Genomic DNA, 72,089 nt, shown 5'->3' with positions numbered 1-72,089 from the left:
TTTTCTTGACACTTTAGTATCAAAACTTATAGAAAAAGTATTTTTCAGCTCAAAGCTTTTTGAAAAACAGTTTTAGTCCCTCAAAATGAAACTTTTTAGGCTGGAACCTTCATTTTCGCAAAGTTTACACTTTTGGCCCAAAATAGAGAATTTTTGCATTTTTGGTTCCTTTTAAATTTTAACCTTTGAAATGGACTTGGGACACTAGTAGTCTCCTGTTTTACAGAAAAGTGCATTTTCAGCCCCTCAACTTTGAAATTTTCGCATATAGGGCCTTATTGGGCCGAAAAGTTCATTTTTAGCCCATTAAGTTTAGAAATTTACATTTTTAACATTCTAAAGTGTATATTTCTGGAAAATTCCTTTATGAAACTGTTTTGACACATCTTAACCTCCAGAATTTGTATTTTGACATTTTGAGCCCCTAAACTTTATATTTTTAGCATTTTAAGTCAAAAAAATGTGATTTTTAGCCCAAGATGTTCATCTAAACCTTCTTGGTTATTTTTCTAGTAATGACTTATGTATAATGTTATGTTTTAGCACTTGATTCATGCATCATAATACAAATCTCGATTTTTAGGTCCTTTTGACTAGTTTCAACACCATAAACACACAAAAGTATGTAAATAAACATAGAAATCATACAAGGCATACACATAATGATAGATCTACACATTTGCTTGTATTCTCCCCCCACAAAACTTATAAAAACCGAAAATAAGGGGATATGAAGCTCACCTTTGGGTGTGGTTTCGGTTTTGGAGGAAAGATGTAAGGAAATGAGGTGATTTTCGGCCCTAGCACACCTTGATGAAGATCTCGGCCTTGAGGTGATTCTAGGATGCAAGATCACGATTTTTGCATGGATTAGGAAGAGATTTTGATAAAACAAAGAATCTAGATCATAGATCCAAGCATAACCTTACCTTAGATGAAGAATTTGTGGAAATATCTTCTTGAAAAACCTCCTAAGATTCGAGATCTTGATGAAGAGTGGAGGGAGTTTTCTTGAGAGAGTTGTGAGAGAATTGTGTGTGTGTGTGTGTGTTTGAAATCGGCCGATAATGGGAGAGAGAGGAAGAGGTAGACCTTGAGGTGATATGTGCATGGGTATATGAGATATGTTGCATGGATAACCAAGAGGTAATAGTGAGGTGTCACTTGAAAGTCAACCCTCTTCCATGTTGGGTTGTTTTGGCCGAGAAGTGAAGAAGGAAAGGGAGAATATTGGGCTTCTTTTGTTTAAGCCCATATTATGACTTAATTATGAAATTGTTCGGCCCAATTTCATCAAGGTATAATTATTATGATCCATTAGGGCTATATGAGTTTGTTGTGACCCAATAAGGTCCATTAGGGTGTTATGTTTCATTTTAGGCCCATTATGGCCCAAAATATTGGATTAAATGGAATTGGGTCCAATTAGAGCCCATTTAAAGGTTCTAATCCCATGATAGTCAAATTGGAAGCTTATTGGCCCATTGAGTCCAATAAGGAAGTCCTAGTCCAAAATGGACCTACACAAGAACTTCTAGGGTTTCCAATTGCTTATTGACTATTAGTAGTATTTGTATGGTGTATTGGATTGAAATTTTGTTGTCTTAGAGTAAGTGTCATACATGCTCTTAGGTTTTTGATTCTACATTTTTACTTGAATGTAGTGATTACAAGACACAAAATTTCTAGTTGTGACAGACCCAGGTGCAAAAACCCTAATCCACCTTATGCACTATTTAAAGGGTGTTATCGCTCATTCCTTAGCCTCCATATCAGTGAGTGAAACCCTAAAAGAGAGCCCCATCATCCTTAGTGTGTGAGAATGTTTATTTGAGCTTCATGGTGCTTTAGTGCCTTAGTGAAGAAGAATGAAGGGAGTTCTTGGAGGCTAAAGCTTGAGGTGCCATTTTGGATCTGAGATCTACAGAGGAAAGGGCTACACTTGGAGGTATAAAGTGATGGGTTTTGAGCATTCTAACACTTCCTAAGTGTACATGCAACCCTAATAACCTTGGATCTATGTTTGTCTAATTATCATGCAAAGTTGAATTCCAAGGTTATATTCCTATCTAGCATACATGGGGAACAATTTCTAACTCTAATGAAAGATAGAATAACTTACCTTGTTGTTGCTTATGTTCCTAGAAACCTTGTGAGCCTAACACCCCAAGTGTGATGCCTCAAATGCTTCACACAACATCAAATGCTCTTGGAAAGACTTTTGAGAGAATACACACTTCTTGAAATCGGCCTAGCCCTCTAGTTTCTTATGTGTAGCCGATTTTGGTGGAGAATGGGATTCTTATATAGTGTTGACACATCTAGGGTTACACCATGTAAACCCTAATGTGTCATGACTCTTCATTTCCATGACCCATGGGTTTGTAACTCCCATGGAGCATCCATGGAGCATCCTATGGGTAGAACCCAACTTGATAATCCATGGAGCCTCTTAGCCCACTATACAAGATCTGAATGATTTACATAATCAACCCATATATTTAATTAGTTAACTTTTGATCACTTAATTCCAAATTAATTCTTTGATCAAACTAATCAAATAATATTATTAATATATTAGAACTTATAATATATTAATAATCTCCAAGTGTTATTCCTCTCATTTAGTCTATCCAATTGCATGGTGCCATGCAACCCAAATGGACCATGCCGGGTCGGGTCAAGTACTAACCAGAAATAGTTATGGACTTAGACACCTTATCCAACAGTCTCCCACTTGGATAAGTCTAATAACTATAACTCCAGTACTTCAGGAACCAACCGGAAATCGTAGCTCTTTCAAGGTCCCTCGAAACTGAGAAGATGTTGATACGCCATTTAAGATAAGTGATCATATAATCCTCTGTTCTAGATATCAGCCGGACAAATACATGGAACAATGTCTTACTTATTGTCCAGCGGTTTGTTTCCCGATTTCCGATTTGTTTGACAAAGAACTTAATTGAACACATCAACTTAGTTCTGACCGGACCCGGTACATAGGTCAAAACAAAATCATCGAGGGGCCCAAATATCAGCTTCTAATCCAAGAAGGAATAGATAAACTTCGACTCATATGTTTGTTCTACCACTCATTGAATTATACACAAAAGCACGTTTTATAACATCGAGTTACCAATGCGTTTTCGTACAATCAATGCATAACCAACTTGTAAGTAACAAATCATATCTCTAGGTTTGAAGACTTATATGATATTACCGTCTCACGATCACTCGAGATAGAATTCCATGAAGTGATTCCAGTGAGCGTGGGTTGAGTCCGATGCTCAGAACTTATGAGCACTCATGATTGTTGTAGCCTTGTCAAACACCTTAGACCTCTGCAACCAATCATGACAGTCTTGATTCACACCTAATTCCGACATATGACCAACTGTGGAGGTTTGAATAATATGTTACACCAAACAAAATTATTCTGGAAGTCAAAACATGCAAAAGAAATATAGTAAACGATCGACAAGAGATAGCAACACTTTACTCCTAAATAAAACACCTTTTATTCATCATCTAATGTCAATTACACTTTACAAATTTCTGGGTTATCTAACTACTAAATCTAATATCATCCTTCAGCCCTATGCTCCGAGCATGCTGGAGATGCTTAACCCGAGTCAGTCCCTTCGTGAGGGGATCTGCTGGGTTCTCATCCGATGATACCCTCTTTGCCACGAGGAGTCCTTCTTCTATCCGATGTCTGATAAAATGGTATTTTCTGTCGATGTGTCTGGATCTCCCGTGATCCCTTGGTTCCTTGGCTAAGGCAACAACACTTTCACTATCACAGAAAATTTCCATTGGCTCTTTTATAGCTTGTATAGCTCCAAGGTCTCCAATGAAGTTCTTTAGCCATATCGCCTCCTTTTCCGCCTCGCTACCTGCAATATACTCTGATTCACAAGTTGAATCAGCCACTGTCTCTTGCTTGGAACTCTTCCAAGAAATTGCTCCTCCATTTAGGGTAAAGACCCAGCCCGACTGAGAGCGGAAATTATCCCTATCAGTCTGGAAACTAGCATCACTATACCCTACAACTCTCAAGTCATCACTCCCACCGAGGGTAAGGACCCAGTCCTTAGTCCTCCGTAGGTACTTGAGGATATTCTTTACCGCAGTCCAGTGTGCCTTGCCAGGATTCGCCTGATACCTGCTAACCATGCTCAGGGCAAAGGCTACATCAGGTCGAGTACACGTTATTGCATACATGATCGATCCTACAGTCGAAGCATAAGGTATTCGACTCATTTCTGCAATCTCAACCTCAGTGCTAGGGCTTTGTGTCTTACTCAATCTGGTGTTACTCTGGATGGGTAACTCTCCTTTCTGGGAGTCCTGCATGCTAAATCTCTTCAGCACCTTATCCAAGTAGGTACTCTGACTAAGTCCAATTAGTCTTTTACTCCGATCTCTCAAGATCCTTATCCCTAGAATATAGGAAGCTTCTCCTAGATCCTTCATAGAGAAACACTTCCCAAGCCAGGACTTAACTTCCTGCAGAGTTGGGATGTCATTTCCTATGAGTAGTATGTCATCCACATACAATACCAAAAAGCTAACTATACTCCCACTAGCCTTGACATACACGCAAGAATCATCTTCACTCCTAGAAAAGACAAATTCCTTTACCTTTTCATCAAAGCAAAGATTCCATCTGCGAGGTGCTTGCTTCAATCCATAAATGGATTTCTCAAGCTTACACACTCTATTAGGGTACTCGTTGCTGACAAAACCCTCTGGCTAACTCATGTAAACATCTTCAGCCAACTTTCCATTAAGGAAAGCGGTTTTGACATCCATTTGCCATATTTCATAGTCATGAAATGCAGCTATGGCCAACAGAACCCGAATAGACTTAATCTTGGCTACTGGAGAAAAGGTCTCATCATAGTCCACTCCAGGAATTTGAGAGAAGCCCTTTGCAACCAGTCTAGCCTTATAAGTGTGTACTTTACCATCCATGTCAGTCTTCTTCTTGAAGACCCATTTGCACCCAACTGTCTTACGACCTGGTACATTCTCAACCAAGTTCCAAACTTGATTGTCATACATGGACTGTATTTCGCTGTCCATTGCCTCTTTCCACTTGGCTGACTCAAGGCCTGCCATGGCTTCCGCGTAACTGCTAGGTTCATCCAGACCTATCAGTGTCTCATCACTGATAAGTGTATCACTTTTTGCAGTAATGTGGAATCCATAGTAATGCTCAGGAGCATTCCTAACCCTTGTGGAACGCCTCAGAGGTACAGACTTGTCAATTGGCTCAACAGGAGTTTCCTCCTCAAGTTAAGTGCTAGGGTTTGAAGTTCCTTCACCGCTCGACTCTTGAATTTCTTCCAGATCAACTTGCCTCCCACTATTTCCTTGGCTTATGAACTCTCTCTCTCTCTAAAGAAAGCCCTCCTAGCTACAAAGACCACATTTTCACTAGGTCTGTAGAAGAGGTAACCAAAGGATTGCTGTGGGTAGCCGATGAAAATACACCTCTCGCTTCGGGGTTCGAGCTTATCATGAGTCTCGCGTCTCACGAAAGCCTCGCAACCCCAAATCTTGATGTGGTCTAGTTTAGGCACTTTACCAGTCCACATCTCGTGAGGAGTTTTGGCAACTTTCTTTGTAGGGACTAGATTAAGGATATGGGCGGCAGTCTCTAACGCATACCCCCAGAATGAGATTGGTAGAGAAGCTCGACTCATCATGGAACGAACCATATCCAACAAGGTTTGATTACGCCTCTCAGCCACACCATTCAACTGTTGTGTCCTGGGAGGTGTCAATTGTGAGACTATGCCACATTCCCTTAGATAGTCAAGGAACTCTGAACTAAGATACTCACCACCACGATCGGATCGAAGCATCTTAATGTTCCTGCCCAATTGATTCTCGACTTCCTGTTTAAATTCCTTAAACCTTTCGAAAGTCTCTGACTTATGCTTGATCAAGTAGACATATCCATATCTACTGTAATCATCAGTAAAAGTCAAATAATAACGATTAGCATCCCTTGTGGCATGTTTGAATGGTCCACACACATCTGTGTGTACAAGGTCCAATAAACCTTCACCCCTCTCACACGAGCCTGTGAAGGGTGACTTTGTCATTTTTCCAAGTAAGCATGATTCGCAACTATCATCTGACTTTAGGTCAAATGACTCCAAGACTCCATCCTTTTGGAGTTGGCCTATGCGTTTCTTGCTTATATGTCCAAGACGACAATGCCATAATGATGCTTTATCCAAGTTATTATTAACAGAATCAATCCACAATACATTATTTCCTAAGTTATCAACCACAGATACTATTTCATACACGCCATCACAAGGTAATGCTTTAAAATAAATAACATTATTAAAGAAAGCATTAATCGAACCAACTTCATTATCAAATGAAAAGGTGAAACCTTGTTTATACAATGCATGAAAGGAAATAATATTTCTTGCCATTTCTGGCGAATAACAACACTTATTCAAATCTAAACTAAACCCACTACTTAGCGATAAAGTATAAACTCCAATCTTGGTAACAGGTAAAGCTTTCCTATTCACCATGATTAAGTTTATTCTTCCTTGCTCCACATTCTCACTTCTTCTTAGTCCATGCAAGTCACAACAAATATGAATACCACATCCGGTATCAAGGACCCAAGATTTAGAATGGGGTGAGTTATTAGAAATGATAGTGTAAATACCTGCATGGTTGGGTTTAACATTCCCATCCTTCACATCTTGTTGGTATTTTGGGCAGTTCCGCTTCCAATGTGATTTTTCATGGCAATAGAAGCATTCAACCTCTTTTGGGTCAGAAGAAGGAGTGACGAAACCTTTCTTGGTTCCACTTGAAGAAGAGCCATCAAGGGTCCGAGCCTTGGTACCCTTAGAAGAGCTCTTTCTCTTCTTCCCTTGACTTTTCCCGATTGCCAAAACTGGAGTAGAGTTTGGAGTAGGAGTGTTAACAACCGACTTCCCCTTAAGACCTGTTTCTGCGGTCTTGAGAAGTCCCTGAAGTTTGCTGAGTGTGACCTCTTCCTTATTCATGTGATATGTCATGCGGAATTGATCATAGCACGATGGTAAGGAGTGCAAAATGATATCTATTGCAAGCTCCTCAGGGAAGTTCACATTTAGCTTCAGCAATCGATCCACATACCTTTGCATTTTCTGCATGTGGCTCGTGACGGATTCTCCGTCCTTCATCATGATTTCATACCTCTCTTGTCGTGCACTTTGATGGTATCTTTCCATCAGATCTTGGTGCATTTCATAAGGGTAGAAATCCTCATAGGACTTTTGGAGTTCCGTTGTCATCGTGGCCATCATGATGCATGCCACTTTCGTAGCATCCCTTTCATGTGCCTGAAAGTCAGCGATCTCCTGAGGAGTTGCAGTGGTCTCATCAATCTCCCTAAGCTCCTTATCAAGGACATATTCTTTGTCCTCGTAGCGGGTATTCATCCTTATGTTTCTGATCCACTCATTGAAGTTGGATCCATCAATAGTGACTTTCCCACACAAGTTCATAAGGGTAAAGGAGCCATTAGGGTTAGAGCCAGAAGCAGCATTGTTTGAAGACATCTGAAGAAAAAGGACAAGATTAGTTTAGATATTAAGAGAATCCTTAATAAAACACCCAAATGTAATATTAAGGCTAGGAACCAATCACAATATATTATAAATTAGAAGAGGTATGTCGTAATCCAAGCTATAACATATTTGAAAGGTAGGTGAATGACGATTCACCAATTTCCACCATGAAAACCGAAATATTAAATATTAGGTTTTTGATTGGTTCTTAGAAATTCCTAGATTCTTTGAGATTCAATGAACTTTTCAAAGGCATGTTTCAATCTCGAGTGTGCCCTCCAAGTTTTGTGACTGGGATACCGAGGATCACAAAACGAGGTGTGAAGTAACCATGCAAATCACTTGGTACCCTTAAAGTTTATCACTAAATCGATGTGCCGGTAAACCACACACGCTCCACCGATACTATAATAAAGCTTAAGTCACCCTTTACCTACTTTGTTAAGTCGAAGTTAGTGTGCCGGTTAACCACACACGCTCCACCAACGACTTAAACAAAGTGTAAAGTGTAATTTCATGGATTAGCACCTTATTCACATTTTTCCTAAAGTAACTAAGATTGAGAATTTAATAAAACATTTAGTTACTTTATAATATTCATCATACTTTTAATGAGAATTTGTAAGTCCTTGTCTTACCCGTTCGGCTAATGACCCCCCACCGGTCAAGCACGCGGTGGGTGAGAGTGGACACCCATTAAGTTGCCATTTTATAGGCAACAACCTTATACCCACCTTATAGACCGGCTTCGTGAATGAGGCGTACTAGCGGTAAGACGACTTTGTTCTTATACATACATATATATATATATATATATATATATATATATATATATATATATATAATTATTAAATCATAATAATATAAGTATAAGGGTTGAATTTTAACTTTTAAAATTCTAAGGATTAGAACTAAAGTTTTTAACATGACTTTACTTGTTCCAAAACTTGAGGGCAAGTTTTGTAAACTTTCAAAACTTTTCATTTCTTGTAACTTATGAGTTTATTAGAGTAATAAAAATGAAGACTCTTCATTTTTCTAACTCTTGTGTTCTTTTAATGGTTTTTAACTCAAGTGACTTTTGGTTTTCCATAACTTGAGGACAAGTTATGGACTCCATTAAAACACATTATGATCAAGAATTAAACTACCACATAGGTTACAAATAATTCCTATGATCATCTAAAACATCATAAGATCGAGAACATGAACATAAGCACTTTCATGAATCAAAACTACACTTAAAACTTTGTAATTTTGATAACTAGTTGTTGTAAATGGAATAGAAAAGATATTACACCATTTAAAACAAGTTTTCAAGTACCAAAACAATTTAGGGTAATGTTTCTAGTCCATTTCCAGCAACTAAAGTCGAAAATCTGCACTCTGTGGCTCCTACTCGCCGAGTGCATGAACCTACTCGGCGAGTAGGTTGAAGATACAAGTGAACTCGGCGAGTCTCCCCATGGACTCAGTGAGTTCATCAGGCAGACAACAAGTTTTTCGACTTTTTTTCAACTTTTAAGCACAAATAACAAACAAACAAGCCTAGGCTCTGATACCACTGATGGGTTTTGAGCATTCTAACACTTCCTAAGTGTACATGCAACCCTAATAACCTTGGATCTATGTTTGTCTAATTATCATGCAAAGTTGAATTCCAAGGTTATATTCCTATCTAGCATACATGGGGAACAATTTCTACCTTGAATGAAAGATAGAATAACTTACCTTGTTGTTGCTTATGTTCCTAGAAACCTTGTAAGCCTAACACCCCAAGTGTGATGCCTCAAATGCTTCACACAACACCAAATGCTCTTGGAAAGACTTTTGAGAGAATACACACTTCTTGAAATCGGCCTAGCCCTCTAGTTTCTTATGTGTAGCCGATTTTGGTGGAGAATGGGATTCTTATATAGTGTTGACACATCTAGGGTTACACCATGTAAACCCTAATGTGTCATGACTCTTCATTTCCATGACCCATGGGTTTGTAACTCCCATGGAGCATCCATGGAGCATCCTATGGGTAGAACCCAACTTGATAATCCATGGAGCCTCTTAGCTCACTATACAAGATATGAATGATTTACATAATCAACCCATATATTTAATTAGTTAACTTTTGATCACTTAATTAATTCCAAATTAATTCTTTGATCAAACTAATCAAATAATATTATTAATATATTAGAACTTATAATATATTAATAATCTCCAAGTGTTATTCCTCTCATTTAGTCTATCCAATTGCATGGTGCCATGCAACCCAAATAGACCATGTCGGGTCGGGTCAAGTACTAACCATAAATAGTTATGGACATAGACACCTTATCCAACATAAAGTTCAAAACTTTCCTCTTCTTTTGGTTGTTGATGTATGTGTCCTTTTTAGGGCTAAAAAACCCAAAGGTGGAGACTTTATGAGTGTAAAGTGCTCCATGGTCCGAGATATGTCCCTCAAGAGCTAAAGGGATGAAGCAGAGGAGTACGCCAGGCGTAATCCCTAGTACGCGCCGCGTACTGGGTGGCGCTCCCCGATTCTGGGATGCAGCCGGGTACGCTCAGCGTACACATCTGGTACGCGCAGCGTAACCCGGAGAGTTGGCTTTTGGTTGACTTTTAGGGTATGGTCTATCGTGGGGCCTTTGAGCTATGAGAGGGGTAAAATGGTCTTTTACCCTTCTGAGAGTGTCATAAGAGAGCATAGTCTAGCCTTGAGAGTTATATTAAATAGAGTGTTTATTTCATATGATTAGGCGGAGGCTAGGCCAGCATTTACCGAGTCAGAGATTTACCGAGATACCCGAGGTGAGTCTTCTCACTATACTTTACCTAGTGTGGTAATAGAGTTGAGAGACAGAGTATTATAGAGTTATATGCTAGTGTAATTGCATGTTATTATGTAATGTGATTTATTGTGATATGTGATATGCATGATTCAGAGTTACAGAGTTGGGACTTTCGGGTCCCTAGAGTTAGGGCCAGAGGGCCCACAGAGAGTTGGGGCTAGAGGGCCCCACTGAGACACATTGACCAGAGGGTCAATAGAGTTACGACCTTGAGTGGCTATTATGTGATTAGTGTGGTATTTTGGGGAAATCACTAAGCTTATGCTTACAGTGTTCAGTGTTATGTGTTTTAGGTTCCAGTGATGACCGCGGGAAGGCGCCGGCTTGATTCGTACACACACATGGGATTGGATGTATTTTGATCTTGGGAGACATTTGTGAAACATGATGTTATGACATTTTATGAATGAATGGTTTTGTTAAAATGTGTTTTCAAATGCGAAAAATTGTTTAAATTTTACGGTTTCACAAGTTGGTATCTGAGCCTAGGTTTGAGGGATTCGGGTGCACCTTCGGGCGTATCTGAACTCAAACCAAGGATTTGAGAAAATTTTGATAATAAAACAAGTTTTCAAAAGAAGAACTTGCGAGACAAACAGAGCAGAGTCGTGTGTACGAACAGCCAGCGCCCGAATGGTGATTTCTCAAAATACCATTATTATAAGTGTTATGAGATATGATGTGATATGTTATATGATGAGCTATGATATGCATGCTAGAGTAGACTAGGTATTCTTATTAGGACTATAGTGGCCTGATATGTGATGCCTGAGTCTAGGAGTCTTGTTGCTATGAATATTTTAGAGTGGTTAGGTAGCAGCGAGGAGACTGCGAGAGATCTGCTTGCGAGTATTATATCATTAGAGAAAGTAGAGTGCCTGGGACTTGGGACTCTAGGAGGAGGACTCGGGTGGGATGCTGATGCGGTGTGGACGGTAGTATTGGGCCCGTACTACTGAAGACACCGGGTCAGTGTACAGTCCGAGTAAGAATCTTTAGAGTACCAAGGGACAAGTAGGATGGAGTATTCGAGTGTGGGTATACTCGAGCGAGTCCCTGATATTATTCTTATGTTGTATTTCAGAGAAAGAGATCATGGTTGGGACTCGCCACACACCAGGGACCAGTGATACGAGGGATGAGGAGATCCGTAGGATCATCCAGGAGGAGGTGGCTGTGGCCATCAGGGCAGAGATACCAGAGATGTTCGGGTCTATCAAGACCATGCTGATAGAGACATTTGATGAGAAGGACGCTGCTCTTTCTGAGGCTGTTGTTGCTGCAGCCACTGCAGCTATAGCTGCGACGAGGCCGTAGGGTGGTGATGCGTTGCTGTTCCGAGAGTTCAGCAACACAAAACCATCGGAGTTTGACGGGAGCCAGGACCCAATTGTGGCGATGAGATGGATTTTAGACATAGAGGGGTGTTTCTTTAGTTACTCATCTCCTGAGCATTTGAGAGTTCGGTTCGCGCTGAACCAGCTTCGCTTGGGAGTGAAGGACTGGTGGAAGTTTGTGGCGGCGCACTATATGCCTGCTGAGCATGCAGCAGTGACCTGGGAAAGGTTCACTGCTATGTTCCGAGATGAGTACGTTTCCCAGGTGGAGAGGGAGCGTTTGGCACAGGAGTTTCTGACCCTCAAGTAGGGTACTGAGTCTGTTACGGTGATTACGAGGATGTTTCATGAGCGGGCGATGTTCTGCCCAGAGCACGTGTCCTCCGAGCAGGCACGTATAAGTCGATATTGGAGCATTCTGAGGAGGGATATGCGTGAGTTTGTGGCGAAATCGACATACCCGACATTTGTCGAGCTTCAGGCGAATGCCCGGAAGAGGGAGATAGAGCTGGAGACTCAGGCTAGGGAGGCGGCTGAGTCTCAGGGGAGGGATTGGCGACCGGTGCAGTCTCATCCGGTAGCCAAGCGGGCCAAGCCCGCCGATTCGAGATCAGGGTGCCAGAGGGGCCGCACTTGTGGCAAGTGCGGCAAGAGCCACAACGGGGTGTGCAGAGCAGGGTCTTGCTACAAATGTGGCAAGGAAGGGCATATGGCCAAGGACTGCCCCAAGGGGTTTGCAGTATGTTTTCACTGCAACCAGACCGGACACCGGAAGGCAGAGTGTCCGCAGTTGCGGGGATCAGCACAGGGAGCATCTCAGGGATCTGCCCCTGCTGCCATCAGAGCTACCGAGAGTCGGCCAGTGAAGGCCGACGCACCGAAGGAACGAGGGAGAGCCTTCCAGTTGACCGTAGAGGAGATCCATGCAGCGCTCGATGTCGTGTCTGGTATGTATTCGTTCGTGTATTTATTTTGATGTTGATATATTGTGCTTATATTATGTTATGCGTAGGTACTTTTCTTATGAATTATGTACCTGCCTTGGTGCTATTTGACTCGGGTGCGAGTCGGTCTTTTGTATCTTTGGCTTTTAGTCAGCATATCAGTGTTAGTCGTGAGGCATTGAGTCGGCCTCTGAGAGTTTCCATAGCTGACGAGAGGGTGATATATGGACGAGCATCAGATGCCGCCTGGTAAGCTGCAGCCTTTGTAGATTCCCATGTGGAAATGGGAGAAGATCATGATGGACTTCATTACGAAGTTGCCGAGGACGACGAAGGGGTTCGATGCTATATCGGTCATCGTGGATCGGTTGACCAAGTGTGCCCATTTCTTGGCCATACAGGAGAGTTCGTCGGCTGAGAAATTGGCCGACATGTACGTTCGCGAGATTGTCGCTCTCCATGGAGTTCCGGTCTCCATCGTTTGTGATTGGGATGTCAGGTTTACTTCCCGTTTTTGGCAGAAGGTCCATGAGGAACTGGGTAAGCGGTTGCACTTTAGTACAGCGTTCCATCTGCAGACCGACGGACAGAGTGAGCGAACTATTCAGACTCCCGAACATATCTTGAGGGCGTATGTCATTGACTTAGGTGGGAGTTGGGATTCCCACCTACCGCTTGCAGAGTTCGCCTACAACAACAACTATCATTCCAGTATTGGCGCCCCGCCTTTTGAGCTGTTGTATGGTCGAAGATGTAGAACCCCAATTTGTTGGGGTGAGGTCAGACACAGAGTGATGGGTCGGACAGAGGTAGTCTTGCAGACTACCGAAAAGATCCAGCAGATCAGACACATGCTGCAGACCGCTCAAAGTTGGCAAAAGAGTTACACTGGTAGACGTCGATCAGATTTAGAATTTCAGGTTGGTGATATGGTGCTTCTAACGGTCTCGCCCTGGAAGGGTGTGATCCATTTCAGGAAGAGGGTAAAATTGGATCCCCGTTATATTGGGCCATTCAGGATCATTTCCAGGGTTGGCAAAGTGGCTTATAGGCTAGAGGTACCGGAGTAGCTCAGCTGAATTCATAGCACGTTCCATTTTCGCAATTACGAAAGTGCATTATGGACCACGAGGCGGTAGTATCGCTGGATGATATTCAGGCCGATGAGCGCCTGAATTACGTGGAGAGGCATGTAGCCATCCTGGAGAAGAAGAAGATTTTACGGAACAAGGAAATACCTTTTGTGAAGGTGCAGTGGGAACATCGGAGGGGATCCGAGTAGACATGGGAGCCGGAGGCAGAGATGCGCGAGCATTACCCGACATTGTTTACTCCAGCGGACTTCGAGGGCGAAGTCTAGTTCAAGTGGGGGAGAATTATAATGCCCCTGTTCTCAGGTATTGATTTATATGAAATTTTATTTGGTTTTAAGATCTACTCGACGAGTTGGTTGCCCTACTCGTCGAGTAGTAGTGGGGTGGGATCACGTATTTAGTGGCTTACTCACCGAGTCCAAGAAGAACTCGACGAGTAGGAGTTGGCGAAAGAAACCCTAAATCCAGGGGTTTTGCACCCTATTTAAAGAAGCATAATGTAACATCCAGGAAATTCAGAAGTAAAGTGGAAGGGCTAAAGGTTTAAATAAGAAGGTCGACTCGGCAACTCGATGGATAGACTCGGCGAGTCAAGTCGCGTTGCGGGTCGCGTGTTAAGTAACCAACTCGGCGAGTCACATGGGTGGACTCGGCGAGTTGGTGCTGTGTGGAGAAAACCCTAATTCCAGGGGTTGAGCCCTATATAAAGAACATAATACCCTCTCCCCAGCCTCTTTACTCTCCCTTGAAGTCCAGAAACCCTAACATTCGTTTGTGAGAGAGTTGGAGAGCATTTGGACCTTGAAGGAGTGTTTGTTGAAGAGATTCTTGAAGATTAAGAGGCTTGGAGCAAGGGGCTTTGCAAGGTTTTAGCTTATTCTTCTGTTGGAGTCTTCTATTGAGGTAATGATTCGTTGCTTGAGCTGTTATCCATCTAGAATTATCATTTGTGGGATTTTTCGGAGTATATGTAGTGCTATTTTGATTTTGGAGGTTGGATCTGAGGTTGCTACCTCAGATCTAGTGTAGTGATGATCCAAAGGAGCATAAAGTCCCTGTTGAAGAGTGGTTGATGAAGCCTTTTAGTCCCAAACCCTAGCCCTAGAGTATATTATGCTTAGATCTCCTTGGATTCACGTAAAGTTTGCCACTTTACATGATGGATGGCTTGTAGAAGAGTAGATCTATGGATTTGAGACCCTGCATGGCTTGGAAAGCCTCTGTATGGGTTAAGAACTAGTAGTACTCGGCGAGTCACATGGGTGTACTCGGCGAGTTCATTGAAGATAGGCAGCAACTCGACGAGTTGGAAGAACAACTCTGCGAGTTGGTTAAAGATAGCCTTGGACTTGGTGAGTCTGTTCTTGTAAAGAACATCCCAGTAGTGAGCGACTTTCCCGAGCACAGAAGTATCTACGAAAAGAATACCATGCATTCCGTATTATATCAAGTATTCAAGCACATAAGTATCTACGAAAAGAATACCATGCATTCCTTCCTCACATTGTCGATACGAGCCTCGAATCGAAAGCACTAAAGAACATCCCAGTAGTGAGCGACTTTCCTGACATCCTCACAGAAGAGCTACAAGGATTACCTCCACAACGACAGGTCGAGTTCATAATCGGCTTAGTCCCAGGAGCTACCCCAGTAGCCAAGTCGCCCTACCGATTAGCACCAGCAGAGATGCAGGAACTATCTGGTCAACTTAACGAACTGCTCAATAAGGGCTTTATAAGACCAAGTTTCTCACCTTGGGGAGAACCGGTCTTATTCGTTAAGAAGAAAGACGGATCATTCCGTATGTGTATCGACTACAGAGAACTCAACAAACTAACGGTCAAGAATCGTTACCCTCTGCCTCGCATAGACGATCTATTTGACCAACTGCAAGGGGCGAACTATTTTTCCAAAATTGATTTGAGATCCAGATATCACCAGTTACGAGTGCTAGAGGAGGATGTTCCGAAGACAGCCTTCCGAACTCGTTACGGACACTACGAGTTCGTGGTGATGCCATTCGGATTGACCAATGCACCAGCAGTTTTCATGGATCTGATGAATAGAGTATGCCGACCATACTTGGATCAGTTCGTCATTGTATTCATTAATCACATCCTGATCTACTCCCGAAGTAAGGAAGAGCATGGCGATCATCTGCGACAAGTTCTAGGAACCTTACGAGCGGAGAAGCTCTATGCGAAGTTCTCTAAATGTGAATTTTGGATCTGAAGAGTCGAATTCTTAGGACACGTGGTAAGCGAAGAGGGAATCCATGTGGATCCATCCAAAATTAAGGCCATTGAGAACTGGTCAGCACCGAAGACGCCTACATAAATTTGTCAATTTCTAGGTCTCGCCGGCTACTACCGCAGGTTCATACAGAACTTCTCCCGAATAGCGAAACCTCTTACAACACTAACCCAGAAAGGCGTGGCCTTTGACTGGGAAGAGAAACAAGAGAGAGCATTCCAAACGCTCAAGCGAGCTTTGTGCACCGCACCAATACTATCCCTCCCTGAAGGGATAGAAGACTTCGTAGTCTATTGCGATGCGTCGAATCAAGGGCTCGGGTGTGTTTTGATGCAGCGAGGTAAGGTCATCGCCTACGCCTCGAGACAGCTGAAAACACACGAAGTTAACTACACGACCAACGATCTTGAGGTAGGAGCAGTTGTGTTTGCTCTGAAGATCTGGAGACATTACTTGTACGGAATGAAAAGCACTATCTTTACCGACCACAAGAGTTTACAACACATATTCGCTCAGAAGGAGCTCAATATGAGACAACGACGGTGGGTCGAGCTACTCAGTGACTACGAATGCGAAATTCATTATCATCCAGGTAAAGCCAACATAGTAGCAGATGCCCTAAGTCGGAAGGAATATTCTGGTCGAAGAGTCAAGTCGTTGACAATGACTATCCATTCACACTTGTCTAAGCAAATTCAGGCGGCCCAGCTTGAAGCCATGAAACCTGAAAACGTGACGAGTGAATCCCTTAGAGGAATGGATAAAAATTTAGAAGCCAAGGGTGGCGGGGCCTTATATTTCATGAACCGAATCTGGACACCGAGGCACGGTGGTTTCCGAGACTTGGTCATGACTGAGGCGCACAACACTCAGTATTTCATCCACCCAGGTTCAGATAAGATGTATCTGGATCTTAAAAAGTTATACTGGTGGCCTAATATGAAAGCAGAGATTGCTACCTTCGTAAGTAAATGCCTTACTTACGCAAAGGTTAAGGTCGACTACCAAAAGCCCTCCGGCTTACTACAACAACCAGAGATTCCAAAATGGAAGTGGTAGCGGATCACTATGGATTTCATAACCAAGTTTCCCAAGACAACGGGTGGACTTCACACCATATGGGTCATCGTCGATAGATTGACCAAGTCTGCACACTTCCTGCCTATCAAAGAAACTGACAAGATGGAGAAACTTACGAGAACATACATTAGGGAAATTGTACGTCTACATGGTGTACCTATATCCATTATCTCCGATAGAGATAGTAGGTTCACCTCAAGATTCTGGCAATCGCTACAACATTCCCTAGGAACAAGGCTGGACATGAGCACAGCCTACCATCCACGGACCGACGAACAAAGTGAGAGGACCATCCAAAAACGGGAAGATATGTTGAGAGCCTATGCGATCGACTTTGGAAAGGCATGGGATACTCATTTACCCCTTGTCGAGTTTTCCTACAATAATAGTTATCACACTAGCATCAAGGCTGCTCCATTTGAAGCCCTCTACAACCGAAAGTGCAGATCCCCTCTGTGCTAGGCTGAGGTGGGTGATACCCAATTAGCTAGGGGCATGTTTCTGACAGTACTCTCACCGGCCCGGAAATCATTCGGGAAACGACAGAGAAGATCGTTCAGATCCGTGAACGATTGAAAGCCTCTAGAGACCGACAGAAGAGCTACACTGATAAGCGAAGGAAACCTTTGGAATTCCAGGTGGGAGACCGAGTCCTTCTGAAAATCTCACCCTGGAAGGGCTTGATACGCTTCGGTAAGCGTGGAAAGCTAAATCCAAGATATATAGGGCCCTTCGAGATTCTCGCAAGAATCGGCCCTATAGCTTACAGACTCAATCTAATCGACGAACTTCATAACGTACATTCTACATTCCACGTATCTAACTTGAAAAAGTGTCTGTCCAACGAGACTCTTGTAATCCCACTCGACAAGATCGAGATCAACGAGAGCCTCAACTTCGTGGAAGAACCAGTAGAGATCATGGACTGAGAAGTCAAGCAGACGAAGCAAAGCCGTATCCCGATTGTGAAGGTTCGCTGGAACGCCAAGCGAGGACCAGAATTCACTTGGGAGCGTGAGGACCAGATGAAACTGAAATACCCTCATCTCTTTGCTTAGTTATTTGTAACTACTTTATTTGTTTAGACTTTAATTTCGGGACGAAATTCCCTTAACAGGGGGATGATGTTACAACCCGAAATTTCCATTCATTCAAACCCTAAAAGTCAACCACTTTGTATCATAAGTTAATGTAATTATTTCTTTTTATTAAGAAATATAAAGTTCGTTTGATTATTTTAATATTATTTTTAAACGAACAGGTGATAGAAAGTGTCGTCTCGGGTTTTGAATTTCAAAACCGCAAACACTTCGCGTATTAGAAACACCCGACCAAACTTTTATGTTTTGGGTTGAGAAATCACCCAAAACCATAAACTCATACCTATGTATGAGTTTACTCCCCAAGAAGTTAGTCATTTGTGTTTACTCCCTAAATGTCAAAAGAGTAAACTCCAAATATTCTCTCAAATATCATACAAGATTTAATTCCAAATCTTCAGTCTTGTAAGTGTTCTAACCTTTTTAAGCTAGTAAAACACTTAATCTAGTGTTTATACATCTAATCATCCAATTATATTTGTATTTTGGCTAGATTTCCAAAACACCAAGAACACACACTAAGTGTTCTTGGCCGTTTAGCTCAAATCAAGCCTTCTAATAGTAAGTGCTTTCATACTTGAGTGATGTTAAGCTATTATTACACATTAATATCAAGGAAATTTGTCAAGAACACAAGGATATAGGTGTTCACGATCCAAGGAGATGCTTGGACCGTAAACACCATAAAGTGCACCAAAGTGTGCCTAAGTCCTAATCTAAGCCCTAGTTTGATGTGTAAGCCTCCCAAGAATTGATTAAACCTTCCTTTGATGTATCTAAGACTTGAAAAACACCAAAATCCAACATTTATAGGTGTTTACGGTTTGGGGATCTCCCAAAACCGTAAACACCCTAAAGTGTGTCTAAATGGGTTGTTTTCCTTCCTTAGGCTTAGAAACTAGCACCTACACTTACCTAATTGTGTTAAGGACTTGAAATCATGGCAATACACTTCTCCATAAGGTTTCACGGTAGTAAACCCAAAGGAAAATGCCTTTAGGCCGTAAACTCCTCAAAAGAGGTGTTTTGTTGCCCTAGTCCCTTCCAAAGGCCAAACCGCTTAGTAGAATTGCTTCAAAAGTCTTGCTAAACCACAAAAAAACACTTGGAACTTAAGAATAGAGTTTACCACCATAAAATCTAGAGTTTACTGCCATAAACTCGCTAGGTCTTGACCATCAAAACCGTAAACTCCAAGGGAGTTTACCCTTGGACTCCAAACACACTAGTTTTGCCCTACCAACACTCGGATGCAATCCTTGTCATCTTTAAGACTTGAAACAAAGTGTTTTCATGTTCTAGGGTGCCCCAACTTAATTTATTAGTTATAAACTGGCTAATTAGTTATATATATGTTCATTATATGATAACTAGGCTCGTGCGTGTGTACAAGTCTTCATTTGTCACCTAGCACCGTAACCGACACTTCAATCCAATCCACTCACCTCAAGTGAGTTCATACCCCTTTAACTAACCTTTGAAATACTTTTAAATGTTTTAAATGCTTTAATGGGGGGATACAAGTTGAATACTTATAGTTATTACATCAATCACATGTGATTAATAACTACAAAATCAATGATTTTATTACTGTTCAAACTGTTTATCAAACTGTTTTACTTCAAACTGTTTTACAAACTCTTTTACTTATCAAATACTTTTACTTAAACTTTGTTAAACTTATTATAAATTGCATGCCCGTATATGTATAGTTATATAAGTAATGTTTAAAAGATTTAGGAAGGCTATCCACCTTGTTTCCTTTTCCTCGATTTGGATGTGGTCTGATAGGATATCGGGTACTCGTCCGAAGGTCGTTTAAATATTGATTATATATCATGTGTACATATATAGACATAAAAGTGCTTCCATATTCATGCGTACTAGTTACATCATTAGTAAGCTACCATCGGGGTAGCACAGGATCATACTCATACTATTGCTAGATCAATGAGTCAGTTCATTCATGAGTCAATACTTATTACTATGAGAGCATATACAACTATACTAGAAAGAGAACATATACAACTATACTACGAAGAGAATATCTACAACTATACTAGAGGAAAAACATATACAACTATACTAGAAAGAGAACATACACAACTATACTAGAAAGAGAACATATACAACTATACTAGAAGGAGAACATATACAACGATACTAGAACGAGTAACATTACATTACATATAAATAAATACACTAACCATTGTGATCTGAATCAGAGCATGACTTCAATGTCATGGCCCGTGTTGTAGCCAGAGTCTCTTGAAGGAAGAGCGTGAGTTTGCGTATAGATCTATACTGGATTGACTATCCTACACCATGCTACTAGCTACAGCCGGACCTGCAGGTCTGCGGGTGCCAAACGTCATTTCTTTTTACGACCTACATTTGTCGTTGTTTATCCAGTCGATAGTATGGTACAATTAATCACATGATACCTTAATATAAATCCGGTTTAAGGTAGTTAGTACAGCAGTAGTTCCTATAATACAACACTACAGTACTACAATAATTTACCCTTTACATATATTTAGTGATTATTTCACTTAAACCTTAATGTACAAACTATATTTTGTTAATGATCGTTACACTTGGGAAATTACACACTTTTACAACAAACGAACATACGGAACAGTTACGCCTTGTAGAAGGCTACTTTAATCGAAAATATAGGTTTTTCTAGGAGATTCAAACTTTTACAAACACTTACAAACATTTACATACCTTTTACAAACTCATACTTAAAACCATGTTCAAACGTTTTCATAACAACCACCGACACTAAAATACTTATGAACTCACCAGCTTAATGCTGATAAACTCTTTCAAAATAACTTATATTCTCAAGTCGACAGTAGATAGGTACCGAGGCCAGCTTTTGAGAAGATGGAGCGCATCCAAGACTCATGTTATTATTTTGATTTACTTTTTGGTGTCTATAACTGTATAGAACACTTGTATTAAAATTATATATTTAATGCAATGGATAATGTTGTTTGCTTATTTACTGTTATACTGTGTTGTGATACTTTACATAACGTCCTCCGCCCGAGAACGTTTCCGCCGTTCTTGGTTTTGGGGTGTGACAGATTGGTATCAGAGCATTGTTTATGATGAATTGAGTATATCAACCCATAAAAGATATACTAAACTATAAACCCATTTGCGATTAAAACACTCTGACCAAGAGTCTATACTTTAATTATTAAAATATTTAATCAAGTATACTAGTCTGCATTCATACTAAAATCAGTGTCATAATGACAAGAACAAAAGTATTACGATTGTTAAATATCACAAGTGAGCTCGGGGATGTATGGTCGGTCTTGGGAATGGCATAGCCTGATCAACTATGCTGGTCCGAGGAGTGATTAGCATATGCCCTAGAATGGTTGTGATATGTTAACAAGTCTAAAAACTTACCAACAATACCACAAGGAGAACAGTAGATCTTAAACTTAAAATACTATAGGAGTATTTTATGCTACTACAAGCTATTTATACACTAGATTCTTATACCTCTCTTCTCGCATAGATTAAATGGTTGGATTCCATCATGGCGACCCGTACTTTCCCAACGAAGGCAATGATGGGTGGATCGAAGAAGAGCCCGAAGATGAGCATCCAATTCCTTTGGATGATCACCTCGCATAAGGCTTTTCTGATGGATCCGACTCTGAGCCTAAAGTCAACAACCTAATGCCAGTAGGTCAGGTCCCAAACAACAACCCCCGACCAGCTTTTCTAGGTCCTACACCTTTGTGGGCAACCAACTTGAATCGCTGGAGTGATGAACAGGGTGAACCCTTACCTTACTTTGGGGAGCGAAGCTTTTACAACCTTAGCAAAGGTGACTCTACGGATCGAGCTCTGCTCGTCATTATCCGCATGATAGCTCGTAATAGCGAACAAGGTCAAGCAGCTATCGACCGAGTCATGGAGGTTGATGCCAACTCTGGAGTCTGATGGGTTTTAGCCATAAGAACTTTCCTATGTGCGCATGCAAAACCCTAATGATTGGATCTAGGCTTTCTAATTAAACATGCTTTGAATCCAAGACTTCTAATGACTATTTAGGTGTAAGAACAATGTTAAAACAGATCTAGAATCATACCTTTGAATCTCTTGTTGATCTTGTTGTCTTGGAGCTTCTAGAGTCACAATTGTCACTCCTCTAATGGCTTACAAACACCAAATAGAAAAGAGGATGATTTGGGAGAGAGGAGAGGGGAGGAAATCGGCCAGGGTTTCTATACTTTAGATGAAGTACCGATTTCCTTATGCCATAGGGTCTATTTATACTTGTAGACTCCTTAAGGGTTACAACCTAAACCCTAATTGGATAATCTTCTCTTAAAGTTATCCAAATCCATTCCTTAGATAACTCTTGGACGATTTGAGCTATCCTTTTGCTTCTAGAATCCGTCCAATCCATATCTATATGGATTTACAGTCTAAAGTTTAACTATCAAACAATTGACAGTTTATACTCTCTTATTTAATTAATCTCTTTAAGTTACCAAATTAATTCCAATTAATTTATGACTTATATTAATCAAATAACAATATATTATTCTTTATATTATTCTCATAATATACTAATAATATTTATTCTCTCTTAATAAATCATCCTATCAAGTTGCTATGGTGAAGGCAACCCAAAAGGACCATGCACAACCGGATCAAATACTTGCCTAATATAGTTGCAGCCTTAGACACTATTCCAACAGTCTCCTACTTGGATAAGTCTAGTAACTATATGCACAAGTACAATTCGGTTTGCAATCGTAGCTCTCAAAGACGCTGTCAAACTCTGATCTAATTAATCTTGTCCTTCAGATAAGGGATCGTACAGTCCTCTGTTAGATATCATGCTGACAATCCTATGGAATGGTTAGTCAAGCATTTAGGTTTCTCGACCTCTGATTTATTCGACATAAAAGTTAATCGAACACATCAATTCAGTTCTGACCGGGCCTGACACATAAGTCAAATCAAATCATCGAGCGGCCGAGATATCGCTTTTACCTTCTTAGATAAAAGTTACAGATAAACTTTGACTTATGTGCATTTACTTATTCAATAATCAACTATACACAACAATGCGTTTTATAACATTGAGTTACCAATGAGTTTTCGCATTATCAATGTACAATCAATTAACAAATAACAAGCCATATATCTAGGTTTTAAGACTATATGATATTATCGTCTTGCGATCACCCTTTTATATCATATTCCATAAGGTGATTCCAGCAAGCGCGGGTTTGTTCCAATGCTCAAAACTAGTTCATAAGCACTCATGAACGTTGCAGCAACCCTTTGCTATGTATAACACCATTTAGACAATCTACACACCAATTCATGACAATCTTCATTCATATCTACTTCCAACATATGAACGATTGTGGACAATTCGAATAACTCGATTATTCATAATAAACTCAATTATTCTGGAAGTCAAAACATGCAAAGTGAAACAATAGCTAAATAATTAACATAAGATAGTAACATTACTCATAAATAAAACTCCTTTATTTAATCATCAAATGTTAATTACATTTATCTATTACACGTTTCTAATACTATCTAATCTATGCTAATATCATCCTTCAGTCCAATACTCCTAGCATGCTGCAAGTGCTTGACCCTACTCAGTCCCTTCGTAAGCGGATCTGCTGGGTTATCCTCTGATGATATCCTCTTCACTACGAGTTGTCCTTCTTCTACACGATGTCTAATGAAGTGATATTTTCTGTCGATATGTCTTGATCTACCATGATCCCTCGGTTCCTTGGTCAAGGCAACCGCTCTTTCGTTATCACAAAAAATCTCCATGGGCTCCTTTATGGCAGGTACAACTCCAAGATCACCGATGAAGTTCTTCAGCCATATTGCCTCCTTCGACGCTTCACTCGCTGCAATGTACTCTGATTTGCACGTTGAATCAGCTACGGTTTCCTTGGAACTTTTCCATGTGACTGCTCCTCCATTTAGGGTAAAGACCCAGCCCGACTGCGAATGGTAGTTGTCCCTGTCGGTCTGAAAGCTGGCGTCACTATACCCTCGCACCTTCAAGTCATCACTCCCTCCGAGGACTAAGAACCATTCCTTCGTCCTCCGAAGGTACTTAAGGATATTCTTCACCGCAATCCATTGTGCTCTGCCAAGATTCCCTTGATATCTGCTAACCATGCTCAAAGCGAAGGCTACATCAGGGCGAGTACAAGTCATAGCGTACATGATTGAGCCAACGGTGGAAGCGTATGGTACTCGGCTCATTTCTGCTATTTCAGCTTCGGTACTCGGACTTTGAGTTTTAATCAATTTGGCATTACTTTGTATCGGTAATTCTCCCTTCTTCGAGTTTTCCATACTAAAACGTTTTAGTACCTTCTCTAAGTAAGTGTTCTGACTAAGTCCAATTAGTCTCTTACTTCTTTCTCTTACTATCCTTATTCCCAAAATGTAAGAAGCCTCTCCGAGGTCCTTCATAGCGAAGCACTTCCCGAGCCAGGACATAACTTCCTGCAGAGTCGGGATGTCGTTTCCTATGAGTAATATGTCATCGACATATAGAACGAGGAAGCTTATTATACTGCAACTGGCTTTGACATATACACATGATTCATCTTCGCTTCTTACAAATCCAAACTCTTTGACTTTCTCATTGAAGCAAAGATTCCATCTGCGAGACGCTTGCTTAAGTCCATAAATGGACTTCTCAAGCTTACACACTCTATTCGGATGCTTCGGATCCACAAACCCCTCTGGCTGAGCTATGTAAACATCCTCAGTCAACTTTCCGTTAAGGAAGGCGGTCTTGGCATCCATTTGCCAAATCTCATAATCATGAAATGCGGCAATCGCTAGCATCACTCTAATAGATTTTATCTTCACAACTGGTGAGAAGGTCTCATCATAGTCAACTCCGGGAGTTTGAGTAAAGCCCTTCGCAACCAATCGCGCTTTATATCTGTGTACGTTCCCATCCACGTCGGTCTTCTTCTTGAAGATCCATTTGCACCCAACGGTCTTACGTCCGGGCACATAATCAACCAAATTCCAAACTTGTTTATCATTCATGGATTGGATCTCGCTATCCATTGCCTCTTTCCATTTCGCAGACTCCGGGCCTGCCATGGCTTCCTTATGGCTATTAGGTTCATCAAGATTTATTAGTGTACCATCACTAATATACGTGTCCCCTTCGGTAGTAATATGAAAACCATAAAATTAGGGTAGAACTCTAACTCTATCGGAACGTCTAAGAGGTAAGGATTCGTCAACCGGTTCAACCGAAGCTTCCTCCTCGGGTTGAGTGCCAGCGGTAGAGGTTCCTTCATCTATCGACTCTTGAATCTCTTCAAGCTCGATTTTCCTCCCACTGTCTCATTGGCCTATGAGTTCTCGCTCTCGGAAAACTCCTCTCCTCGCAACAAAGACAACATTGTCCTTCGGTCTATAGAAGAGATATCCAAAGGATGTCTGCGGGTAGCCGATGAAAATACATCGCTCACTTCGGGGTTCGAGCTTGTCGTGAATATCTCGTCTTACGAAAGCCTCGCAACCCCAAACCTTGATATGTGCCAACGAGGGAGCTTTCCCTGTCCACATCTCGTGAAGTGTTTTGGCAACCTTCTTAGTAGGGACTCGGTTAAGGATATGGGCGGCAGTCTCTAAGGCATACCCCCAAAAAGAGATAGGTAGTGAAGCACGACTCATCATAGAGCGAACCATATCCAATAAGGTTCGATTACGCCTTTCTGCCACACCATTCAACTGCGGTGTCCTAGGAGGCGTTAATTGTGAAACTATTCCACACTCCTTAAGATAATCATGGAATTCAAGACTTAGGTACTCTCCTCCTCGATCGGATCGAAGCATCTTGATTTTCCTACCCAATTGATTCTCCACTCCATTCTTGAACTCTTTGAACCTTTCAAAAGTTTCTGACTTTTGCTTGATTAAATAGATGTACCCATATCTACTATAATCATCGGTAAAACCCACGTAGAAGTGGTTCCCATCCTTCGTGGTTGATCTAAACGGTCCACATACATCGGTATGTATTAAGTCCAATAGACCCTCACCCCTTTCACACGTACTCGTGAAGGGTGACTTAGTCATCTTTCCAAGTAAACAAGACTTGCATGTGTCATCTTCCCTAAGGTCGAATGACTCCAACACTCCATCCTTTTGGCATTGGGCTATGTGTTTCTTGTTGACATGTCCAAGACAACAATGCCATAAGGATGCTTTATCCATACAAGTGGAAGAATCTATATTCAAAACATCATTTCCTAAGTTATCAACAATCATAACAGTTTCATAAATTCCATTACATGGTATAGCTTCAAAGTAAAAGACACCATTTAGATAAGCCAAAATAGAACCATTCTCATTATTAAAATAAAATCTAAAACCTTGTCTAAACAAACCATGAAATGAAATGATGTTTCTAGCCATTTCTGGCGAATAGCAAGAATTGTTCAAATCTAAACATAAATTATTCCTAAGCACTAAAAAGAATACACTCCAATCTTGGTCACAGGCGACGATCTTTTGTTCCCCATGATTAGATTGATTCTTCCTTGCTCCACATCCCTACTTCTTCATAGTCCCTGCACATTAAAACAAATGTGGTAACCACAACCGGTATCAAGAACCCAAGAAATAGCATTATTAGAATCGTTAGATTTAATTGTATATATACATGCGAAAGATGGCTTGATCTTTCCTTCTTTGATGGATTGCAGGTACTCTGGGCAGCTTTTCTTCCAATGTCCTATCTTGTGGCAGTGGTGGCACTCTGCCTCCTTCGGGTTAGGACAGGGCTTAGCAGGATCAACTTTGGTCCCACTAGAAGAGGCACCATCTCGGGCTTTAACCTTGCGATAGTTCTTAGACGAAGCCTTCCTCTTCTTTCCCTTTCCTTGACCAACAGCCAAGACAGGAGCAGCGGGTGGATTGGGAGTTGGTGCAACAAACTTGTCTTTGAAGTTGCTCTCAGAGACCCTCAAGAGACCTTGGAGTTTGCTTAGGGTGACCTCCTCTTTGTTCATGTGGTAGGTCATCCTAAATTGATTGTACATCGGAGGCAAAGAGTGAAGCACCATGTCGATCGCCAAGTCTTCCCCAAAGTCAACATTTAACTTGCGAAGGCGGTCGACATACCTTTGCATCTTTTGCAGGTGCACAGTAAGAGATTCTCCATCAATCATCTTAGCGGAAATCATGTTGGTGAAAATCTCATAACACTCTTGTCTCGCGTTTTGGTGGTATCTCTCCAATAAGTCTTGATGCATCTCGTACGGGTACATGTCCTCGTAGGACTTTTGGAATTCGGAGTTCATGGTGGCTATCATGATGCAATGTACCTTCATTGCATCTCGCTCATGAGTTTCAAAAGCGGTAATTTCAGCCAGAGTAGCGATTTCAGGGTTAATCTTCTCGAGCTTATCATCGAGGACATACTCCTTATCCTCATAGCAAGCAATGGTGCGAATGTATCTTATCCATTCGCTAAAGTTCGTTCCATCGAAGGTGACCTTTTGGCAAAGGCTCATCAACGTGAAAGAACTAGCAGCAACGTTGTTTGCGTTCGACATCTACAAATAGAAAGGACAAAGATAGATTAGAATATGAATCCCTAATTATCACCCAAGAAGAAAAATTAGGGCTAGGATCCAACAACATTTACATATTAGAAAACGGATGTCGTAATCTAACATGCAAATAAATTGAAGGTAAGTGAATGGCGATTCACTAATTCTCCACCATAAAACCTAACTATTAGTCCTAAATATATTGAGAATTCCTAGGTTCGGATAAGATTCATTGAAACTATTCAATGGCATGTTTAAATCTCGATATGCCCCTCTTGTTTGTGACTGGGATACCGAGGATCACAAAGCGGGTGTGAATTACCATGCAAATTCACATGGTGCCTTCATTGTAACGATCACCTATTTGATGTGCCGGTAAACCACACACGCTCCATGGAACTATGATAAACAATGAATCACCCTTTGCCACCTTTGCTTAGAACCAATTAGTGTGCCGGTAAACCACACACGCTCCACCAACTTCTTAGTAAGGGTGCAAAGTGTAATTTCATGGGATTGCATCAATTCACTTTTCCTAAAGTAACTAAGATTGGGAAATTTTAAAATATGTGTAGTTACTTTGTATTTCCTATTATACTTTTAATGAGAGGATGAGGTTGCCCTATCCTACCCGTTCGGCTAACGACCCTCCACCGATCAAGCAAGCGGTGGGTGTGAGTGTACACCCATTAAGCGCCATTTTATAGGCCGCAACCTTATACCCACCTTTTAGCATGTTAGTTATACACACACACACATATATATATATATATATATATATATATATATATATATATATATATATATATATATATATATATATATGTATATATATATATACATATATATATATATATATATATATATATTAATCTTGTAATATTATATTAGTATAGGGTTGTATTTTAAACATTTTAAAATCTAGGGTTTGAAATTTAAATTGTCTAAATTAAAACTTTTAATCGCAAAATATAAATTTCAAAACTTGAGGACAAGTTTTAAACATTTAAAACATGGAGGATCAAATAACAAATAATTTCAATTAAAAATTAATTTCCTAATTATCTATATTTGATTTATTCAAGATTTCTTTCAAGATAATTACCAAAATAATCAAAATAATTAATTAATTATCATATAAGGAAATTAAATATTTTATTAGTTCATAAATATCTTTAGTTAGATCAAGATAATAGTGATATATACAAAAAAATCGGATTAGGGTTGATCTAATATGATTAAGGTAAGTTTCCATAAGATAATCATGAAGAAATCCCGAATCTAGCCATTCCTGACGCTTGGACTCGCCGAGTGCACCAAGTGACTCGCCGAGTCAGGCCAACTCGCCAAGTCCACTATGGAGCTCGCCGAGTCCATGACTCAGAAACACAAAACTCGAAATTTGCAATTTAGTTTCAGAGAATTAAGCAACAATTTAATGAAAACCAAGCTAGGCTCTGATACCACTGATGGGTTTTAGCCATAAGAAGTTTCCTATGTGCGCATGCAAAACCTTAATGCTTGGATCTAGGCTTTCTAATTAAACATACTTTGAATCCAAGACTTCTAATGACTATTTAGGTGTAAGAACAATGTTAAAACAGATCTAGAATCATACCTTTGAATCTCTTGTTGATCTTGTTGTCTTGGAGCTTCTAGAGTCACAATTGTCACTCCTCTAATGGCTTACAAACACCAAATAGCAAGGAGGATGATTTGGGAGAGAGGAGAGGGGAGGAAATCGGCCAGGGTTTCTATACTTTAGATGAAGTACCGATTTCCTTATGCCATAGGGTCTATTTATACTTGTAGACTCCTTAAGGGTTACAACCTAAACCCTAATTGGATAATCTTCTCTTAAAGTTATCCAAATCCATTCCTTAGATAACTCTTGGACGATTTGAGCTATCCTTTAGCTTCTAGAATCCGTCCAATCCATATCTATATGGATTTACAGTCTAAAGTTTAACTATCAAACAATTGACAGTTTATACCCTCTTATTTAATTAATCTCTTTAGGTCACCAAATTAATTCTTATTAATTTATGACTTATATTAATCAAATAACAATATATTATTCTCATAATATACTAATAATATTTACTCTCTCTTAATAAATCATCCTATCAAGTTGCTATGGTGAAGGCAACCCAAAAGGACCATGCACAACCGGATCAAATACTTGCATAATATAGTTGCAGCCTTAGACACTATTCCAACAGTGTCAACACAGTCCGCATCCACCGACTGGAAGAAGAACTGGAAAGGACCCGGAGAACCAATAAGGCACTTCAGCAACAGCTGGCTGCCTCCCGAGCAGAAGTCTTGGAACTCCGAGCCCATCAGGGGGCTCATGAGCGACAACTTCAAGAGGTGTTTCGTCAAGTGACAGACCTCAGGGCTCGCCCGAGGAATTCCCATCGTCGTTAGGAGATGTCTAGTACATCTTTATCTCTTGATTAAGGAATAGCCTTTAGTATATGTGCTCTAAGTAGCACTTGTCTGTAAAATATTCCTAACTTTCAGTACTCTAACTAGGAAACTAGGAACTGTCAAACTTTCTGTATGGTATGATGTAAGACCTACTGTTAGGTCGATTTTCCCTGAAACTTATTACATCGATAATACCAGTATTTTAGACAGTTATCTCATCTGTGGGAAAAATCTGTATGCTTGTGTTTTCCCATTAGTCTTCCTTGTTGTGAACTCAAACACTCATTCAACTGTTAGGCTATGGTTAGTTAGTCCATGTGTCACTCTCACCCCACATACAATTGATTCTTACCATTTTGTTTATTTTTATAAATTTATAGCTGAAAGATGCCTCCTCACAAATCTCCCAGGAATAACCCTGCACCTCCACCACCTCCTCCTCCGGACATCGATACTATGGCCCTGAATGTTGTCGTAGCTGTAGCAGTGGCAACTGCCATGGCACAGTATCACTCTACTGATGCCAGCAGAGGTGGAACCCCTGTTAACTCTATTCCTGCTGAAATCCCTGTGCGCTCGAGAGAGTGCTCCTACAAGTATTTCACCAACTGCAAGCCGAAGTCCTTTCAAGGAACCGGGGGAGTCATTACCCTCTCGCAATGGTTCGAGAAGACTGAATCAGTCTTCGAAATATGTTCATGCCCTGATGCGAGCAAAGTCAAATATGTCGCATGCACCTTTGAAGGAAAAACCATGACGTGGTGGAACGGCCACGTTAAAGCGCTAACTCTCGTAGTGGCGAATGACATGGGTTGGGAAACCATGAAGGACCTCATGATTGAGGAATACTGCCCAAGGGGCGAAATCCAGAAATTGGAGCAAGAGCTTTGGAGTCTAACCATGAAGGGCACCAACGTAGTCGCATATACCGCCAGATTCAGCGAACTGGTGGCCCTCTGCCCCAGTATGGTTCCCACTGAAGGGAAAAAGATCGAAAGGTACATATGGGGGCTAGTGCCTCCGTATCACGGGAATGTCCTATCATCAAACCCCGCTACCTTCGACAGTGCCAAGCGACTGGCACAACGACTCATTGACCATGGAGTCAAAACCCCTACAACAACAACCACCCTAGCCATCCCGGAACCCTCCAAACCCGCTGACACTAAGCGGAAGTTCTGGGAGGAGAAGAAGAAGCAGCGAGCTACCAAAAAGCAGCAAATTGTGGCAGTGCATGCCGCAAAAACCCCTGCTGCTGCTGTTGCTCCGGTGGGGCAGTATGCTGGAAATTTGCCTAAGTGCGGCAAATGCAATTACCACCACAATGGCCCCTGCCGTGAAATGTAGTGCTCTAACTGCAACAGGAAAAGACACACCGTCCGTTTCTGTAAATCCCCAGCGAGGCCGATCACCCAAGTCCCTGGCTCTGGCGCGAGCCCGACCTACTATGGATGTGGTGAAGCAGGCCACTATAAGAGGGACTGCCTCAAAGCGAAGAATGCTGTCGGAGCAGGGAGGGTACTAGCAATAGGCCATGGGGAAGCAGTTGCTGACCCGACGGTGGTGACTGGTACGTTCCTCCTCAATAGCTCTTATGCATGCATTCCGTTCGATAACAGAGCGGATCGAAGCTTCGTGAACAATAAATTTGCTCACATGCTTAAGCAACAACCACACACACTTAAAGAACAATTCACAGTAGAAATGGCTAATGGAAAAACTGAAAGCACGAATAGCATATACTTAGGTTGCCTCCTAACCTTAGATAACCATTCATTTCCAATCGACCTTATGCCGGTCTCAATAAAAAGTTTCGACGTTATTATCGGCATGGATTGGTTAAGTCTTCATCGCGCCAAAATAGTGTGCTACGAGAAAGCAGTCCGTCTAAACCTCCCGTCTAACGAAACCCTTATCGTCTACGGCGACAAACCCGGTGCGAGTCTTCGTATTATATCAAGTATTCAAACACAGAAGTACCTACGTAAAGAATACCATGCATTCCTTGCTCACGTCGTCGATACGAGCCTAGAAACGAAAGAACTAAAGAAGATTCCAGTAGTGAGCGAGTTTCCCGACATCTTTACAGAAGAGCTACCAGGATTACCTCTGCAACGACATGTCGAGTTCAGAATCGACTTAGTCCCAGGAGCTACCCCAGTAGCCAAGTCGCCCTACCGATTAGCTCCAGCAGAGATGCAGGAACTATCCGGTCAACTTAACGAACTGCTCAGCAAGGGCTTTATAAGACCAAGTTTCTCGCCTTGGGGAGCACCTGTCTTATTCGTTAAGAAGAAAGACGGATCATTCCGTATGTGTATCGACTACAAAGAACTCAACAAACTAACGGTCAACAATCGCTACCCTCTGCCTCGCATAGACAATCTATTTGACCAACTGCAAGGGGCGAACTATTTTTACAAAATTGATCTGAGATCCTGATATCACCAGTTACGAGTGCTAGAGGAGGATGTTCTGAAGACAGCCTTCCGAACTCGTTACAAACACTATGAGTTCGTGGTGATGCCATTCGGATTGACCAATGCACCAGCAGTTTTCATGGATCTGATGAATAGAGTATGTCGACCATACTTGGATCAGTTCGTCATTGTATTCATTGATGACATTCTGATCTACTCCCGAAGTAAGGAAGAGCATGGCGATCATCCGTGACAAGTTCTAGGAACCTTACGAGCGGAGAAGCTCTATGCGAAGTTCTCTAAATGTGAATTTTGGATCTAAAGAGTCGAATTCTTAGGACACGTGGTAAGCGAAGAGGGAATCCACGTGGATCCATCCAAAATTAAGGCCATTGAGAACTGGTCAGCACCGAAGACGCCTACAAAAATTCGTCAATTTCTAGGTCTCGCCGGCTACTACCGCAGGTTCATACAGAACTTCTCCCGAATAGCGAAACCTCTTACAACACTGACCCATAAAGGCGTGGCCTTTGACTGGGAAGAGAAACAAGAGAGAGCGTTCCAAACGCTCAAGCGAGCTTTGTGCACCGCAACAATACTATCCCTCCCCGAAGGGATAGAAGACTTCGTAGTCTATTGCGATGCGTCGAATCAAGGGCTCGGGTGTGTTTTGATGCAGCAAGTTAAGGTCATCGCCTACGCTTCGAGACAGCTGAAAACACACGAAGTTAACTACACGACCCACGATCTTGAGCTAGGAGCAGTTGTGTTTGCTCTGAAGATCTGGAGACATTACTTGTACGGAGTGAAAAGCACTATCTTTACCGACCACAAGAGTTTACAACACATATTCGCTCAGAAGGAGCTCAATATGAGACAACGACAGTGGGTCGAGCTACTCAGTGACTACGAATGCGAAATTCGTTATCATCCGGGTAAAGCCAATGTAGTAGCAGATGCCCTAAGTCGGAAGGAATATTCTGGTCGAAGAGTCAAGTCGTTGACAATGACTATCCATTCACACTGGTCTAAGCAAATTCAGGCAGCCCAGCTTGAAGCCATGAAACCTGAAAACGTGACGAGTGAATCCCTTAGAGGAATGGATAAAAATTTAGAAGCCAAGGGTGGCGGAGCCTTATATTTCATGAACCGAATCTGGACACCGAGGCACGGTGGTTTCTGAGACTTGGTCATGACTGAGGCGCACAACACTCGGTATTCCGTCCACTCAGGTTCAGATAAGATGTATCTGGATCTTAAAAAGTTATATTGGTGGCCTAATATGAAAGCATAGATAGCTACCTTCGTAAGTAAATGCCTTACTTGCGCAAAGGTTAAGGTCGAGTACCAAAAGCCCTCCGGCTTACTACAACAACCAGAGATTCCAGAATGGAAGTGGGAGCGGATCACTATGGATTTCATAACCAAGTTTCCCAAGACAACGGGTGGACTTCACACCATATGGGTCATCGTTGATAGATTGACCAAGTCTGCACACTTCCTGCCTATCAAAGAAACAGACAAGATGGAGAAACTTACGAGAACATACATTAGGGAAATCGTACGTCTACATGGTATACTTATATCCATTATCTCAGATAGAGATAGTAGATTCACCTCAAGATTCTGGCAATCGCTACAACATTCCCTGGGAACAAGGCTGGACATGAGCACAACCTACCATCCACAGACCGACGGACAAAGTGAGATGTCACACCCCCGGCCGAGGCGGCGGAATACGTCGGGCTGTGCGACTTAGTTCATGGATCCCAAGCAAATTGAATATACATCACAAGTTACAACAATAACAACGTAGCAGTTACATTCAAATTTAAAGTTCGAATACAAGTTTCATACATATATTAATAGGTTCATAAATTCACCTTAAAAAGTAGGTCGACATAACAAAAACTAAATAAGACTAGATTGCCCGAAAATCCAAGATCAAATCTTCTGTTAATGGTTGGTTCACTGATCTCCTGAGAATACATGTGGTTTGAGGGTCAATACAAAGGTTAGTGAGAGTTACAGGTTTTCTGCTAACCGCAGTAATGATACTTTATAAGTCTAGAAAGTATTTCTTTTGTGGTTAAAACCATGTTTGATAAAGAGTTATATCACAAGTATATCTATACTTGAAATATTTGTTAAAGAGATAAATCATAAGTAAATCCATACTTAAAATATTTAATAAAGTGATAAACCATATGTAAACCCATACTTTAAATGCTTGATAAATAGAGAAAGTGTAGATAAATCCATACTTAAAATGATTGATAAAGAGTTAAACCATAAGTATATCTATACTTAAAATGCTTGATAAAGAGTTAATGTAATGCCCGGGTTTCAGGGCTAAGCATATTTTTCAATGTAATAGTCTAGGTCAACTATTGTAACTCTTTTTGAAGTAATAAAGATGAAATATTTGAGTATTATGTGAATTATGTGTGTTTATGTGTTTATTGTTTAATTATAAATGTATAATTAATAAAGAATAAAAATAAGCGTCAAAATTAAAGTGTGAGATAAGCCCGGTATCTTTACATAAAGTTGTAGTGGTCGAAACAAGGATTCTGGGGATATAAGGAATGTCGAAATCCGAGTTATAATGAAGAAGTTATGACCCGTTGAAGTTTCACGACGGAACCGACGCGACACCAGGAAGCGTAAATAGTGAACTTACGATAGAGCGACTTTTAGCCTTAGAAATCTAAATGAAAGTCGTAATATGTTAAACTGAGAGTCTCCATAAAAAGAACGCCCAAATCTGACTTCGTATGAAGAAGTTATGAGATTTTAAACAGACCAATCCTGTCCCGGCCTGTTAAAAATATAACTTTAAAAATAAAGTCAAAATTAACCGACGGAGTCTAAACGAAAGTTGTAGTGTACGTCTCCACCTACACGTGGATAAAAAGAACGTCAAAAACGGAGTTCGTATGAACGAGTTACAAATTATAATAGCATATTTACGTATTAAAATAAAGTATAAATCATGTATACGTACACATATATATACATATGTATATATCATTAGAAAGGTATCGACGATGCAGTCATTATAAGACTAATGTTGAGTTCTTTCGACATTAGTTTAGTACAAATATCATTAAATCCATTTAAAATAGTATTATAGAGGGGTGTTTAGTTGTTTATATAACTAAAAGGTCATTAAGTAATTATGGAGGGTAGTTTTTGAAAATTCAATTAGTATAAATAAGAGCCTTGGGCTCTCATATTTCTTGCACCATTCTCTTGATTCAAGAGTCTTTCTCTCCTTATCCCCCGAGCATTTCGGTCCTTCTTGATTCGACTTCTATTTCTGTAGTTTAGTATAGTAAGGTGAGCGCTGAAGCGCTGCACGAATCTTTCTTAGAAAGATTCAGCAACGAAGTTCTGCCCCTGCAGAGCCCGACTCCTAGCTAAAACCCCCTTGTAAGTAAGTTATGCTTACCTTATTTTAATATAGCTTATATTTAAAATTAGTATTGTTATTATGAACTTATAATAAATATTTGAGCTATTATTATAACTTATATAAGTGTCGTTATAATATTTTTTTAACTACTCGTGGTACGGGGAATCTGGTTTAAAGGGCCGCATAGGGTTGTTGGATTTCAGAAGTGCTATATGCCAAAATGGTCCTGCCCTCCGGTGTTTTATGTGTGGCCCCTGTCTGTACATAGTGGTTGGAAAATATTGTTTAACGCTTATATAATAATAATAATAATACTGAGACTAATAGTTGGTCACGGTAAATATTAGACTAAAATTTAGCGATAATAATGCTAGGTTTCGTCGAAGGAAAATAGAATCGTTAGAAGCAAGCGCTGCCCGATTTTGGAATCATCACTTTAACAAGTGAGTGCATAGTTACTTTCAGCTAACACATAGATATGAAGTATTTTATATAAATTACGTGCTATGTGTGCATCTTATCTGAATACTTGCTATCTATGCCGGATGAACATTGTTATACATGTTTTCAATGATTTAAACTGTATATGTATTTTATATCTACGAAAATGTTGGGGTAAAACATGGGTAGATGTAATAGGTGATGTGTGATAAAATGATGAGAGGCCTCAATGTTGGTGTTGTTGATTCTGTCATCCGGCGGAGTATGGATGACGACCACAGACTCTTCTAGACAGTCCATTGGAACACTAGCAGGCTCGCAACCTGTAGGTGTTTGTAAACGATGTGTGCACCGGTGTACTCCATCCCCCACATGGTTGCCTTTAGGACATTTATTTCTGAGGAATCCCCTTAACAGTAGTGTCCGTCCCGATAATGATCCTTAGGCTAGGTCCCTTATGATAGGTGTTTAGGGACGTAAAGTGAGGATAACGGGAACGGGTAATCGGGTTATTGTTGATTGATGAAATTAATAAACTTATTTATTGTGGGTTGAAAACCCTATGTGCTCACCAGGCTCCCAAGCCTGACCCACTCAGTTTTATGTATTACAGGTAGTGGCGCTTGAGCATAGATATGATGTTTGGACGAGGGATTACAGATATAGGCCTGTAGATATGAAATAATGTAGTAAGGCTTATATTGTACTGTTTATGCTTTTGATCTGTACGAACATGACATCCCAAGTCTTTTAATGAAATACATTTCTATGGAAATGCTTTTGATAAATCTTTATCATATTTTGTTTTGGGACAAATTCCGCAACACTTTTATTTAAAATGTTACTCTAATCTTTAAACAAAGCATAAACAAAATCGGTCTTTTCTGCCCGTGATTTTGGGGATGTCACAGTTGGTATCAGAGCATTAGTTTAAGCGAACTAGGAATTTGTGGGGTTTCTAGACTTAAACTTAGAATGCTAAGCGATGATTGTGAGGTGGGAGCACTAGCTTATTTTAGGAATTGTGCCTAAAATGCTTTTATGTGCTAAATGCTTTGTGCATGATATACTGTTATTTGTTCGGATCTATGGTCTGTTGCCAACTGGATCTAGAAACTTTATGTGTTTAGGATTCTAAACGTACGACTACGATATTAGAACTAGCATGTAAACGTTTTGGAGTGATAAGGACGATTTAAACGTCTATCCTAAATAAAGATCTAAATTCACCTTATTCGGTGTATAGATCAAGATGGCAAGGACCCGTAGCGGAAACGTGAACGCAAATGGAGATAGGAACCAACCCCCACTAGTTCAGCAAATACCTGTTGTTGAAGAAGTTGCACCCGGGCCAGTCACGATGGCCAGAGTGCAAGCGATGATCCAGGCAATGTTGGATCGTCAAATGGAGGAAACCAGACGTTTGCTCCAGCAAAAATGAGAGGAAGAGACTATTCAGATCGAACAGCCCGAGTTGAAAAAAGGGCAGACTGAGGAGGGAAACTACAGTGGGACTGTTGGTCAAGCCAACCCACCGATAGTTAGGAAAAACAACCAGGATGGAGGAAATGACAGACGTGGATGCAAATACAAGGATTTCATGGCATCCAAGCCACCGAGTCTATCTGGAAGCCCGACACCGGTGGAAGTCATGAACTGGATCTCTGAAATGGAGACGATGTTTGAGAGTTAGGAGTGTAACAACAGGCAGAAGACCGCTCTCACGGTTCCTCTGTTGAAATCTGGAGTGCTAAGCTGGTGGAAGCTACTAGCTGATTCAATGCCCAAAGGTGAAGCAAGCAAGATGTCGTGGGAGGTTTTTCTGGTACAGTTGAAGATGCAATACTGCTCTGAGCAGGATCTTCTGGAAATCAACAACGAATTCCAGAATCTGAAGAAGGGAAGAATGAGCATTACTAAATACGCTGCAAGATTTACTGAGAAAATGAAGCTTGTTCCTCACCTCGTTCCAACTGAACTCTCCAAGGTTAACAAATTTGCCCTCGGATTACCAGCGGACTTCGGTCCAATGGTCAAGCAAACTACCACTCTGAAAGCCACCATCTGGGCTGCTAAGAATGTGGAGACCCAGATACGAGAGAAGGGTCTGGAGAGAGTGGAGGTGGGAGAGAAAAGGAAATTTGACGGATCCTCGAGATCCGGTAAGAAGAGTAGATTCTCGAAGTCTGGTTCGAGAGGAGGAGGATCAGAAGCGAAGTGGTGTGACAAGTGCAAGAAGAAGCATTATGGAAAGTGTGACGGAGGGGTCACTTGTTTCAAATGTGGAAAGTCTGGGCACTACGCCAACGAATGCACGTTCACTAAGAAGGTATGTTATGAGTGCAACGAGGAGGGGCACATTTCAAAGGATTGCCCGAAGAAGAAGGAGGCAGGAAGACCCAACATACCACCAAAGCCGAAGGCGAGAGCCTTCCAGATGATGCTCGAGGATGCGAAGGAGGCAGCAGACGTCATTTCAGGTACCTTTCTTGTAAATGGTTTGCCTACAAATATACTATTTGATTCGGGAGCCAACTACTCCTTTGTGTCGCATAAATTTGGTGGGAAATTAGCATTGCTTATAGAAAAACTTGATAATGCCCTGATTGTAGAAGTTGCCAGTGGCAAATTCGTACCTGTTAGTCATCGTATTAGGAACATCGTCATCGACCTAAACGGAAACGAATTCCACGAAGAGCTATTACCCATACAGTTAAACGGTTTCAACATCGTTTTGGGTATGGATTGGCTTAGCGCCAACGATGCTGAGATTCAATGTCGAAAGAAGATAGTAAGGGTAAACCCACCCAGAAAGGAATCATTTATGGTGTACGGGGACAAACACAGAGTGAATTCTGGAATCATCTCCCTGATGAAAGCCAGGAAATGTTTGTCCAAAGGATGTGCATCATACTTGGCATTCGTAATCGATGCTAAGAAGGAAAAGAAAGAGGTGCAGAATATACCAGTTGTGTACGATTATCCGGAAGTCTTTGCCGAAGATTTTCCCGGATTACCACCTGATAGACAAGTGGAGTTTCGTATAGACTTGCTACCAGGTACAACACCAATAGCAAAAGCACCTTATCGATTAGCACCGACGGAGATGAAGGAGCTTATGACGCAACTTCATGAGCTGTTGGACAACGGTTTCATTCGACCCAGTTCATCACCCTGGGGAGCTCCGGTGTTATTCGTAAAGAAGAAGGACGAAAGCATGAGAATGTGTATAGACTACCGAGAGCTGAACAAGGCAACAGTGAAGAACAAGTATCCATTGCCGAGGATTGACGACCTATTCGATCAGCTGCAAGGTTCGAGCTACTTCTCAAAGATCGACCTTAGGTCAGGATATCATCAGCTGAAAGTGAGAGAGCAGGATATTAAGAAGACTGCATTCAGGACAAGATATGGACACTACGAGTTCTTGGTTATGTCGTTTGGACTAACCAATGCTCCAGCAGTATTCATGGATTTGATGAATAGGGTTTGTAAACCATTCCTCGATAAATCCGTGATAGTGTTCATCGACAACATTCTGATCTACTCAAAAAGCCAAGAGGAGCATGGCAAGCATCTACGGGAAGTGTTGGAAGTGTTAAAGAAGGAGAAGCTTTACGCTAAGTTCTCCAAGTGTGATTTTTAGATCCGAGAAGTCCAATTCTTGGGTCATGTGGTTAACCAAGAAGGGATAATGGTTGGCCCAACAAAAATCGAAGCTGTAATGAAGTGGGAACGTCCAAAGAGTCCCACGGAGATCCGAAGCTTTCTAGGATTAGCCGGATATTATCGACGATTTATCTAAGGCTTTTCTTCGATAGCTGCTCCATTGACAGCTTTGACCCACAAAGGAGCCACATATACATGGAGTGAGAAACACGAAGAGGCGTTCGAGAAGATAAAGAGGAAGTTATGAGAAGCACCGATACTTTCTCTACCCGATGGAGTTGAAGACTTCGCAGTTTACAGTGACGCATCTGGAGTCGGGTTGGGTTGTGTTCTGACCCAAAGAGAAAAGGTGATAGCATACACATCTCGACAATTGAAAGAGCACGAAAAGAACTACCCCACTCATGATTTGGAGTTGGCAACGGTAGTATTTGCCTTAAAAATATGGAGGCATTACCTCTATGGCATGAAGTGCAAGCTTTTCACTGATCATAAGAGTCTCCAGTATCTCTTTAATCAGAAAGAACTGAACATGAGGCAACGACGGTGGCTAGAACTACTCAAGGACTATGACTGTGAGATACTTTACCACCCCGGTAAAGCAAATGTTGTTGCTGATGCCCTCAGTCGAAAAGTCAATCTTGAAAGGAAGAGGCCAAGAGCGTTGAGAATCGAAGTTGTATCGACGATTGTGGAAAGTATCAGGAAAGCTCAAGAAGAAGCTTTAGAGAAAAATGACCGAAAGGAAGAACGTTTGGGCAAAACGATAGTGTTCGGTACAAACAATCGAGGACTAAAGGTATTCCAAGATCGAATTTGGGTACCTAAGACGGGAGGAATAAGAGATCTTCTGATGGAAGAAGCCCACAAGACCATATACTCGATTCATCTCGGTAGCACTAAAATGTATACCGACCTAAAACCCTACTACTGGTGGCCGACGATGAAGCTCGATGTTGCGAAGTATGTGGCCGAGTGCATGACATGTGCGAGAGTTAAGGCACAACATCAGAAACCGTATAAGAGTTTAGAACCTTTACCTATACCCATGGGTAAATGGGAAGACATCACCATGGATTTTGTGACTAAACTGCCCAGGACGAAGAACGGACACGACATGATTTGGGTAGTCGTGGATCGTTTCACCAAGAGTGCACACTTCATAGAAGCCAACGGGAAGTGGTCTATGGATAAGCTCGCAAATGCTTACGTGAAGGAAATTGTTAGACTTCATGGTGTCCCTCTTACGATTGTATCAGATCGTGATAGTCGCTTCACGTCGAGGTTTTAGAGGAGTCTACAAGAGGAGTTGGGTACAAAGTTGTGTTTGAGTACTGCTTACCATCCGCAAACTGATGGCCTGAGCGAAAGAACGATTCAGACACTGGAAGATATGCTGAGAGCATCTACCCTCGAGTTCCAAGGGAACTGGGACGAGCACTTACCTCTGGTAGAATTTTCGTACAACAACAGTTTCCACTCGAGCATCAAGATGGCACCTTACCAAGCTTTGTATGGACAGAAGTGTCGTACGCCGTCTTGTTGGCTTGAAGCTGGAGAGAAGCAGTTTATGGGCCCCGAGATAGTCCATGAGACTACTGAAAAGTTGAAGGTGATTAAGGAAAGAATGTTAGCAGCTCAGGATCGTCAGAAGAGCTATGTTGACAAGAAAAGACGACCGATGACCTTCGAAGTTGGGGATTCGGTTTTACTTAAAGTCTCACCAAGGAAGGGACTTATAAGTGTAACATCCCAAAATTCAAGACTAAAAATTTCTTTTAATAAAGTATCACTTAAAGTAAAATCATCATTTCAAAACATAAACAGAGTATTAGTTTTCAAAACACATGTTCATTATCAGAGTAAAACATTCCCAGGTTAACTAATCTATGGTGTGTGCCATGCGATCGTCCCGAGCTCCATCATCCTCTACCGGAAGTACCTGAAACCAAAACTGAAAGCCGTAAGCACGAAGCTTAATGAGTTCCCCAGATACCACATACCATACAAACCATTCATAGCCAAGAACCATACATAACCGACTTATCCATAATCAAGTAAAGTGCTATGTGCTAAACATAGTCTTGCCATTATGCCACGGGCCGCACGTGGTCTTCCTGGCCAAGCTTGGGCCGCTCCCTGGGTCTTACAAACAAGTACCAAGGGCCACCCCCTGGTCTTATAGACATGTGCCAAGGGCCATCCGCTGGTCTTTTATGCAAGTATCACAAAGACAACCGTACATACTACTCTACTTATCAAAACAGCATACAGTGTTCCAGAAGCCACCTCCTGGTCTTTCATATATAATAGCATACAATGCGCCAGGAGCCACCTCCTGTTCTTTCATACATATTGCCTAGGGCTAACCCCCGGGTCTTCCTATCATACATAATAACATACTGTGTGCCAAGAGCCGCTCCTGGTCTTTAATGCATATTCTAAATGGTCCGGCATTGGTGCGTTAGACCCATACAAACAGTGAGGAGACTCACCTCACACTGCTGAACTCTGCTGATAATCCTCTGGCTGCTGACCGACAACTCTCTGAACTCCTGCTCCACTAGCTCCCCGAGCTACCAATATCAATGCAACACTTAGTCTAACTATCTCCCGAAAGTCAACTAAGTCAACTCAGGTCAAAGTCAAAGTCCTGGTCAAAGGCAACCTTCCAGGTCAACCCTACTCGTCGAGTCACCATACTGACTCGTCGATTTCATAAGTCCAGAGTCCTTCCACTCGCGACTCTACTCGCCGAGTCAGTCCATGACTCGCCGAGTCTATCGATTTCCGAGTCCTGACCTGTCCAACTCACCGAGTCTCTAATCGACTCACTGATTCGAGTCTAAACTCGAAGGGTTTAGGGTTTCGCGACTTAACTCGCCGAGTCCAAGACAATCTTCATCCAACTCGCCAAGTTGTTCTTCCAACTCGTCGAGTTCATGCCCAACTTCATCCTACTCGACGAGCCGTTCATCCCACTTGTCGAGTTCCTCCTCATCTTCAAGCTGCTCGCCGAGTCCACTCAAAGGACTCGCCGAGTCCATCCGGTCCTTCATACATGCAGAGGACTTTTGAGTCATGCAGGGACTCAAATCTGTAGATCTACCATTCCCAAGCCTATTCCTCACGTAAAGTTGCAAACTTTACGTGTAGAGAAAGAGATCTAAGCAAAATACACCATAAACTTAGGGTTTAAGGCCAAGGGGCTTCAACATTGACTCAAGGGCTGATACTTTATGCTTCTCTAGTCCATAAAACACTTGGATCTAAAGTAGCAACTCCAGATCCGGCTTCTAACTCAAATGGGTGTCAAACCATGGCTTAAACGCCCCAAATCTCACAACCATGGAAGACCTAAAGGAGAGAGGGACGACTTATTACCTTCAATATCTTAGAAAGGCTCCACAAACTCCAGATCTATAGTCCCTTCTTGCTCCTCCAAGTTCCCTCTTCCTTTTCCAAGCTTTAATGCACCTTCCAAGGCAAAAAATGGCTCAATCAAAGATTATGACGGCTAGGGTTTGGTATCCAGGGTTGAAGAGGCAGTAAGGGAACCCTAGGAAGAAGATTAAGACGTTTATATAGGCTCCAAGTCCCGAATTTAGGGTTTTCCACGCACAAACCAGACTCGCCGAGTCACCTTGGCCTACTCGCCGAGTCGGTCACTTACTCCTTGACCCGAATCCCGCTCGGACTCGCCGAGTCCCTCCTTGGACTCGCCGAGTCGACCCCTAAAATTAGTGTTTTCTTTCCTTTCTTGGTCCTTAAAACTTTGGGTGTTACAATAAGATTCGGTAAACGAGGAAAGTTGAGTCCAAGGTTTATTGGACCTTTTAAAGTTCTTCAGAAGATTGGGAACCAAGCTTACAAGCTGGAATTGCCTGAAGAATTCAATGGTATTCATAACACCTTTCATGTGTGTTATTTGAGGAAATTCACGGGAGATGTTCCCGACATAATTCCAATCTCAGAGTTAAGGATGGATGAGAATAAAAGGCTGATCGAAGAGCCCGAGGCAATTGTTGACCGTAAGACTAAGAAGTTACGACGCAAGATGGTCGACTTAGTTCTAGTCCGATGGAAACATTCGAATGGGCCAAATCTCACTTGGGAAACAGAGGATGACATGATGAGTCGCTATCCACATCTATTTGCTGATGCATGATTCCGGGACGAAATCATCCTAAGGGGGTGAGAATTGTAACGCACAGGTTTCAGGGCTAAGCATATTTGTCAATGTAATAGTCTAGGTCAACTATTGTAACTCTTTTTGAATTAATAAAGATGAAATATTTGAGTATTATGTGAATTATGTGTGTTTATGTGTTTATTGTTTAATTATAAATGTATAATTAATAAAGAATAAAAATAAGCGTCAAAATTAAAGTGTGAGATAAGCTTGATATATTTACATAAAGTTGTAGTGGTCGAAACAAGGATTCCGGGGATATAAGGAATGCCGAAATCTGAGTTATAACGAAGAAGTTATGACCCGTCGAAGTTTCACGACGGAACCGGCGCGACACCAGGAAGCGTAAATAGTAAACTTACGATAGAGCGACTTTTAGCCTTAGAAATCTAAATGAAAGTCGTAGTATGTTAAACTGAGAGTCTCCATAAAAAGAACGCCCAAATCTGACTTCGTATGAAGAAGTTATGAGATTTTAAACAGACCAATCCTGTCCCGGCCTGTTAAAAATATAACTTTAAAAATAAAGTCAAAATTAGCCGACGGAGTCTAAACGAAAGTTGTAGAGTACGTCTCCACCTACGCGTGGATATAAAGAACGTCAAAAGCGGAGTTCGTATGAACGAGTTACAAATTATAATAGCATATTTACGTATTAAAATAAAGTATAAATAATGTATACGTACACATATATATACATATGTATATATCATTAGAAAGGTATCGATGATGCGGTTATTATAAGACTAATGTTGAGTTCTTTCGACATTAGTTTAGTACAAATATCATTAAATCCATTTAAAATAGTATTATAGAGGGGTGTTTAGTTGTTTATATAACTAAAAGGTCATTAAGTAATTACGGAGGGTAGTTTTTGAAAATTCAATTAGTATAAATAAGAGCCTTGGGCTCTCATATTTTTGCACCATTCTCTTGATTCAAGAGTCTTTCTCTCCTTATCCCCCGAGCATTTCGGTCCTTCTTGATTCGACTTCTCTTTCTGTAGTTTAGTATAGTAAGGTCAGCGCTGAAGCGCTGCACGAATCTTTCTTAGAAAGATTCAGCAACGAAGTTCTGCCCCTGCAGAGCCCGACTCCTAGCTAAAACCCCCGTGTAAGTAAGTTATGCTTACCTTATTTTAATATAGCTTATATTTAAAATTAGTATTGTTATTATGAACTTATAATAAATATTTGAGCTATTATTATAACTTATATAAGTGTCGTTATAATATTTTTTTAACTACTCGCGGTACGGGGAATCTGGTTTAAAGGGCCGCATAGGGTTGTTGGATTTCAGAAGTGCTATATGCCAAAATGGTCCTGCCCTCCGGTGTTTTATGTGTGGCCCCTGTCTGTACATAGTGGTTGGAAAATATTGTTTAACGCTTATATAATAATAATAATAATACTGAGACTAATAGTTGGTCACGGTAAATATTAGACTAAAATTTAGCGATAATAATGCTAGGTTTCGTCGAAGGAAAATAGAATCGTTAGAAGCAAGCGCTGCCCGATTTTGGAATCATCACTTTAACAAGTGAGTGCATAGTTACTTTCAGCTAACACATAGATATGAAGTATTTTATATAAATTACGTGCTATGTGTACATCTTATCTGAATACTTGCTATCTATGCTGGATGAACATTGTTATACATGTTTTCAATGATTTAAACTGTATATGTATTTTATATCTACGAAAATGTTGGGGTAAAACATGGGTAGATGTAATAGGTGATGTGTGATAAAATGATGAGAGGCCTCAATGTTGGTGTTGTTGATTCTGTCATCCGGCGGAGTATGGATGACGACCATGGACTCTTCTAGACAGTCCATTGGAACACTAGCAGGCTCGCAACCTGTAGGTGTTTGTGAACGATGTGTGCACCGGTGTACTCCATCCCCCACATGGTTGCCTTTAGGACATTTATTGCTGAGGAATCCCCTTAACAGTAGTGTCCGTCCCGATAATGATCCTTAGGCTAGGTCCCTTATGATAGGTGTTTAGGGACGTAAAGTGAGGATAATGGGAACGGGTAATCGGGTTATTGTTGATTGATGAAATTAATAAACTTATTTATTGTGGGTTGAAAACCCTATGTGCTCACCAGGCTCCCAAGCCTGACCCACTCAGTTTTATGTATTACATGTAGTGGCGCTTGAGCATAGATATGATGTTTGGACGAGGGATTACAGATATAGGCCTGTAGATATGAAATAATGTAGTAAGGCTTATATTGTACTGTTTATGCTTTTGATATGTACGAACATGACATCCCAAGTCTTTTAATGAAATACATTTCTATGGAAATGCTTTTGATAAATCTTTATCATATTTTGTTTTGGGACAAATTCCGCAACACTTTTATTTAAAATGTTACTCTGATCTTTAAACAAAGCATAAACAAAATCGGTCTTTTATGGCCGTGATTTTGGGGATGTCAGAGTTAAACCATAAGTAAGTCCATACTTAAAATGCTTGATAAAGAGTTATACCATAAGTAAGTCAATACTTAAAATGCTTGATACACAGAGAAACCGAATCCGTGGTTTCTAATTAAAGAGTCTAGTTAATGCCTATAGTGAGTCCTATAACCGAACTATGTGACCAGTTATAATCCCTGCACGACGCTTCATTAGACGTCGTAGTTATACTAAAGATAAATATGTATATGCTTCGATTGATCAGTCGAGGTTGTAGCTAGCAACCGCAGGTGGGGGTGTCAACCCGTATAGATCTATACATACATATCTCGCTCCGAGGATTAACGGTTATAGTTAAATGGGAATACTAAGTGTTTAAACGTAGGTAATGAATACTGTCTCACTATAGAGGCCATTAACTAGGTTATACAGTAAAGTTTCACAATAAAAGCTGAATAAGTTCGATAAATCCGTAAAAATGTATGTCACTCGCTTAAATAGATAAAATGGTTCTTCACATGCATGAATTACTTCTAAGATATAATTGTTATAAACTGTACATATAATTGATAAATATGTTTGTACATGCTCAATGTAAGTGAAATAAGTTATACACATGACTAATCATATTTTTAAACACATGTATATTGTAAAGAAATCAGTTTACAATACATTATTTTGACAATAATAAGTATTAAAACTATATATATATATATATATATATATATATATATATATATATATATATATATATATATATATATATATATATTTAGCATGTTTATAAACACATTTCATAACCTGAAAATATATTTATATATATTTCACATGTATTCCCCCCCTCCCCCCCCCCCCCAAAAAAAAAAAAATAATAATAAAACATAAAAAGGGGCCGTAACACTCACTCTTGAAGCGTAAACGAGTCTCGAGGGTGAAATTTGCAAAGGTCGTTTTGTGACGTTCCGTTCTCTTAAAGAAGAATCACCGGTTCTATTTAATTTTACCTAATAACCAAAAGGGTACTTTTGATATTAATGATTAGGTATGGAGTGGTTTTTTATTAAAACAATTAAATTCTAGGGTTTAATCTTGCTAAAAGTTTTCAACAAGGGACTGATCTTGTAAATTATTTCAAAAACAGGGGCTGAAAGTGCATATTCTCAGCCTAAGTTACAGTTTTGTACCCATCTTGCAAAATTTTTTTGAGGAAAGGGGCTGTTCCTGATTATTTTAATGATAGTTTAGGAGTTAGGAGTCAGTTTGTAAGGAAATTACATGGGAGGGGCCATTATGTTTATTTTGAATTCAAGTTTGGAAGACGGGGGTCTGATTGGTAACTTGATACATCTTCAGGGTCTATTTTAAACGAACTAAATAAAAGTTTACACAGTGTCGTCTTCTTTCTTTCGCTACAGATACATGAACTGGAACGAGACCCGTTCGTTGGGTCTCTTAGTTCTCGGCTGTATGCTCGACGGTGGGTCATCGGAACGAAATGGATAGGATGGAAATAACTTACCGGAGGCATCTCGGCGGAGGTGGTGTCGGAGAATGGCGACGGTGGCAGTGAGCGGGGATGTAGGTGAGTGGCAGAGCTCCGGCGGCCTCTTCCCGCCTGGTTTTAGGTTGGGTTCTGGTCCAAATCAGCGGAGAAAACAAATGGTAGTGGTGTTTGGTGGTGATTTGCAATTGAGAGGAGGGGGTATAAGGTGGTGGTCGATTTATTCATAGTGGTGGAATGTGATTGCTGATCGGAGTTTTCATGGTGGCAGCAACCCCAAAGGAAGGATGGCAGGGAGTGGTGTTGGGTGGCACACATCGGAAGCTCCCATGCTCCGTCCCTGGGTTTCGTCCGGCGAGATTGACGAGAGAGGGACGAAGAAGATGGCAGATGGTCGGAGGGGTGGAATTCCGACAGCAGCAACAACGGTGAGTGATGAAGTGGGCGTCAGCGATGGGTGGCAGTCGATTGTAGTCGACGAGTTTGCCCGTTTTCTCCTCTGTTTCGAGCGGATTTCGGCGAGAGGGAGAGGTTGTAAGAGGCGGACTACAATGGGGTGGTGTTGGGATGATTTCTGATCAAGAGGAGGTTGCCTAAGAGTAGCGGCAGTAGGCGGCTCACGGTGGTGCAATGTTGTTTTTATGGTGGGGATATGGTGGAACTTCAAATCTCACCAACAATTTGAGCTTTTAAGATAAAGAATGGAAAGAGATTTATCAGATAAGTTAAAGGGATACATTTGAGGGGTAAGACAAATTGGCTTTCTAAGATTCGTTTGTACATCAGTTATCAATGGAGTCGTATGCAGACTGCATAATGCAGTCGTATGCAGTGAGGAAGAAGACCCAATCTTCCCAGTTTCGGCATAAATGGTCCTTGTAATTTGGCAGTCTAACCAATCCCATCTAATCTCATATATCGTCACAGTTTCAGGAAATTACAAATCTGCCCCTAGACTAATATGCTTTGGTGAAATAAATTTATTGAAATTACAAATCTGCCCCTAAACTAATATGCTTTCGTGAAGTAAATTTATTTAAATAAACATGCGTATTATTACTTTTATTTTATTTATTCATGTTTGTTATGTTTATTTAAGTATTATTTTTTTTTTGTTATTCTTTTAGATAAATTAAGGGGTACTTGGCGAATAATAGTTTGAAGTTCAACGGCTCCGAAACCCGAACAAATTTATTTATTTATTTTTGCGAGTTTGTAAATATTTTGTTAAAACCATATAAATTCATTCATGATCACTTTCAAGAAAACAATGTATCAACATTATCTCATTACAAATCCCAAGATCATAACATATCAATAAAACTCTATGCGTGTGTGTGTACTGATCATGTCGGCGCCTTCCCGCGATCATCGCTAGTACCTGAAACACATAACACAAAACACTGTAAGCACGAAGCTTAGTGAGTTCCCCAAAATACCACACATAACACATACTAGCCACTCGAGGCTATAACTCTGCGGGACCTTGGGCCCTAACTCTGTGGACCCTCTGGTCCTAGCTCTGTGAACCTTCCGGTTCTAACTCTGATATACACACGACATAAATCACATAGAAATAATGCAGTGCAACACATCATATAAATAGCATACAATAATTGTGTCACATACTCTAATTACCACTCAAGGTAAAGTATAGTGAGAAGACTCACCTCGGATGTCTCGATAATATCTCGCTCACGTAACACTGATCTAGCCTCTGCCTAAACACATAAACGATCATCCCAATTAATAACGACACTCCAGGCTAGATTAAATCCTCACACGTCCTCTAAGAAGGCTAAAAGACCATTTTACCCTTCAAACAGTTCACAAGTCCAATTGTTGACCATACCCTAAAAGTCAACAAAAGTCAACAGTCAACCCTTTGACCAGACTTGCCGAGTGCACAACTGTGACTCGGCGAGTTTAGTCATGAACTCAAGTCTCAAAATCCCCAATGACTCATCGAGTCACTTCCCCAACTCAGCGAGTCACCAACTGTGTGATTCATGGGGGAAAACTATCCTACTCGCCGAGTCTGTTCTTGGACTCGGCGAGTTCATGCCATGCTCAAACTCAAATGACCTCCTGAGGTCAGATCCGTTCCTCTAACCCATAGATCTGGCCTCCTTAAGCAAGATAAACACGTAAATTTTGGATCTTGATGCCCATGCAAAGATCTAATGGCTCTATTTGAAGAAATGGCCTCAATATGCCACCCTAAGCTCATATCTCCCAATGACACCCATAAAGATCAAGGAGTTAAGGTCTCTGGACCTCTTTGGATCCAGATCCAAAGTCTCAACACAAGAAGGGACCAATTGCTCCACAATTCATACTCTAAAGGGGCTAGAAATCCTAACTCTCAAAGATTAACACCAAAAATGAAGAAGGATCGAATATGTACCTCAATATGAAGTCCCTAGGCTCTAAAATCCGTAGAATAGCACCCTCTTCATGTCACCACTGTGAATTTTAAGCTATGTAATCTATACATTCAAGTTAATGTGAATCAAAAACTTTAACCAAATACAAGATACAAGTACTATAGATAGTCATCAAACAATTGGAGACCCTAGAAGTTTTGGTTAAGTCCATTTTGGACTAAGACTTCCTTATTGGATCCAAATGGACCAATAAGCTTCCAATTGAACTATCATGGGTTTAGGACCCTAATTGGGCTCTAATTGGACCCACATTCGTTTATTTCAATATTTTGGGCTAGGTAGAACCTAGAAGGAAATAAAACACAAGTTTTGATCCATAATTAAACCTAACCTAGCTTAATAAAGCACAAAAATCACAATTTTATTTTATAAGTCCAATAAATACCCTAAACTACCTCTAATGATGGGCTTGGGGGCAAAAGCCCAAATTTTTCCTCTTTCCCTTCATATTCTCGGCCCAAGGCCCAAATCCAAGGGGAATTGACTAGTGTTGCCACCTCACTATTACCTAATGGATTTCTAGGCATATATCACATACCTCCATGCATGTATCACTTCAAGAGTCACTTCTTTCTCTCTTCTCTTCTTGCTCTCGGCCAAGCATCATCACACACACCAAAATATCTCAACTTTCTCTCTAGAACACTCAAAGAACTCTCCTTCCCTCCCCTCTCCAAAAATCTCGAAATTTAGGGACTTTCCAAGAGGATTTTGCAAGTAAGTCATCATCTAAGGTAAGATTATGCATAGATCTATGGTTTAAATTCTTTTATTATCAAAATCTCTTCCTAATCCATGTAAAAACCGTGATCTTGCACTCTAGAAACCCCATAATCTCGAAAAGTTCATCAAGGAGTGCAAGGGCCAAAAAAATCACTTCATTTCTTCCAATTTTTCTTCAAGAACCGAAACTACCCACTCAAGGTGAGATTCATACCCCTATTTTCTGTTTTTAAGAGTTTTTGTGGGGGGGAATACAAGTGAAAGTGTAGATCTATATGTATTTGTATGCCTTGTATGATTTCCATGCTTATATGTATGCTTATATGTGTTTTAATGTTGGATCTAGCCATTAAACCCCTCAAAACCGAGATATAACTCATGTTTTATGATATTAGCTTCAAATATGTTCCTACATAATAAGTGATACTAGATAAATAGCCAAGTGGTTAGCCACAATTTTCTTTAAGCTAAAAACACACATTTTGGGCCAAAAATGTGAAAAATACAAAATTAAGGGCCCAAATTGACATTTTACAGATTCTGATGGTTGGAATGTGCCAAAACAGTTTTCATAAAACTATTTCTGGAATTCTATTCAATTAGTGGATTAAAAACATAAATTTCAAGCCTATTGGGCTAAAAATGAAAATTTCGGCCCAATAAGGCCCATTATGCGAATTTTTCTGTTTTGAAGGGCCAAAACTGTGAAATTCTGTAAAACAGTGGACTATAAGTGTCCCAAACCCTTTTCAAAGGTTTAAAATGCTTCTTAAATTTAAAAAGGACCAAAGTTGCAAAAATTTTCCATTTTGGGCCAAAATTGTCAAAATTGCGAAAAGATGGGCTAAAACCGAGAAAAACTGCATTTTCAGGGACTTAAACTGTTTCTTTGAAAAATATGCTGGAAAATATTAATTTCAATAATTTTTGGTGTTAAAATGTCAAGAAAAATAGTTTAAGGACCAAACCGGGAAATATTTAAATAAAAGGGGTTGAAAATGTAAATTTTACAAATAATGAGGGGCTGAAAACAGAAATATTTCAAGGCTGATTCAATGTGTACAATTTGATCAAATAATGACACCTCGACTATCAACGAAATACAACTCATTACAATACCAAAAGTCGTTGCTAAACGAATTGGCTCGGTCTCGAGCCAATGGAAATCTACAACTACTAACTCTTTGATACATACAAATAACGATTGGTAATACATATACATACGAGTGTGCACAGACGTCTACGCACCATCTTCGGGCCCCAAAAGTGTAAAATCTTGTTTGTTGGGCCTAGCTAGCCCAATGACCTGATCTTAAGGCCCGAAGACATTTTTTTTCTACGAAGTGTTGAGTTTTACCGACTTGGCACAACGTAGGGTGACTTTCAATGGCTTGTACCACTGGTCCCCAAGGGTCCATGGTATTGCTAGAAAAGTCTACACATTTTACGAGGCGGGTCGGGGACCCCTCGCACGCATATTTTCCCCAGCCGGTTAATAGAGTTACCGGGGTCTTCGTGACCTCTTTCTCTTCGGATGTGGGACTACACATAGTCCGGGCGATTGGATAACGTGATTAGTACGGACGACGCCTTCGGGTTCGTTAGTATAACTACAAACTGGGCGTTTGTGTAATGCGGGTTTGTAGTAAATAATCAATGCTCGAGAACCTTCCAACGTCGCTTGGGACCGATACTGCTATTTTCATAATGTTTTCAACGCAACTCAAGGGATTTCAAAAGAACTAGGGGAACATCGGGTTTCCCTAGGGTTTTCATTACATACAGATTTGAAACGCATACATCTTCAACGAACATTTTTTTTACAAGTATAGAAACAAACAAGCATACCTATGGATCTTCACAAACGTTTTTGAAAGCTTTTCTTTTCAGAAAATATCGGATTTTCTGGTGGTTTTTCAAACAATATAAACATTCGATTTCAAACACTACTTATGAACTCACCAACATTTCATATGTTGACGTTTTTCAAAATACTTGTATTCTCAGGGAACCAGTGAATCAAGGGAAATCATGCTCAGTGACGGTTGCAGTTTATTTTTGAATGAACCAAACAATATTAATTTTTGGAAATGTAATATCTTAAGTAATGTATGTCATGTAAACACTACTGGTTGTACTATGTTGATGAATGGTGACAAATATTGTTTTGTTTCATATATATACAACGTTGTGGTATTCAATTGAGTCACGACAGCCCCCGGACGATTCCGCCGTCTGGTTCGGGGGTGTGACAGGTTGGTATCAGAGCTTTGTTTATAGTGAACTAGCATGTCGAGCCATACATTGATATGCAACTATAAACCAAAAAGAGGGACTAACATAACTCTGAACAAAACAAATGAATAAAATACACTTGCTTGCATTAGGAGTAAGGACCTAACACTAAATCAAACACCATAATGCTGGTATCCCGGTTAACTCGGAACTGTTCTTAGTGATACCAAGGGGTGAATGTAGCCTGATCAACTACATTCTCCCCAAGGTAAAGCTAACACATGTCTTGATGAGATCGGAATAGCTAGGGAACCTAAAAATTTTACCCTCTATCACCCAAAAAGAGAATATCTGCTTAGTATGTGTAATAGTCATAGTACCCTAGGAATAATGTAGCATAATTACGTACTCGCGCAGACAGCATGGCTGGTTTTCATCACCCTGGAGACCCCTACTTCCCTAATCAGGGAAACAACGGGTGGCTAGAGGAGGAGCCTGAGGAAGAGCCTGAAGAAGAACCTGAGGAGGACCCCGAAGAGGAATCAGATGGGGAACCGGAAGCAGAAGTCGAGGGCGAGCCTGCTGAACCCGAAGAAGACGAAGAACCTTTCGAAGAGGAGCTCGATGACAGCGAAGGGGGTGATTCGGATGCAGAGTCCGAGGTCATCGACCCCCCTTACCCGATCAGGGTACCCGCTTATCGTGTGGGACCCACTGGACCTACCCCTCCTTGGGGCATGGATCTTTGGAGATGGAGCAGACATCAGGGACAGCGACCCCCGTTTGGCATGTCACGGGAGTTCTTTGACTTGAGGGACGGAGGACCGGCCGACCGAGCCCTACCGGTCATGGTGAGACGGTTACGGGACACCGGCGACCTTGCTCAGGACACTGCTGATCAAGTACGCCAGCTGTGGACTAGAGTCGAGCGTGCGGAACAGGAGACGCGTGACGTCCTCCGGGAGTTTCACATGAGGCAGGTAAGGTGGGAATCTCGACTTCAGGATGCAGAACGCTTGGTGACTCGTTTTCAGGGAGCGTCCACATCTTCGGCACCACCTCCTGACGCAGCTCATCGCGGTTAGGGATAGACCTATCGTAGTAGGATATTAGTAACTATGTTATGTACTCCGGCTCTATGTTTAAGTGACTACACTACTCATGGAGCCGTTATGCTGTCGGATTAGTGTTACTCATGTATGCTCCTACGAGCAAATTTTCTTGTACTAAACACGGATAATATTAATGAACTTTTGTGTGTTTTGCTATGATATTCACAGTTGTTATGTGTTGAGTTGTTATGATTATATGCTTGATGATAGTAATGCTTAGGTTCGTACCCTACACCTAGTTAGTAGGATCATAACCTCACCAGAACCACGTACACTCAACATCTTTCCGTTTCATGACAGAAAGATGCCTCGCCCAGCTACTCGCGGAAATCCCGAACCAACCCCGCCGGAAGTTGACTCCACTGCTTTCCAGGCAGCCGTGTCTGCTGCGGTCACAGCGGCTATGGCACAACTTCACCGAGGGAACAACGGAGGAGGTAACGGGCAAGGATCCGGAAGTTCGAACAACGGGACGAACCAAGGACTCACTAAAACGTGCACCTACAAGGATTTTGCGAACGCTAAACCCCGAACTTTCAACGGTACCAGAGGAGTGATCGCCCTAAAGCGATGGATCGAGAAGGTAGAGTCGGTGTTCGAGATATGCGAGTGCCCCGAGCAGATGAAAGTGAAGTTCGCGGCCTGCACTTTCGTGGACCAAGCACTCACTTGGTGGAATGGCCACATAGAAGCTATGACACTCCCTGTCGCCAACTCTATTCCCTGGGCAGAGATGAAAGAGATGTTGACGGCTGAGTACTGCCCCCGAGGCGAAATACAGAAGATGGAGCAGGAACTATGGAATCTCACGGTGCAGAATGGGAACATCGATGCTTACATATCGAGATTCAGCGAACTATCTCTGTTGTGCCCGGGTATGATCACATCAGAGGGGAAGAAGATTGAACGATTCATTTGGGGATTGACATCCCCCATTCAAGGGAACGTGATAGCTGCTAACCCTGAAACGTTTGACAGCGCGAAGAGATTGGCAAAGAGGCTCTATGATCATAACCACAAAAAGGGCGAGAAACCGGTAGAGACTGAGAAGAAGAAGGAGAGCGATGGTAAGAAGGGATGGAACAACAAGAGGAAGGGGCGTCAAGGTCCCGAGACCTCTAAAAAGCAGCAAACGGTGGCAGTTCACGCTGTCACTGCGCCGGTACCAGTCACATCACATGCTCCAGCCTCAGCTACTTCAAATACTTCAAGACTCTATTCCGGCACTCATCCCAAATGCAACAAGTGCGGCTTCCATCACCAAGGAGAATGTAGGGAGTTCCATTGCACCAGTTGCAACCGAAGGGGACACACTGCAAAGTTCTGCAGGACTTATCCTTCTCAGAACCAGAGTCAGGGAAACAACCAGAACAACAACAACAACCACCGCAACACCAACAACACCAATGTCGGCGGCAACAACGCAGGGCCTAGCCACACCTGTTTCGGGTGTGGAAGGACGGGACATTTCCGTCGAGATTGCCCTAACAACAACAACAACTCCGGAAACAGAGGAACAGGAAGAATGCTGACTATGGGTCAGAGTGATGCAGTTCAAGATCCCGCAGTTGTGACCGGTACGTTTCTCCTAAACCACACTTATGCATGCATCTTATTTGATACCGGAGCGGAGCGAAGTTTCGTAAGCGAGAAGTTTAAACATTTACTAAAACAACAACCCCAGAAGCTAAATGAAACCTATACGGTGGAAATGGCCAATGGGAAAACCGAATCCACTAGGGAGATCTACATCGGATGTACCCTAACCCTTAACCAGCACGTCCTTCGAATAGACCTAATGCCAGTATCAATTAGGAGTTTCGATGTGATTATCGGCATGGATTGGTTAAGCCCCCACCATGCCGAGATTTTGTGCCACGAGAAGGCCGTTCGCCTTCGTCTCCCAAATCACGAAACCCTAGTAATTTACGGAGACAAACCCAGTACGAATCTCCGCCTCATCTCGTGCATCAAAGCGCAAAAACACTTGCGAAAGAACAATTTGGCGTTCTTGGCCCACATAGTGGACAAGACCAAAGAAGAAACTAACATCCAAGACATTCCGGTAGCGTGTGAATATCCGGACGTGTTTCCCGAAGATCTTCCAGGAGTACCCCCAGAGAGACAGGTTGAATTCCGAATCGACCTCGTTACAGGAGCAACTCCCCTCGCTAAATCACCATATCGACTGGCTCCTGCTGAAATGCAGGAATTGTCCAGCCAACTCAGTGAGCTTCTGGACAAGGGATTTATCCGACCAAGCTACTCGCCATGGGGAGCTCCGGTGCTCTTTGTCAAAAAGAAGGACGAATCTTTCAGAATGTGCATCGATTACAGAGAGTTGAACAAACTCACTGTCAAAAACCGCTACCCACTCCCACGAATCGATGATCTATTCGACCAGCTCCAAGGAGCTAGCTATTTTTCTAAAATAGATCTACGGTCCGGATACCATCAACTCAAGGTCCGAGAAGAAGATATTCCTAAAACCGCTTTCCGAACCCGCTATGGACATTACGAATTCGTCGTAATGCCCTTCGGTCTAACAAATGCACCCGCCGCATTTATGGACCTGATGAACCGAATCTGCCGACCGTTCTTGGACAACTTCGTCATTGTGTTTATCGATGACATCCTCGTCTATTCTCGAAGCAAAGAGGAGCATGGCCAACATCTTCGACAAGTCCTAGAAACGCTGCGATCGGAAAAGCTTTACGCCAAACTCTCCAAGTGCGAGTTCTGGCTTCGGAGTGTGAATTTCTTAGGCCACGTAGTTAGCCAAGACGGGATTCATGTGGATCCCTCTAAGGTCAAAGCTGTGGAAGGATGGGCAACTCCGACTACTCCCACGGAAATTCGTCAGTTCTTAGGCCTAGCAGGCTACTATAGAAGATTCATCCAAAACTTCTCAAAAATCGCCAAGCCACTTACCTTGCTTACGCAAAAGAGTGTGCCATTCAAGTGGACAGACAGACAAGAGATTGCGTTTCGAACCTTGAAGCAAGCTCTTTGCAGCGCTCCTGTACTATCTCTACCTGAAGGAACGGAAGATTTTGTAGTATACTGTGACGCGTCAAATCAAGGCTTAGGTTGCGTTCTCATGCAACGTGGAAGAGTGATAGCGTATGCGTCCCGTCAACTAAAGGCGCACGAAGTAAATTACACAACCCATGACCTAGAACTGGGAGCTGTGGTCTTCGCTCTAAAAATTTGGAGGCACTACCTGTACGGTACAAAGTGCACCATCTTTACGGACCACAAGAGCCTCCAGCACATCTTGAATCAGAAGGAGCTGAACATGAGACAACGAAGATGGGTGGAATTGTTAAACGACTACGAATGCGAGATCAAGTACCATCCAGGCAAGGCCAACGTGGTAGCTGACGCATTAAGTCGAAAGGAATACACAAATCGCCGTACGAAAACGCACTCGATAACCATTCAGTCTCATCTGACCGTTCAAATTGCATCAGCCCAGGCAGAGGCTATGAGAGCGGAAAATAGAACTAGCGAGGCATTACGCGGAATAGAGAAGAACCTGGAAGTCAAAGAGGATGGGGTATACTACTTCATGAACCGCATTTGGGTTCCAAAAATCGGAGGATTCAGAGAGACCGTCATGAAGGAAGCCCACAAGACACGATACTCCATTCATCCTGGTTCGGACAAGATGTATTTGGACATTAAGCAGCACTATTGGTGGCCTAACATGAAGGCGGAAATCGCAACTTATGTTAGTAAGTGCCTTACGTGTGCCAAAGTAAAAGTGGAATACCAGAAACCTTCCGGATTGTTACAGCAACCGGCAATCCCTGAGTGGAAATGGGAGGGGATTTCTATGGACTTCGTGACCAAGCTGCCCAAGACATCGGACGGATTGGACACCATATGGGTAATAATCGACCGACTGACGAAATCTGCCCATTTCCTGCCAATCAAAGAGTCCTACAAGATGGAGAGGCTGACGCGTTTATACCTACGAGAGATTGTAAGACTTCATGGAGTGCCAAAATCCATCATTTCGGATAGGGACAGTAGATTCACGTCACGCTTTTGGCAGTCGCTCCACAAGGCAATGGGAACTCATCTTGATATGAGCACCGCGTATCACCCACAAACGGATGGTCAAAGCGAACGAACCATTCAGACGCTTGAAGACATGCTTCGTGCTTGTGTGATAGACTTCGGAAAGTCTTGGGATACCCACCTACCGTTGATCGAGTTTTCATATAACAATAGTTATCATTCGAGCATTAAGGTGGCCCCTTTCGAAGCACTGTACGGGCGTAAATGTAGATCACCGTTATGTTGGGCTGAAGTAGGTGACACCCAGCTAGCAGGAACACATACGTCGGATAGGGCAATGACAGGACCGGAAATCATTCGCGAGACCACAGAAAAGATTGTCCAGATCAAAGCTCGATTACAGGCATCGCGCGACCGGCAAAAGAGCTACGCTGATAAACGGCGAAAGCCCTTAGAGTTCCAGGTCGGTGATCGAGTATTGTTGAAGGTCTCATCCTGGAAAGGGGTTATACGTTTCGGAAAACGAGGAAAGCTAAACCCACGGTACATTGGACCTTTCGAAATCGTCGCCCGAATAGGTCCGGTAGCCTACAGACTACAACTACCCCCGGAGCTAAACGGTGTGCACCCCGTGTTTCATGTTTCTAACCTGAAAAAGTGCCTATCAGATGAAACTCTTATCATTCCTCTTGACGAAATCGAAATCAATGAGAATCTCCTGTTCGTCGAAGAACCAATCGAAATCATGGACAGGGAGGTGAAGCGTACTAAGCAGAGTCGCATCCCGATCGTGAAGGTACGGTGGAACGCAAAGCGTGGGCCAGAATTCACGTGGGAACGCGAAGATCAAATGAAGCAGAAGTACCCTCACCTATTCTAGTTTTCTCAAAACTAACTTTCAAACAGAATTTCGGGACGAAATTCCCTTTAACGGGGGGATGATGTCACCACTGTGAATTTTAAGCTATGTAATCTATACATTCAAGTTAATGTGAATCAAAAACTTTAACCAAATACAAGATACAAGTACTATAGATAGTCATCAAACAATTGGAGACCCTAGAAGTTTTGGTTAAGTCCATTTTGGACTAAGACTTCCTTATTGGATCCAAATGGACCAATAAGCTTCCAATTGAACTATCATGGGTTTAGGACCCTAATTGGGCTCTAATTGGACCCACATTCGTTTATTTCAATATTTTGGGCTAGGTAGAACCTAGAAGGAAATAAAACACAAGTTTTGATCCATAATTAAACCTAACCTAGCTTAATAAAGCACAAAAATCACAATTTTATTTTATAAGTCCAATAAATACCCTAAACTACCTCTAATGATGGGCTTGGGGGCAAAAGCCCAAATTTTTCCTCTTTCCCTTCATATTCTCGGCCCAAGGCCCAAATCCAAGGGGAATTGACTAGTGTTGCCACCTCACTATTACCTAATGGATTTCTAGGCATATATCACATACCTCCATGCATGTATCACTTCAAGAGTCACTTCTTTCTCTCTTCTCTTCTTGCTCTCGGCCAAGCATCATCACACACACCAAAATATCTCAACTTTCTCTCTAGAACACTCAAAGAACTCTCCTTCCCTCCCCTCTCCAAAAATCTCGAAATTTAGGGACTTTCCAAGAGGATTTTGCAAGTAAGTCATCATCTAAGGTAAGATTATGCATAGATCTATGGTTTAAATTCTTTTATTATCAAAATCTCTTCCTAATCCATGTAAAAACCGTGATCTTGCACTCTAGAAACCCCATAATCTCGAAAAGTTCATCAAGGAGTGCAAGGGCCAAAAAAATCACTTCATTTCTTCCAATTTTTCTTCAAGAACCGAAACTACCCACTCAAGGTGAGATTCATACCCCTATTTTCTGTTTTTAAGAGTTTTTGTGGGGGGGAATACAAGTGAAAGTGTAGATCTATATGTATTTGTATGCCTTGTATGATTTCCATGCTTATATGTATGCTTATATGTGTTTTAATGTTGGATCTAGCCATTAAACCCCTCAAAACCGAGATATAACTCATGTTTTATGATATTAGCTTCAAATATGTTCCTACATAATAAGTGATACTAGATAAATAGCCAAGTGGTTAGCAACAATTTTCTTTAAGCTAAAAACACACATTTTGGGCCAAAAATGTGAAAAATACAAAATTAAGGGCCCAAATTGACATTTTACAGATTCTGATGGTTGGAATGTGCCAAAACAGTTTTCATAAAACTATTTCTGGAATTCTATTCAATTAGTGGATTAAAAACATAAATTTCAAGCCTATTGGGCTAAAAATGAAAATTTCGGCCCAATAAGGCCCATTATGCGAATTTTTCTGTTTTGAAGGGCCAAAACTGTGAAATTCTGTAAAACAGTGGACTATAAGTGTCCCAAACCCTTTTCAAAGGTTTAAAATGCTTCTTAAATTTAAAAAGGACCAAAGTTGCAAAAATTTTCCATTTTGGGCCAAAATTGTCAAAATTGCGAAAAGATGGGCTAAAACCGAGAAAAACTGCATTTTCAGGGACTTAAACTGTTTCTTTGAAAAATATGCTGGAAAATATTAATTTCAATAATTTTTGGTGTTAAAATGTCAAGAAAAATAGTTTAAGGACCAAACCGGGAAATATTTAAATAAAAGGGGTTGAAAATGTAAATTTTACAAATAATGAGGGGCTGAAAACAGAAATATTTCAAGGCTGATTCAATGTGTACAATTTGATCAAATAATGACACCTCGACTATCAACGAAATACAACTCATTACAATACCAAAAGTCGTTGCTAAACGAATTGGCTCGGTCTCGAGCCAATGGAAATCTACAACTACTAACTCTTTGATACATACAAATAACGATTGGTAATACATATACATACGAGTGTGCACAGACGTCTACGCACCATCTTCGGGCCCCAAAAGTGTAAAATCTTGTTTGTTGGGCCTAGCTAGCCCAATGACCTGATCTTAAGGCCCGAAGACATTTTTTTTCTACGAAGTGTTGAGTTTTACCGACTTGGCACAACGTAGGGTGACTTTCAATGGCTTGTACCACTGGTCCCCAAGGGTCCATGGTATTGCTAGAAAAGTCTACACATTTTACGAGGCGGGTCGGGGACCCCTCGCACGCATATTTTCCCCAGCCGGTTAATAGAGTTACCGGGGTCTTCGTGACCTCTTTCTCTTCGGATGTGGGACTACACATAGTCCGGGCGATTGGATAACGTGATTAGTACGGACGACGCCTTCGGGTTCGTTAGTATAACTACAAACTGGGCGTTTGTGTAATGCGGGTTTGTAGTAAATAATCAATGCTCGAGAACCTTCCAACGTCGCTTGGGACCGATATTGCTATTTTCATAATGTTTTCAACGCAACTCAAGGGATTTCAAAAGAACTAGGGGAACATCGGGTTTCCCTAGGGTTTTCATTACATACAGATTTGAAACGCATACATCTTCAACGAACATTTTTTTTACAAGTATAGAAACAAACAAGCATACCTATGGATCTTCACAAACGTTTTTGAAAGCTTTTCTTTTCAGAAAATATCGGATTTTCTGGTGGTTTTTCAAACAATATAAACATTCGATTTCAAACACTACTTATGAACTCACCAACATTTCATATGTTGACGTTTTTCAAAATACTTGTATTCTCAGGGAACCAGTGAATCAAGGGAAATCATGCTCAGTGACGGTTGCAGTTTATTTTTGAATGAACCAAACAATATTAATTTTTGGAAATGTAATATCTTAAGTAATGTATGTCATGTAAACACTACTGGTTGTACTATGTTGATGAATGGTGACGAATATTGTTTTGTTTCATATATATACAACGTTGTGGTATTCAATTGAGTCACGACAGCCCCCGGACGATTCCGCCGTCTGGTTCGGGGGTGTGACACTTCAGTTCCCTCTTGCCTTGGTCACCTTCTTCTTGTAAAAACACCCACACAAGGATCAAAAATGGCCTCTTCTTCCTCACAAACGCTATAGATCTCTTAGGGTTTCACTCAGGGGTCTAGTAGCCGCAAATGGTGGCTATAAGCCCCTTTAAATAGGTCCCAAACCCCGGGAATTAGGGCTTCATTAAACAGCACGGACTCTCCGAGTCAACTAGTCGACTCGCCGAGTCCGGTCATTAACCCAGATAGAATTCGCGATCCTACTCGGCGAGTCTAAGCGTCAACTCGCCGAGTCCCTCCAAAATCTCCAAAACAAATGAAAAAATAATGTACCTGGGAATCCGGATGTTACAATTCTCCCCCACTAGAATCAGACTTCGTCCTCGAAGTCTTACTCCGCAAACAACTCTGGATACTGTTCACGCATCTCTCGCTCCGGCTCCCAAGTCAGCTTGGACCCCTTCCGATGTTGCCACTGGACCTACACCAGGGGCACTTCCTTGTTCCTCATAACCTTGATCTCCCGATCCATAGTCGCAACCGGTCTCTCAACATAGTTCAGGCTCGCATCCACCTGAATATCCTCTAATGGTACCATTGTCGACTCGTCGCCTATACACTTCCTCAGCTGCGATACGTAAAAGGTGTCATGAATCTGGCCCAACTCTGCACGTAGCTCCAACCGGTAGGCTACCCTGCCTACCCTTGTAATCACTCGGAATGGACCAATATATCGAGGTCCCAACTTGCGCCTCTTCCTGAACCGGATCACTCCTTTCCAAGGAGATACCTTCAGGAGTACGAAGTCACCGACCTGGAACTCGAGCTCTGACCGTCGTCTATCCGCATAACTCTTCTGACGGCTCTAGGCCGTCAGTAACCTCTGTCTGACCTGCTGAATCTGCCCGGTCGTATGAAGCACAATCTCTGTACTACCTATCACACGTTGCCCTACCTCTCCCCAGCAAATGGGAGTCCGACACCTCCTCCCATACAACAGCTCAAAGGGTGGCATACCAATGCTCGAATGATGGTTGTTGTTATAGGAAAACTCAGCCAAGGGTAAGTACGTGTCCCAACTCCCTCCGAAGTCCAACACACATGCCCGAAGCATGTCCTCGAGCATCTGAATCGTCCGCTCGCTCTGTCTGCCTGTCTGTGGGTGGTAGGCGGTACTAAAATGCAACCTCGTGCCCAACTCCTCATGGAATTTCTTCCAAAATCTAGAAGTGAAACGTACATCTTGATCTGAGACAATCGAGATCGGTACTCTGTGTCGTGATACCACCTCCCTTACGTACAACTCTGCCAGCCTCTCCGTAGAAGAGCTCTCACTGATGGCAAGGAAATGAGCGCTCTTCGTCAACCTGTCCATAATCACCCAAATTGCATCGACACCCCTAGCAGTCCTCGATAATTTGGTGATAAAATCCATGGTAATCTGTTCCCAGTTCCACTCGGGAATCTCTAACGGCTGCAACTTACCATGCGGACGCTGGTGATCGGCCTTAACCTTGCGACAGGTCAAGCACCTATCTACGAACCATGCGGCATCTCTCTTCATACAGGGCCACCAATACTCCTTCTTCAAGTCTAAATACATCTTAATGGCCCCGGGATGGATCAAGAACCTCGATTGATGCGCCTCCTCCATCAAAATGGTACGCGTTCCTCCCACAAACAGTACCCAAATCCGACCCTGAAATGTCATAAGCCCTCGGCTATTGGTAACGAACTCCGATACCTGCCCGATAACCCGCTCTCTCTTACGGTTTTTTGGTCTCATGGCCTCAGCCTGGGCCCCACGAATGGTGTCCAACACCAATGTCATCACTTTCAATCTCAGGCAAATTTCTCGCATCGGGGCGCCCTCCCCCATACGGCTCAGGGCATCAGCTACAACATTAGCTTTGTCCGGGTGGTACAGGATCTCGCAGTCGTAATCCTTTACCACATCCAACCATCTCCTCTGGCGCATATTTAGGTTGGGCTAATCCATCAGGTACTTCAAGCTCTTGTGGTCCGTGTATATGGTACACTGAACCCCATACAGATAGTGATGCCAGATCTTGAGGGCGAACACTACTGCCCCCAACTCCAGATCGTGGGTGGGATACCTCGACTCATGAGGTTTCAGCTGCCTCGATGCATATGCTATCACATGCCCCCTCTGCATAAGCACCGCTCCCAACCCTAATATCGACACGTCACAATACACCACGAAGTCCTCCATCCCCTCCGGAAGGGCTAACACCGGGGCTTCACATAGTCTTTGGTGAAGTGTCTCGAAGGAGGCCTGTTTGTAACATCCGGATTCCCAGGTATATTATTTTATTTAATTATTTTGGAGTTTGTGGAGGAACTCGGTGAGTTGGAGCCAAGACTCCCCGAGTAGGGTCGCGGATGTTCATCTGGGTTCACATCCAGACTCGACGAGTCCATTCATGGACTCGGCAAGTCCACGTGTTTAATGAAACCCTAATCCCCCATGTTTGGAGCCTATTTAAGGGCACTTATAGCCTCCCATTGCGGCTACCAGTCCCTTGAGAGAACCCTAAGTGAGCCAAATCGTTGTGAGGAAGAAGAAGTTACTTTTGATCCTTGTACCTTTGGTTTAGCAAGAAGAAGGTGACCAAGAACAAAGAGGAGGTGCAATTCTAGCAGTTCAAGAGTTTAGAGACTTCATTTTGAGGTAATAGTTCAAACTGTTGGGTTTTGAGCAATCTAACACTTCCTAAGTGTGCATGCAACCCTAATAAACCTTGGATCTATGTTTGTCTAAATACATGCAAAATAATAATTTTCCAAGGTTTATAACCTATCTAACATGGCATGGGGAACATTTCAACATAAAAGAGTTAGAAGAGATTACATACCTTTTGGTGTGTTGGGTTCTTAGGAGTTTGAGGGCCAAGCACCAATAGTGTGAATGCCTCAAATGGAATCACAAACACCACAAACTCTTGGAAAACTTTGAGAGAGTATATACACCTTGTATAAATCGGCCACACACATGCACACACACACTAGATCACTAGCTTTCTCTTAGTGTATCTTAGGCTTCATTTCATGCTCCATAAGCATGCTTATATAGTATGCATGGTTAGGGTGAAACCCTAATAACCCATGTCTTTTCCTTTTCCAAGGATCCATGGGTTAAAAGCTTCATGGATCATCCATGGACTTCCCCATAAGCCTAGCCCATTAACAAATGAGTATTAGCCCACACTATATAAAACAAATAGCTCATAATTTAATTAGTATTCCTTTTAATCTCTAAATTAATTCATGATTAATTTAAGACTAAAACTAATTAAATAACGTAACTTCATATTAATATATTATAACTCATAATATATTAATAAACATATGTGTATAACTCTCATAAAATTATCCATAATAGTTTGGATGAGATGCAACCCAAATGGACCATGCCGGTCGGGTCAAGTATATACCAAATAAGTTATGGACTTAGACACCTTATCCAACAGACTCCCACTTGGATAAGTCTAATAACTATATTTGCCTATAACTTCAGGAACCAACCAACAATCGTAGCTCTCGAAAACTCCCTCGAACAGTGAAGACTCTGTCGAACTATGAAGCGCCATTTTAGATAAGTGATCACATAATCCTCTGTTCTCATGATATCAGCCGGACAAATACATGGAACAACGTCGTACTTATTGTCCAGCAGTTTGTTTCCCGATTTTCGATTTGTTTGACAAAGAACTTAATCGAACACATCAATTCAGTTCTGACCGGCCGGTACATGGGTCACAACAAAATCATCGAGGGGCCCGGATATCGCTTCTATTTCTAGAAGGAACAGATAAACTTCGACTGATATGCTTGTTCTACTACTTATTGAATTGTACACAAAGGCACGTTTTATAACATCAAGTTACTGATGCGTTTACGTGCAATCAATGCACAACCAACTCATAGGTAACAACTCATATCTCTAGGTTTAAAGATTTATATGATGTTATCGTCTCACGATCACTCGAGATAAATTCCATGAAGTGATACAAGTGAGCGTGGGTTTATACCAATACTCATAACTTATGAGTACTCATGAATGTTGCAGCAACCATTGCCATGTCTAAACTCATTTAGCCATCTACAAACCCGATTCATGACAGTCTTGATTCATACCTACTTCCAACATATGAACGACTGTGGAGTGTTTAAATAACTTAGTCATTCGAAAAGAATAACCTAGCTATTTTGGAAGTCAAAACATGCAAAGTGAAACACAATAATAATCGAATCTAATATGGTCTCAGAACCCTTTTGAATATAAATAAAACCACCTTTTATTTATCACCATATTGATTACACATTATTCAATGTTTCAAATATCAACTTAAGACTTGAATAAAAAACAACAGTCGTCCCATGCTCCTAGCATGTACACTTTGTTTTTCTAAACAATAGTTATGCCATACCCCAAGTATGCACACTATATTTGTCTATGATCCTTACGTTGTGATGTAGATAAATTGAACATAATTCCAATGATACTCATTTCACAATCCCAAATCCTTATTGTAAATGCAAGAAATCCAAATTTATGTCATTTACTGAAATCTGTTAGATTCTAAACTTATATGCATTGATCCTCTTGTAATGATTATGCACAAAGTCAGAAAGACTTGACAACAACCATTACAGAGCATTCCAAAGGAGATCAGCTCCTTGGGAACATCCTTTTTGCATTAAGTTTCCTAATCTTACATAGATTGAATCACTTCCACCTATGGAGACATTTCCATAGTCCTATTTGACTATCACTTCCGAACAAGAGTTACCTCTTTTCAGAAAATGTCGATATGGTCCTACCAAAATTAACACTAGACTTCCAAATGTCCCTGAGCAACCAATCTTTGGCGAACCTCAGATTGTCCTCGACAATTGCTTAATCACTTTAGTCATATCCAGTTCTAGACTTTTCCCTTCTAAATGCCTTAAGCATTTGGAAAATTTAGAAAGGATGAATATTATAGCACATGAAATCGATCCTATATCCGAAGCATATGGGATACTATTCATGATGTTTGACATAAAGACATGACACTAGACCAGTCTTTTGCTACAATATTTTTTATTTGCCATGTTTTCAAAATTTAACTATGAAGAGGGATGCCGTAATCATAATCGAATTTTGAAAATGCAATATATATAGAATTTCTTCAAGTTGAACCATTCCAACACAAAATTCACATATATTCTTGACTAAAGATGATTAAAATCTCAATCTAAGCTTTAGAATTGACATGAAGTATAATTTCCTCTCCCTAAATTATAGCAAAACAACTTTTCAACCCCTGCAACTTCACGGATTGAAACTTTGTTTTCTATAATTAACATTGCTAGCTTGCAATACTAATCATAATAGTCATGCTCCCACTAACATGATGATTATCAGCATAACACTTATGCTCCCACTAGCTCTGACACATTTCCAGAAATCTGTTGGACTTCTGAAATTTAGATTCATACACCCTTTCTTAGATAGCTCACATGTGTGTCTAAACAATTTTCAGAACTATGAAAAGGGATGCCGTAATCATAGTCTCAATTGCTTAGGCATTTGCCATTTCTCACAAGTCCATGTTAGTGTGCCGGTTAACCACACGCGCTCCACTAATGACTTTTGAAAATGCAAATGACACAATTGATATCTACTTAAAATCTATTTAGTGAAAGCATTTCCTCACCATCATTTTCATGAATCGGAGAGAAACCTTATGACACTTAGATTTAATAGTGTATGAGTTCCTATCCATGCGAATTTGTCAAAACCATAATCACAAGATAAGGTTAGTGACAAATTCAGCCCTACATGGATTAAACTTATTCAATCTTAGTTTCTTGTCACCTTGGTAACACAAGGCCCACCAATGCTTCCAAGTTGAACTCTGATAACTCACATGTAAATTCAACTTATTTGAAGTAGGTACAGAAATAAGAATTATGTCAACACGATAGGTTGAAAACCTTAAGTCGTGTGCTAGTGATAAATTACAGGTTTCACTCTTGATTAAATCTTGAAACTCTTTCAGGATCTTTAAGGCTCCCACTGTCCCCTTGACATATAAGTTTTCCTAGTCAAGAACCATTCCTTGATAAAACAAATATTCAAGGGATAGTGCGGATTCTTATCAAGACTAACACTTCACACAATTGGTCTTAGTTGGTCTTTGTCTCATCCAAGACATCACAACTTACCAATCTCAAATGTACAAGAGTAGAAAACATTTTACTCTTACATTTGATAAGTGTTTTAAACCTTCTTTAAGACATGTCACTCAAATTACAATCTTGGAGTATGACTCCAAGACTTGTATTGGAACGAAGTATGATTCATCTTCTTGATTTAACCATTTCAACAATTTCAAGATCCCTTCTTCTTAGTCATAAGAATGCACTAAGACTTTCTTAGAGAACAAATTTTGATATGGTTTCTTAATCATTAAGATGATCACAAAGCTGATACTAAAGTACTCTCCCGTCCTTTCAGATTTGAGAAACTTTTATCTTTCTGCCTAATCTGATTCTTCTTATTCGTTTTCCAATGTTACAAAATTATACTTAACCTTATAAGTATAATCATATTTACTAATCTTTAGTAAATCATGACAAATCAATCTTTGTGGTGGACCTTGACCAGCGCACACCCAGTGTACCTAATTCCTTAGTCCTTCAATTGACTCACATATACATGTGATCAAAGAATTAGTCTTAATTTTTCAAAGATGAAAATTTTCATTCATCATACAATACAACTTGTATGATTCCAAGTTTCTGTCCAATTGAAACTTGGGTGATGAAAAACTTTCTTCATTTGGTAAATTCAGACACTACCACAAATGAAAGAATCAAATCCACTTTCCAATATTGCTATTACTGGAAACATATAAGCAACAATTTTCCACCGATGCCATTGTAAGGATATTTTTAAAATAAATAAAATTAAAACCTTTTTTTCTTTTATTTTAAAACTTTGCGGAAAAACTTATCCTTACAATCCACATGAAAACCTTGTTGTTATCTATTCACAAGCAATATATTATAACTCTTAAGCAACAGCTCAAAATTCTGATTACCGAACCATGCGATCGAAACCCATCTTCGCAATCAGAATCAGCATATACTTACTTTAAGCTTCCTATCTTTTCTTTGATTCTTAAAAGACATCAGCATGTGACCCATTCACATTATGTAATAAGAATCTCCAAATAGGAACTTAACAGAGTTATACAGTGTATTTTACCCGAAGTAGAGTCAAACCTCTTGACTTGATCAACCTTATGACCTTTCAGGTAAATAGGGCAGCTTCGCAACCAATGCCCCTTTCTTTGGCAATATAAACATATGGAGACCCTTTGATAATGGCACATGAGACTATTTCAGACTTAGCCTTTCTCTTTACCATTTGGTCAACCGAGTTGACTATGGCCGATCCCTTTCCATTGGGAAGAGAAATGCTTTTCTAGATATCCAATGCTACCATTGCCAATGTCCATTTAAGGTTTGGGAAATATGTAAACCCTAGATTTCAAGCAAAAGCTAAATGCAGCTTATTCCTTCGAATTAAACACAAATCCATAACATAGAGTGACCGAAAAAGCTTACTTGAGTGTCGAATTCAACAAGAACGAAGCACAATCGAAAGTTTTGGAGAGATTCGTCGTCAAAAACTTTGATGTGCTTCGTTCTTGTTGAATTCGACACTCAAGTAAGCTTTTTCGGTCACTCTATGTTATGGATTTGTGTTTAATTCGAAGGAATAAGCTGCATTTAGCTTTTGCTTGAAATCTAGGGTTTACATATTTCTCGAATTAGGGCCGATTTCGAAATTATATGTGTTGATTAGGGCTTGAATGGACCGATTTCGGTTAATACGCTAAACCCTCAAACCTAATTTCATCTTAATTCCGTCCCACACCATCGATATGAGCTTGGGGTCGTACGCCTAGCGTACCCCTGTGACTTCGAAGTTCTTGACTCTGGCTTCGATTATTGACCGCTATACATGTTTCCTGGGAATAATTCATATTGTTAGGGAGGTCCCGATTTTTGTTCATACTACATTTGGACCACGAAATGTTAATAGTTTGCATGCCCTGCTGTGTTTGTTTGAATGTGGGTTATGATTTTTGCACAAGTAAAAGGAACCAACACAGATTCGTGCATCTGGACGTACGCCCAGCGTACGCTGGACGTACGCCCAGCGTACTGCCTTTATCCAGCTCCATTTTTTTGGTTTAAAAATCTACTAATGTTGCCAAAAACTTGATGTGTGTAAAACCAACTAGTTTTAATCCTACTAACTCAGACACAAAATAAACACACGAAAGGCAGTGTACCTATCGATTAGTAATATAGTTCAAGCAAGTAGGGTATCGAACACAGGGAACGGTAAACAATTAAAATAAATGCTAATATTATCTAAATAAAACAAATAACAAAAAGGGGATTTTCTCTAGTTTTACAAGACTAGAAACTTAATTAGAATAACCAACACACAAATTAATTAACTAGCAACTAAAACAATTAATTACCAACTAAATTCAATAGTAAATAGGACTTCTGTTTAGGTACGACTCATTTGTTCCCATGGATGATTTTAATGTATCGGATTAATTCTTCATTGGCTACCGATTAAGATAATTAGGTTCACGTTCGTTATTCCTAATTCTTAGAAAACAAATTAACTCAAGCAATGGCCAGTTGTCTAAATTAACGGGTTTCCTAGATTATTTATTCGGGTTAAGTAAGACTTGTAGTGGTTAACTAAATTGTCCCTCCAATTAACCTCTTGTTGATGTTCATCAAACAAGCTTACACATTAACTTACCTATCTTCTAGTTAATTCTAGTTTCACATTCGTTATTCCTAGACATACAACTATGTGGTCACAATAAATCATATGAAATTAATAACTAAGAGATGTTCATACAACTTAATTACTGATTTATTAACAGAAGAATAGTTATTGTCAACACATAAGGTTCTTTAACAAGCTTAACAAAACATAATTACCAATTAAAATTAATCCTACTCAAATAATCAATCCATGTTCACAAAATTGTCTACCCTAACAGAAGAATAAGTTTTTAGCTCATGGTTGCAGTAAACATAAAATCAAAAACGAAATCAAAGTATGTAAACATGATTCAAATCAAAAAGTTACTAAGAATAAACCAAAATTGTCTTGATTCTCTTCACAATTGAATGTAGGGTTGATTCTTTAGTTCCTC

At 41.0% G+C, this 72,089-nt stretch overlaps 1 long non-coding RNA gene across 1 annotated transcript; it reads right to left on the bottom strand.

The window, feature by feature from the left end:
* Positions 1–42,023: 42,023 nt before the first annotated feature.
* LOC128128077 (uncharacterized) lies at positions 42,024–49,217 on the bottom strand. The gene is made up of 3 exons (XR_008225689.1): positions 48,387–49,217; positions 47,773–47,871; positions 42,024–42,192 (listed from the first exon to the last, which is right to left on the bottom strand). It is a non-coding gene; the product is annotated as an uncharacterized LOC128128077 (long non-coding RNA).
* Positions 49,218–72,089: the final 22,872 nt, after the last annotated feature.

Source organism: Lactuca sativa, chromosome 8, assembly GCF_002870075.4.
Source record: "Lactuca sativa cultivar Salinas chromosome 8, Lsat_Salinas_v11, whole genome shotgun sequence".
In the NCBI taxonomy this organism is placed as follows: Eukaryota; Viridiplantae; Streptophyta; class Magnoliopsida; order Asterales; family Asteraceae; genus Lactuca; species Lactuca sativa.
This window is presented reverse-complemented; position numbering and strand designations above follow the sequence as displayed.